Below are 72089 nucleotides of genomic sequence, written 5' to 3'. Positions count from 1 at the left end.
GACCCGAGGCCGGAATCGAACCCGGGTCCCTGGCTCTGTGAAGCAGCAGTGCGAACCACTGTGCCACCTTGGTGAACTTGATATTCAGAAATGGAAATGCGCGAGAGATTCATAACCGTGATGAGGAAGTCTGATCCATTTGGAAAAGGTTACTTCCAGCGAAAAAGTTTGAGGATTATTTTTTCTACTTGTTGAGGGGATGCTGGGTTAGATGAGCAGGAGTGGGGAGAGGGTGACTGACAGGGAAGGAATTGGATTAGATTTGGTGCTGAAGGTTCAAGTCACCCCCTTGCCCCTGGGGTGATCTCGGCTTTGTATTTGCTGCCTCCCTGTGGCAGTGGATTGGAACTGCAAGCAAGCCGCTGGGATCAAATCTGTGTCAAAGAGAATGAGTGCGGAGCAACACTTTCCACTCTGGTTCATCCTTTTTGCTGCTTTCTAGTTTTTTCTGTTCTTCACCCAGAGTCAGGGTCACAGATTCAGCCCCCAGATTCCCTCTAATACACCCCCCACCCCCAACCAGGTGTCATTCTGGGTGAGCTTCCCATAGATTGTCAACATGGCTATTTGACTGAAGAAGGCATCATCTTTGAGCCTATTACCACTATCCACTCACACTCACACGCACACTCACCCTCACATTTTGAATGCTAAATGCCATGCTAAATTGTCCCTTAGTGTCCAAAGATGTGCAGGTTAGGTGGATTAGCCATGTTAAATTGCCCCATAGTGCCCAAAGATGTGTAGGTTAGGTGGATTGGTCATGCTAAATAGCCCTTTAGTGTCCAAAGATGTGCACATTAGGTGGATTGGCCATGCTAAATTGCCCTTAGTGTCCAAAGATGTGTAGGTTGGGTGGATTGGCCATGCCAAATTGCCCCTTAGTGTCTAAAGATTTGTAGGTTAGATGGATTAACAGGGTAAATACCAGGGATTATGGGGATAGAGCCTGGATAAAATACTCTGTTGATTAGTCGGTGGAGGCTCAATGGACCGAATGGCCTTCTTCTGCACTGTAGCAATTCTATGATCCTATGATTCAATTCCAGAAATCCAATGGGGAATTCAGGAGAAGCGTCTTCATGCGGAGAGTAGGGAGAATGTGGGACTCGCTCCCACAGGGAGTGGCTGAGGGATGTCAGGGGAATTTAGAAAAGAGAATGAGGGAGGAGGGGACAGAGGGTTTACAAGGGTCGATTTAGATGAGAAAAGATGGGAGGAGGTTGAAATAGAGCATAGGCTGGATGGGCTGAATGGCCTGTTTCTTTGCTGTCTGCACTCTCAAATCCAACCAGTAGTCCAACAGCCAGTGGGCTCGCGAAGACAGTACACTTTATACTGTTGTGTTAATTTCATCCACATTCCCTGGACTCCTCCCAATCCTGTGTTAGATTTCAAAACACGCTTGGATAAGGATATATATTTCCTTTGCCGCAAGATGAGTTTAAGGGCTGTCCAGTTACGTAATATAAACTGATTTAAGGTCAGAACAGAACAGAGGCTCCTCTTCCAAGAACACATCTGGCTGTTTGAATACAGGAAAAGGTGTGTGGAGAGCTTAATTCCCCCTTGATATTGGGTTAGTGGAAGCCAGATGGAAAAAGACCACAGAGTGGCTGTGTTCCAGGTTGGAACGTTCAGGTGAAAGGGTCATCACACACACACACACCCACGTGCATACTGCAGGATTTAGGGCTATGTACAGTTTCCTCTCTCTAACCCAGGCGCACTGAGACCCAGGCTCACTCAATGCAGCTGGCGCAGTTGGGGAATAATAGCATAGAGGTTCTGTTGTCGGTCCAGTACACCAGAAAACTGAGTCAGTGACCCCGGTTCACTTAACACCATGTCTTCACAGAATCCCTACAGTGCGGAAGGGAGGCCATTCAGCCCATCGAGTCTGCACCGCCCCTCCAGCAAGGGCATCCCGACCAGGCCCTATCCCTGTAACCCCACATATTGACCCTGCTAATTTCCCTAACCTACACATCTTGGGACACTAAGGGGCAATTTAGCATGGCCAATCCATCTAACATGCACATCTTTGGACACTAAGAGGCAATTTAGCATGGCCAATCCATCTAACCTACACAACTTTGGACACTGAGGGACAATTAACCTGGCCAGTCCATCTAACCTACACACCTTTGGACACTAAGAGGAATTTAGCATGGCCAATCCACCTAACCTGCACATCTTTGAAATGTGGGAGGAAACCGGAGCACCCGGAGGAAACCCATATGAGGAGAGTTGGGGAATTTAAATTCAATTAAATAATTGTGGAATATAAAAAGCTAATCTTAGTAACGGTGACCATGAAACTACAGGATTGTTGTCAAAAGCCACCTGGTTCACCAGTGTCCTTTAGCTCCCCCTCTCCTCCTCTATGTAGTTGCCACTGGGGAGGGGTCTTTTACTGCCCACCGAGGGGGGTGGGGGGGGGGGGGGGGACTTTGCATCACAGCCAAAAGAAATACACAGGGGGCGGGATTTTCCGACCACACTTGCCCCCAAGACCGGAAAATCCCACCCGAGGTCAACGGACCTTTGCATGGTCTGCCCTGCTGGTGGGCAAGACATGAAAATCCCACCCAGCATCTCTGGCAGTGCTTCAGGAATGTCAGACTTAGATCAGGAGCAAGGCCTGAACACACTGAGCGGGGGTTGCATGGTCTCACTCGAGCGAGACCAGGAATACCCGCCCGAAGTCAACGGATATTTCCCTTGTCCGATTCCGTCGGTAGAATTCCGGTGGTAGAATTCCGGCTACAGTGAATTACCCACTGAACCACGACTGACACTGAGGATAAAGTAATCTGATCGTAGCCAGGGGTGTACCTCACAGCGTAATGGGAGTGGTGTTACATTGACTCCTATTGGGCCTCCCATTATCATGTATTAGACACATAGAAACGAGAAGCAGGATTATGATCATCACAGAAATCATAGAAACCCTACAGTGCAGAAAGAGGCCATTCGGCCCATCGAGTCTGCACCGACCACAATCCCACCCAGGCCCTACCCCCATATCCACCCACTAATCCCTCTAACCTACGCATCCCAGGACACTAAGGGCAATTTTCTAGCATGGCCAATCAACCTAACCCGCACATCTTTGGAGTGTGGGAGGAAACCGGAGCACCCGGAGGAAACCCACGCAGACACGAGGAGAACGTGCAAACTCCACACAGACAGTGACCCAAGCCGGGAATCGAACCCGGTTCCCTGGCGCTGTGAGGCAGCGGTGCTAACCACTGTCCCACCGTGCCACCCCAAAGAGCTATATCTAATATTACTCCAAAGTTCAAGCGGTTCTCAAACAGACAGTTTTAAAATCAGGTGTCTGAACTGAGGTGAGGAGAAATTTCTTCACCCAGAGGGTGGTGAATGTGTGGAATTCACTCCCACAGAAAGTAGTTGAGGGCAAAACGTTGTGTGATTTCAAGAAGAAATTAGATATAGCTCTTGGGGCTAAAGGGATCAAGCGATATGGGGGGAAGGGGGGATCAGGATATTGAATTCGATGATCAGCCAAATGGCCTATTCCTGCTTCTAGTTTCTATGTTTCTATATCTTGGCACGGCAGCACAGTGGTTAGCACTGCTGCCTCACAGCGCCAGGGACCCGGGTTCGATTCCTGGCCTCGGGTCACTGTCTGTGTGGAGTCTGCACATTCTCCCCATGTCTGCATGGGTTTCCTCCGGGTGCTCCGGTTTCCTCCCACAGTCTGAAAGGCGTGCTGGTTAGGGTGCATTGACCCGAACAGGCGCCGGAGTGTGGCGACTGGGGGAATTTCACAGTAACTTCATTGCAGTGTTAATGTAAGCCTTACTTGTGACACTAATAAATTAACTTGACCTGTGGTAGTTTTTTATTGATCTAACACCATTCATTTCTCTGTTTCCGTAGGGACCTCGATGGATCTGCGTGGGTGGTGGACATGGTGAGGTGCAGGATGTGTCACTATGGCAACATGACGCTTCAGTACCCGGACGTGACTAAGACCATCAGCGGCGAGCATTCCAACAGCAGCTGTCCCCAGGCCAACTGCAGCTTCGTGCAGTGCCCGTGCGTCTCTGCTCCTCTGGCTAAGTCCATCGCCATCCCCAGCTTCTCCATGACCCTGGGCGCCCTGTCGAACATCATCGCTCTGGTCATCCTGGTCAAGTCGTACGCCCGCTTCCGACGGAGGTCCAAGGCCACCTTCCTCCTCTTTGCCAGCAGCCTGGTGCTGACGGATTTTGCTGGGCACATCATCCCGGGCGCGCTGGTCCTCCGACTTTACACCGGGAAGGCTGACATCAAGGGGCCGCTGTGCCAGTTCCTGGGGGGCAGCTTGGTGTTTTTCGGTCTGTGCTCACTCTTCCTGGGCTGCATCATGGCAGTTGAACGCTGCGTTGGCATCACCAAACCTCTCCTGCATTCAGCACTGGTGACTTCCACCAGGACTAAGATGGCGGTTGTCTTTCTCTGGCTGATGGCTGCCTTCGTGGCTTTGCTGCCATTTATGGGTTTCGGCAAGTATGGTGTGCAGTGGCCAAAGACCTGGTGCTTTATCAGCGTTGACCCCAACCCCCTCTGGATGGAGGATGTCTTTGCGTTGCTCTTTTCCTTCCTCGGAGTGATGGCCCTCTTAATATCCCTGATCTGTAACACTATCAGTGGAGTAAGCCTCATCCAGGCCAGAATTAAGAAGCAGAACTGTAACCGGAAGAGCAAGTCCCACGACATTGAGATGGTTGTCCAGTTAATGGGCATCATGGCGGTATCCTGTGTCTGCTGGAGCCCCCTGCTGGTGAGTACTGGCAGCATTCGACAAGACACTGCAGGGGTAACCTCTGACCTCGCGGGCTTTCTTTAATGATTACTACAACAACTTGCATTGCAGGCACTGTATAAATGCAGGGAAACATCCCACAGTCCCAACGCAGGGGGGTTTATCAGACTAAAATTGACACTTAGTCACCAAAGGACTTACTAGCAACAGGTGATCAAAGGGGGGAATCCTGAGGAACATTGTGAAGGTGGAGTGAGAGAAAGAGGGAGAGGGAGAGGGAGGGAGATGGAGAGAGAGAATGGGAGAGAGAGAGGGAGGGAGGGAGAGGGAGGGAGTGAGTGAGGGAGGGAGAGAGAGAGTCAGAGAGAGGGAGGGAGAGAGGGAGGGAGAGAGATAGAAAGAGGAAGAGAGAGGGAGGGAGAGAGAGAGGGAGGAAGAGGAGAGAAAGAGGAAGAGAGTGTGAGAGAGAGGGAGGGAGAGAGATGGAGAGAGAGAGCGAGAGAGAGAGAGAGGGAGGGTGGGAAATGGAGGAAATTGAGAGAGAGAATGGCGGGGAGAGAGAGGGAGAGTGAGAAAGAGAGAGGGAGAGAGAGAGAGGGAGAGGGCAGGAGGGAGATGGAGAGAGAGAGAGAGGGAGGGAGAGGGGCGGAGAGGTTTAGAGAGGGAATTCTAGAGCTAAAGGTAACTCAAGGTAAGGACACAAATGCTGGAGTGATGGAAATGGGGATTCTCAAGAGGCCGGAATTGGAGTGGGGCAGAGATCCTGAAGGGTTGTAGCAGCTGGAGGGGGTTACAGAGATAGGGAGGGTTGTAGGGGCTGGAGGAGGTTACAGAGATAGGGAGGGGGTGTAGGGGCGGGAGGAGGTTACAGAGATAGGGAGGGGGTGGAGGGGCTGGAGGAGGTTACAGAGATAGGGAGGGGTGTAGGGGCTGGAGGAGGTTACAGAGATAGGGAGGGGTGTAGGGGCTGGAGGAGGTTACAGAGATAGGGAGGGGTGTAGGGACTGGAGGAGGTTACAGAGATAGGGAGGGGGTGTAGGGGCTGGAGGAGGTTACAGAGATAGGGAGGGGGTGTAGGGGCTGGAGGAGGTTACAGAGATAGGGAGGGGGTGTAGGGGCTGGAGGAGGTTACAGAGATAGGGAGGGGGTGTAGGGGCTGGAGGAGGTTACAGAGATAGGGAGGGGGTGTAGGGGCTGGAGGAGGTTACAGAGATAGGGAGGGGGTGTAGGGGCGGGAGGAGTTACAGAGATAGGGAGGGGTGGCGGGGCTGGAGAAGGTTACAGAGATAGGGAGGGGTGTAGGGGCTGGAGGAGGTTACAGAGATAAGGAGGGGTGTAGGGACTGGAGGAGGTTACAGAGATAGGGAGGGGTGGAGGGGCTGGAGAAGGTTACAGAGATAGGGAGGGGTGTAGGGGCTGGAGGAGGTTACAGAGATAGGGAGGGGTGTAGGGGCTGGAGGAGGTTACAGAGATAGGGAGGGGGTGTAGGGGCTGGAGGAGGTTATAGAGATAGGGAGGGGGTGTAGAGACTGGAGGAGGTTACAGAGATAGGGAGGGGTGTAGGGGCGGGAGGAGGTTACAGAGATAGGGAGGGGTGTAGGGGCTGGAGGAGGTTACAGAGATAGGGAGGGGGTGTAGAGACTGGAGGAGGTTACAGAGATAGGGAGGGGTGTAGGGGCGGGAGGAGGTTACAGAGATAGGGAGGGGTGTAGGGGCGGGAGGAGGTTACAGAGATAGGGAGGGGTGTAGGGGCTGGAGGAGGTTACAGAGATAGGGAGGGGGTGTAGAGACTGGAGGAGGTTACAGAGATAGGGAGGGGTGTAGGGGCGGGAGGAGGTTACAGAGATAGGGAGGGGTGTAGGGGCTGGAGGAGGTTACAGAGATAGGGAGGGGGTGTAGGGGCGGGAGGAGGTTACAGAGATAGGGAGGGGTGTAGGGGCTGGAGGAGGTTACAGAGATAGGGAGGGGTGTAGGGGCTGGAGGAGGTTACAGGGATAGGGAGGGGGTGTAGGGGCTGGAGGAGATTACAGAGATAGGGAGGGGTGTAGGGGCTGGAGGAGGTTACAGAGATAGGGAGGGGGTGTAGGGGCGGGAGGAGGTTACAGAGATAGGGAGGGGTGTAGGGGCTGGAGGAGGTTACAGAGATAGGGAGGGGGTGTAGGGGCGGGAGGAGGTTACAGAGATAGGGAGGGGTGTAGGGGCTGGAGGAGGTTACAGAGATAGGGAGGGGTGTAGGGGCTGGAGGAGGTTACAGAGATAAGGAGGGGTGTAGGGACTGGAGGAGGTTACAGAGATAGGGAGGGGTGTAGGGGCTGGAGGGGGTTACAGAGATAGGGAGGGGGTATAGGGGCTGGAGGAGGAGACAGAGGGGGTGTCGGACCAGGAGGAGATTGCAGGGATAGGTGGTGGGAAGTGTTACGTAACCCTGAGGGGCTGGAGAGGATTGCCTTGTTCAGTTGGAATGTTAATCGCGGTAGAGAGATGGCCTTGGTGTGCATGGAATGGCCATGGGCGGACATTGGCCCAGGAATCTCTGGGCTCGTTTTATAATTAGCTTACAGTTTGGTGTTGATTCTCTATAAGACAGGGGGAGGTTTGTGACGAGTACGGCTAATGGGCTGAATGGCCTGTCTCTGTGTCCCACTCTGTTCAATAAAGTCTCCACTTTACTTGATCGCAGGTGGTTGTTGGTATGAAGCGAATCCAGAACGTTGCGAGTTACAGCTGGATAAGTTTCCTCGGTGTCCGGATGGCCTCCTGGAACCAGATCCTTGACCCCTGGGTCTACATCCTCCTCCGCCGTGCGGTCATGAGGAAAGTTTACACACTACTGGTGAAGAGGACCGACTTCAACAAGAGCAAGTTTGACCGCTGGGAATTCAGCTCCTTCCAGAGTTCCGAGCGCAGCGTCGTCAACAGGTGCTGAGCGGGCTGAGGAAGTGGAATGGTCACTTGGAGAGATTGGGTGTGAACGTGGACAGGCCCCGTCTCGGTGGGTAGGCCACAGGGCCACCTCCGACAGACCTGGAGGCTGCTTTGTGTGGGCCAGAGGCGGGGTGGGCCTCAGACAAAGAGTATAAGGTCGGAAAAAGGATTCGATCCCTCTGGGATCTTGGGAGCCACTGGATGGCAGTTTCCCAGCAGAGAAACAAACAATCCTTTCGACCTATTGGGATCCAACTCGGATCCATGGATTTAAATGGACTGAGGAATCCTGATTTAATATACCTCAAGATAATGGAGACCGGATCCAACCATCGCGTTCAGCGGCGACTGAGTTCCCTGGCCAGTGGAATAATGCAGGCACTGGGATGAGCCATCTGTTTGGGCTTTAAGTGAAGTGAGTAGCACTTAGAGGATCGGATTCCTCTTGTGTCAATTGGGTTTTGGGAGGATGACTAAGTGTTGTGATTGGTGGGAAGGGTTCAGAGCCCGTGACTGATCCCGACAGCCGTTATCCTGATGGGAAAGTGAGCGCAGATGTACCACAAGTCACGGGTTGAGAGTTCGAAGGTTCTGGTTCCTCGCAAATCAGCTGCGTTATCCAGCTGACTGAACTATTTTTCCTTGTGGGAAGTCACCCCCTTGGGTAAAGAAGATTCTGTAGGTCATTCCCGTTAGAAATATCCTTCTGGCTGTGCCAGTGTGGCGAGGTGAAAGGTTTTCAGACATCACCGGCCCTGGCAGAACTAACATTCTCTCTCCAAACAGGATGCGGAAGTTTCCTGTCCCGTCCGCCACGGGAATCGTAGCGGGCGGGACACAGACCATGCAAAGGTCTGTTGAGGGAGGTGACAGCCTCGTGGTATTATCGCTAGACTATTAATCCAGAAACTCAGCTAATGTCCTGGGGGCCCGGGTTCGAATCCCGCCACGGCAGATGGTGGAATTTGAATTCAATAAAAAATATCTGGAATTAAGAATCTACTGATGACCATGAAACCATTGTTGGAAAAACCCATCTGGTTCACTAATGTCCCTTCAGGGAAGGAAATCTGCTGTCCTTACCCGGTCTGGCCTTCATGTGACTCCAGAGCCACAGCGGTTGGCTCTCTACTATCCTTGGGCAACTAGGGATGGGCAATAAATGCTGGCCCAGCCAGCGACGCCCATGTCCCATGAATGAATAAAACATAAAACTCGGGTGGGGCCTTCTGGCATTGGACCAAACCTGGCTGGAAAATCCCTCCCGGGGTCTCACCTAGAAGGGAAAGAGAAGGAAGGGTGAATGCACAGCGAGTTTATAAACAAAGATATAACAGTCTTGTCCAGCACGTATGGAGGGGAAGCAGAAAGTGAGAGGTCATACACCAGCGGCAAGAACATCGAAACCAGCACCAGGTCACCTGGGGTAAGTAGCTAAATAAAATCACATTGGCATTCCCGCATGCAACGCTGCTGAACTTCACAATAGAGCAGTTCCCATTGCCTTCAGGCGTGTTGTATCAGTGGCTGCTTGAGAATTCTCCCGGATCGACAGATCCCAAGACAGGCCTTTGCTTCCGATGTCAGTGACGCTGCGCTGGGTTTAGGGATTAGCAGAAGCACTGGCCAGACACATCTCACTGTGGAATCATTTGGAAGTTTAGTTGGAATGCGGTCTTTCGCTCTGGCAGTTCTTGACTTTCCTGCTCCCATGTCCACCTTGGGTGTCTGCGCTCTTCCTTGCTTGGCCACTCGTCTTCCTCCTTAAATCTCTTCCTCTGCTTTTCATCTCCGACGGACAGCTCTTTGTAATGTGCTAACTATCCCACGAGCGAATAGATCTGGGCCCAGCTTTGCCCCAGTCTGGTCTCTGTACCCACGGCTGCTGGGAGATATACAAGGTCGAAGGTTACTTTCTCAATCAGGGTTCCCACCCGTGGGACTGATTCTTCACCGTCTGTCTAGGAGTTCCCAGTGATGCAACTCGGAAAGGGGTTTGGGATGCTGGGAATCCCCCGCAGTATACACTGACCCTGAATCCCCCCACACTGTACACTGACCCTGAATCCCCCACACTGTACACTGATCCTGAATCCACCGCACTGTACACTGATCCTGAATCCCCCGCACTGTACACTGACCCTGAATCCCCCACACTGTACACTGACCCTGAATCCCACGCACTTTACACTGACCCTGAATCCCCCGCACTGTACACTGACCCTGAATCCCCCGCACTTTACACTGACCCTGAATCCCCCACACTGTACACTGACCCTGAATCCCCCACACTGTACACTGATCCTGAATCCCCCGCACTGTACACTGACCCTGAATCCCCCACACTGTACACTGACCCTGAATCCCCCGCACTGTACACTGACCCTGAATCCCCCACACTGTACACTGATCCTGAATCCCCCGCACTGTACACTGACCCTGAATCCCCCACACTGTACACTGACCCTGAATCCCCCGCACTTTACACTGACCCTGAATCCCCCACACTGTACACTGACCCTGAATCCCCCGCACTTTACACTGACCCTGAATTCCTGCAGTATACACTGACCCTGAATCCCCCACACTGTACACTGATCCTGAATCCCCCACACTGTACACTGACCCTGAATCCCCCACACTGTACACTGACCCTGAATCCCCCGCACTTTACACTGACCCTGAATTCCTGCAGTATACACTGACCCTGAATCCCCCACACTGTACACTGATCCTGAATCCCCCACACTGTACACTGACCCTGAATCCCCCACACTGTACACTGACCCTGAATCCCCCACACTGTACACTGACCCTGAATCCCCCGCACTTTACACTGACCCTGAATTCCTGCAGTATACACTGACCCTGAATCCCCCACACTGTACACTGATCCTGAATCCCCCGCACTTTACACTGACCCTGAATTCCTGCAGTATACACTGACCCTGAATCCCCCACACTGTACACTGATCCTGAATTCCCCGCAGTATACACTGACCCTGAATCCCCCACACTGTACACTGATCCTGAATTCCCCGCAGTATACACTGACCCTGAATTCCCCACAGTATACACTGACTCTGAATCCCCCACACTGTACACTGACTCTGAATCCCCCACACTGTACACTGACCCTGAATCCCCCACACTGTACACTGACCCTGAATCCCCCACACTGTACACTGACCCTGAATGCCCCGCAGTATACACTGACCCTGAATGCCCCGCAGTATACACTGAGCCTGAATCCCCCACAGTATATACTGAGCCTGAATCCCCCACAGTATACACTGATCCTGAATTACCCACAGTATACACTGACCCTGAATGCCCCGCAGTATACACTGAGCCTGAATCCCCCGCAGTGTACACTGAGCCTGAATCCCCCGCAGTATACACTGAGCCTGAATCCCCCGCAGTACACACTGACCCTGAATCCCCCGCACTGTACACTGACCCTGAATTCCCCGCAGTATACACTGACCCTGAATTCCCCGCACTGTACACTGACCCTGAATTCCCCGCACTGTACACTGACCCTGAATTCCCCGCAGTATACACTGACCCTGAATCCCCCACACTGTACACTGACCCTGAATTCCCCGCACTGTACACTGACCCTGAATTCCCCGCAGTATACACTGACCCTGAATTCCCCGCACTGTACACTGACCCTGAATTCCCCGCACTGTACACTGACCCTGAATCCCCCACACTGTACACTGACCCTGAATTCCCCGCACTGTACACTGACCCTGAATTCCCCGCAGTATACACTGACCCTGAATTCCCCGCACTGTACACTGATCCTGAATCCCCCGCACTGTACACTGACCCTGAATCCCCCACACTGTACACTGACCCTGAATTCCCCGCACTGTACACTGATCCTGAATCCCCCGCACTGTACACTGACCCTGAATCCCCCGCACTGTACACTGACCCTGAATCCCCCACAGTATACACTGACCCTGAATCCCCCACAGTATACACTGCCTCTGAATCCCCCACACTGTACACTGACCCTGAATTCCCCGTAGTATACACTGATTCTGAATTCCCCATTGTATACTATGAGCCTGAATTACCCACAGTATACACTGACCCTGAATCCCCCGCAGTGTACACTGAGCCTGAATTCCCCCGCAGTGTACACTGACCCTGAATCCCCCACAGTATACACTGACCCTGAATCCCCCGCAGTATACACTGACCCTGAATCCCCCGCACTGTACACTGACCCTGAATCCCCCACAGTATACACTGACCCTGAATCCACCACACTGTACACTGACCCTGAATCCCCCACAGTATACACTGACCCTGAATCCCCCACAGCATACACTGACCCTGAATCCCCCGTAGTATACACTGACCCTGAATCCCCCGCAGTGTACACTGACCCTGAATCCCCCACAGTATACACTGACTCTGAATCCCCCACAGTATACACTGACCCTGAATTCCCCGCAGTATACACTGACCCTGAATCCCCCGCAGTATACACTGATCCTGAATTACCCACAGTATACACTGACCCTGAATCCCCCGCACTGTACACTGATCCTGAATTACCTACAGTATACACTGACCCTGAATCCCCCACAGTATACACTGACTCTGAATCCCCCACACTGTACACTGACCCTGAATTCCCCGTAGTATACACTGATTCTGAATTCCCCATTGTATACTATGAGCCTGAATTACCCACAGTATACACTGACCCTGAATCCCCCGCAGTGTACACTGAGCCTGAATTCCCCCGCAGTGTACACTGACCCTGAATCCCCCGCAGTATACACTGACCCTGAATTCCCCGCAGTATACACTGACCCTGAATCCCCCGCAGTGTACACTGACCCTGAATCCCCCACAGCATACACTGACCCTGAATCCCCCGCAGTATACACTGACCCTGAATCCCCCGCAGTGTACACTGACCCTGAATCCCCCACAGTATACACTGACTCTGAATCCCCCACAGTATACACTGACCCTGAATTCCCCGCAGTATACACTGACCCTGAATCCCCCGCAGTATACACTGATCCTGAATTACCCACAGTATACACTGACCCTGAATCCCCCGCACTGTACACTGATCCTGAATTACCCACAGTATACACTGACCCTGAATCCCCCGCAGTGTACACTGACCCTGAATCCCCCACAGTATACACTGACCCTGAATCCCCCGCAGTGTACACTGACCCTGAATTACCCACAGTATACACTGAGCCTGAACTCCCCACAGTATACACTGACCCTGAATCCCCCGCAGTATACACTGAGCCTGAATCCCCCGCAGTGTACACTGACCCTGAATTACCCACAGTATACACTGAGCCTGAACTCCCCACAGTATACACTGAGCCTGAACTCCCCACAGTATACACTGACCCTGAATCCCCGCCATGTTATTGTAAGAGGTGATGTCCACTTGCATCTGTTGAGGATTGGTGCAACCCAATAATAAATCCAAATAGTTCAGTAGAAGGTTGCTGTAGCGAGATTTTAATATCAGCTAAAGCCCTTTCCATTGGTTCTGCTGCCTGGGTGGGACCAATGACATAAATTGTAGAATTAAGAGATGCTTTTGCGCAGGAGAGCACAAGGGATAGCAACCTTCTCACCCTTAATAAAAGGAAGACTTTTACCAATTATCTTTTGGTCCCATGGCTGACTGCACCTTTCTCCATGACTCTTTAAGAGATAGGGAAGGGGCGTGGATAGCTGGAGTTACGGTTCAAGTCACCGTTGACCTAACCAAAGGTTGGAATAGACTCAAGAGGCCTCCTCCTGTTCCTCTGCACCCTCCCTACTGCTCGAATAATAACAATGACCCTTTGAGTCACTTTACATTGGAAGTAACGAAAGTGTGTAGCCAGGAGTCAACCCAAATGGAACAATGTGCTCTACAAGAACGTATCAAACCCATTTCCATTTCTCTCCGTAAATAAGGAGCGATAATTCTGTATTAATTTGAAGGACTTCAATAGGGGAGCGAGAGAGAAGGTGTGTCGCTTTGTGAGGGATTGGTGGGGGAGGGTGTTGGGGAGGTGGGGAGAGTCTGATACCAAGAGATGTTGGTACAAAGATGGTCACAAATAAACTCAATCCAGGGAAAAGTCCTGCCTGTTGGGAATGTGGAACTTTCTCCCACAGAGAGTGGTTGAGGCAAGAATCATAGAATCCTTACAGTGCAGAAGGAGGCCATTCAGCCCATCGAGTACGCACTGACTCTCCAACAGAGCATCTTACCCAAATCCAAACCCTTGTCCAATCCCTGTCACCCCACACATTTACCCGACTAACCCCGCTAACCTACACACCTTTGGACACGAAGGGGCAATTTAGCACGGCCAATCCACCTAACCTACACATGTTTGGACTGTGGGAGGAAACCGGAGCACCCGGAGTAAACCCATGCTGACACAGGGAGAACGTGCAGACTCCACACAGACAGTGACCCAAGCCGGGAATCGAACCCGGGTCCCTGGCACTGTGAGGCAGCAGTGCTAACCACTGTGCCACCGTGCTGCCCATTAGAGGTAAGTAGTGCTGAAAGTTGATAAGCTCATTCGGGAGAGTGGAATAGGGGGACATGGAGTCAGAGTCGATCATGGAATTGAAGGAGGCCATTCAGCCCATTGAGTGTGTGCTAGCTCTACTCAGAACAATCCAATAAGTCACACTCCCGCTCTCGATCTCCATGGCCCTCCAGGATCCTGACTAATTATCTGAATAATTAAAATTGATATAATTATTTTGGTTGCATCAATTCGAAATAAATTCAATAAGCATCTAACGCACAACTTGTGAATATGGCCAGCCTGGCATGCTGATAGGGTGAGGTGAAATAGGGTGGGAGGAGGCACAATTGGAGTAAGACAACCAGCACAGGGTAGCTGGGCCGAATGGCCTATTCCCGTGCCGTCTGAGAGAACCGCTCCGTCCGGGAAACTGTCGTCAAATCTCTAAAGAAACATTACTTCGCTTCTACGTCAGAAAGGTTGTGGGTTCAAGTCCCACTACAGGCTGACACTCGCAGTGCAGCGCTGAGGGAGTGCTGCACTGTCGGGGGTGCCGACTTTGAATGGGAAGGTGAGGGGAGGATTGTCGGGCGTTGTGGGGGGGGGGGGGGCAGGGGTAGGTGTGGAGAGGTGGGGGAAGACATGGGGATGGGAAGGTGCAAGGATAACTGGGTGGTGTGTGTATGTGAGGAGGGGTTGGAATCGGAGGGTGGTTATACTTAACCCTCTGGAGTGGTTGTAAACGATTCCTTGATGCTCTTTCGAAGAAGTGTGGGGGTACTCTCCCCCTCCCCCCCCCCCCCCCTCCCCCCTTCCCCCCTGGGTGTCCTAGCCAACATTCACCCCTCAAGCAACATCACTAAAGACTGTCCATCTGGGGCATTTATCGCATTGCTGTCTGTGGGATCGTGCTGTGCACCAACAGATTGTTGCACGTCCCTACGTCACAGCGCTTCAAAAGGTCCCTCCTTGGCTGCAAAGCACTTTGGGAGATTGCCGAGGATGTGACGGGCGCTATAGAAATGGTGATTCCTTTCCCTATGTGACATGTTGATATTGCCTCAGCTACCAGCGCCAGGGGGCAGGGGGGTTGGTTGGTGGTAGGGGGCAGTTCAACTCCCTCCGCAAGGGGCTAGATTTCAAATACCCTCAAACATAAATGCACTGACTACTACTTTCTAGAATGTTCTGAAAGCAGTAACAGTCAAGACTGTAACACATTATCTGAAGGGGATCATGTCTCAAGCTGAACTCTTCACTGATGGCACTTTACTTTGCACTGGCACTTCAGTCAGATTATATATATTATATATTTGCTAAGTTCGTAGTACTGTTTATTCTTTGCGCAATTGTTCAGGAATGCAAACAGTTCATCTGGTGTGTGTTAAAATAAATTGTATTTAAGGATTGTTGTAAATTTTGAGCAATGTATTTTTGTATTGTGGCATTTTTGTGGTCTGTGCTTTGTTGTAAGTGAATAAAAGACTACATTCATCAAACCATGTTTTGTCATGTTTTAAAATTTATTAGTGTCACAAATAGGCTTACATTTCACACCCTCTCCCCCCCCACATCATCATCTGTCACAGCTTCCCCTCGGATTTCAGCTTCTCTGCCGTTTGGCCATTCACACCCTTTATTCTCTCTACGGGCTGCCATTAGCAGCCTTTCCCCTGGTTTCTGTGGCTTTGACTCATCTTTCATTCCCTCCCCCTGCAGTATAAATATCTCCCACTTTCTGTGCCTTTTAGTTTTGACAAAGGGTCGTCCGGACTTGAAACGTCAGCTCTTTTCTCTCCACACAGATGCTGCCAGACCTGCTGAGATTTTCCAGCGTTTCCTCTTTAGGCTTACGTTAACACTGCAATGAAGTTACTGTGAAAATCCCCTAGTCGCCACACTCCAGCGCCTGTTCGGGTACGCCGAGGGAGAATTTAGCATGACCAATGCACCCTAACCAGCACGTCTTTTGGACTGTGGGAGGAAACCGGAGCACCCGGAGGAAACCCACGCTGACACTGGGGAGAATGTGCAAACTCCGCACAGACAGTGACCCCAAGCCGGGAATCGAACCCAGGTCCCTGGCGCTGTGAGGCAGCAGTGCTAACCAAATGTCCTCCGAAATATGACACTTCTGTCAGTGCAGCACTCCCTCAGCCTGGATTTCGACGTGCATGTCTTTCTGAGAGTGAGACTTGAACCCACAACTTACTGGCTCCAAGATGAGAGTGTTATGCACTCAACCACAGCTGACTCCTCAATGTTCAACTTGTGTGGCAGTGGGGAGGGGGTAGAGAGGGAAAGAATGGGAGAATTAAGTGAGGTGAGGGGTGGGTAAGGGGGCACATTTTGATTTGATTTATTGTCACATGTATTAATACAGTGAAAAGTATTGTTTCTTGTGCGCTATACAAAGCATACCGTTCATAGAGAAGGAAACAAGAGGGTGCAGAATGTAGTGTTACAGTCATAGCCAGGGTGTAGAGAAAGATCAACTTAGTGCGAGGTAGGTCCATTCAAAAGTCTGACAGCAGCAGGGAAGAAGCTGTTCTTGAGTCGGTTGGTACGTTACCTCAGACTTTTGTATCTTTTTTCCGAAGGAAGAAGGTGGAAGAGAGAATATCCGGGGTGGCGTGGGGTCCTTAATTATGCTGGCTGCTTTGCCGAGGCAGCGGGAAGTGTAGACAGAGTCAATGGATGGGAGGCTGGTTTGAGTGATGGATTGGGCTTCATTCACGCCCTTTTGTAGTTCCTTGCGGTCTTGGACAGAGCAGGAGCCCATACCGAGCTGTGATACAACCAGAAAGAATGCTTTCTATGGTGCACTTGTAAAAGTTGGAGAGAGTCGTAGCTGACATGCCAAATTTCCGAGGGGTTCGGTGAGCACTGGTGGCGGGGGGGCGGGGTTAGTAGGGGCTGTGGAACGGAGGGGGTGGGCAGAGGGGAATGGGGGTCGGGCTGAATGGGGCAGTGAGGTCAGGGAGAGGGCGAGGAAGGGAAATGGAAGTGTGAGGGGAGAGTGGCTGGAGGAGGAGGGGATTGGAGGGTTTAATTATAATAATCTGACCTCTGTGGGTCAGTTGGTTTCTCTCTGCCCGTCAGTTTTACACATTTATAACTTCCACTATTGCCTCTGAGCTCCGGTCATGAACCGATCGTGACTCATGCCACACAGCGCCATGAACTTGACAGGATTCAGCAGGAGATCTGAGGACACCAAAGAATGGGTCCTGATGGAGCTCAGCTTGGCCTCCACAGACAAGGTAAAGGTCGTCGCCACAGTCCCAGAAGATCCATAGGCTGCTCTTCCCTTTGAGGGGAGGGGGGAGAGCTGACTGGTGGTGATTTAACCCGAGGGCCACCACACCCCAGGCGAGGGGCAAGGCTGAGAAGGCGGGGCCTTCATGAATAACCTCAGCCGGTGCGGGAATTGAACTCTCGCCGTTGGTGTCGCTCTGCACCACTAAAATTTATTTATTAGTCACAAGTAAGGCTTACATTAACACTGCAATGAAGTTACTATGAAATTTCCCTAGATACCACACTCCGGCGCCTGTTTGGGTAACACTGAGGGAGAATTTAGCACGGCCAATGCACCCTAACCAGCACGTCTTTCGGACTGCAGGAGGAAACTGGAACACCTGGAGGAAACCCACGCAGACACGGGGAGAATGTGTAAACTCCACACAGACAGTGACCCAAGACGGGAATCGAACCCGGGTCCCTGGCGCTGTGAGGCAGCAGTGCTAACCCACTGTGCCACCGTGCCACCCCAGCCAACTGAGCTAAACCCAGCCCTTAACTGTGACTGTGAGGGTGACAATGATTCCCACCAACTCGATATTAACCAACATGAAGAACCCGCCATCCCTCTGCGTCCCCATTGCGAATGCCAAACTATCCAGTCACAAAGCTCGATGATACTGAGTAAAGTTTAGCAGCTTTATTGTCCTTTCCTGTCACAGGGGGTGAGATTTTTTCTCTATTGTGTTTCAGCGAGATGTGTTTTCCAGACATTATATACGCTTCATAAATGCTTACAACTTCATCTCATTATCCAAAATGAAACCAGAGAAATCTCAAACTTTAAATTGCAAATACGTGGAAATCAAAGCCTCAGACATCACGATGCAGAAAGTTAACAGCCCGGAAAACACAACCTACATCAACTGGGTGCTGGCTGGGATGGCGTGGGGAGAGGAGGGGGGGTAGGGGGACAGGGAGAGAGAGAGAACAAAAGAGCGAATGTGTGCCGATGAGAGAGAGTGAAAGAGAGGAGGGGTAAGAGAGAAAGAGAGAGGGTGCGTATGTGTGTGGAGGAGAGAGTGTGAACGAGTGAAAGGGGGAGGAGGAGGGGGAAGAGAGAGAGCAAGAGAGAGAGAGATAGAGTGTGTAGATGTGAGAGAGAGCGAATGAGAGAGAGAGCAAGAGAGAGTGTAGGTGTGAGAGAGATCGAATGAGAGAGAGAGCAAGAGAGAGAGTGTAGATGTGAGAGAGAGAGCAAGAGAGAGAGAGAGCAAGAAAGAGAGAGCAAGAGAGAGAGAGAGAGCAGGAGAGAGAGCGAATGAGAGAGAGAGCAAGAGAGAGAGAGAGAGAGTGTAGGTGTGAGAGGGGAGAGGAGGATTAGAGAGAAAAGGAGTGTGTGTGGAGGAGAGAGAGAGTGTGTGGAGGGGAGAGAGGAGGGATGTGCGAGAGAAAATGTGTGTGTGAGGGTTTGAGAGAGAGAGAGAAAGAGGGTTGCAGAGATAGGGAAGGGTCAAGGGCATAGAGGGATGTGAGAAGCAGAAGAGGAGGATTGTAAATTGGAGGTGTTGGTGGGGGCAGGAGCCAATGAACACAGTCCCATTCCACTCTCTTAAGATTTGGGAGATTGAAAAGCATTTGAATTCTCCAAATCTTCCCAGGATAAGGAGCTAATCATTAAGGACTGGGATGAGGAGAGATTTATTTCACTCAACGGTTAGTGAATCATTGAAATTCTCAATCCCAGAGAGTAGCAGATGCTCTATCACTGAATAGATTTTCCCCATAAAGCATAGAACCCTGGGGCTGGGGCATTGAGTACAGGAGTTGGAGAATCTTGTTGCAGCTTTATAAAACCTTGGTGAGGCTGCATTTGGAGTATTGCATGCAGTTCTGGTCACCACACTACCAGAAGGACATGGAAGCTTTGGAGAGAGTGCAAAGAAGGTTCACCAGGATGTTGCCTGGTCTCGAGGGTGTTGGCTATGAGGAGAGGTTGAATAAACTAGGATTGTTTTCACTGGAAAGACGGAGGTTGAGGGGAGACCTGATAGAGGTCTACAAAATGATGAGAGGCACAGACAGGGTGGACAGTCAGAGGCTTTTTCCCCATGGTGGAAGAGTCAATTACAAAGGGGGCACAGGTTCATGGTGGCGGGGGGAAAGTTTAAGGGAGATGTGCGGGGAAGTTTTTCACGCAGAGAGTGGTGGGTGCCTGGAACACGCTGCCAGAGGAGGTGGTGGAAGCAGGCACATTAGCAACATTTAAGAGGCATCTGGATGGGTCCATGAATAGGGAGGGAATAGAGGGATCCAGATTGAGTAAGGCAGAAGGTTTTCTATTTTAGTTAGGGCATCATGATTGGCACGGGCTTGGAGGGCCGAAGGGCCTTTTCCTGTGCTGTACTTTTCTTTGTCCTTTGTTGTTGGTATAAGGGATAGTCCAATGTCCAACAGTCCAAAGATGTGCAGGTCAGGTGGATTGGCCATGCTAAATTGCCCCTTAGTGTCAGGGGGATTAGCAGGGTAAATATGTGGGGTTAAGGGAATAGGGTCTGGGTGGGATAGTGGTTAGTGTAGACTCGATGGGCCGAATGGCCTCTTTCTGCACTGTAGGGATACAATGATTAGGAGTAAAAGCTGGCCATCTGGCCCATTGAGCATCCTCCGCCATTCTAGGTGATCGTGGGTGACTTTAGGCTTCTCTTAATCCCTCCCCCCCCAATCCAACCTGAGAGAACCAAAAGAAATAGCACCTCATTCCCATCATCCCTCAGGTGCATCTAGTCACACAATGAGTATACTTCAGACCACAAGAGCAAAGGTGGCTATCTAAATGCTAATTCCAAGGTTTACACAATCAGGATGCATGAGGAGATGGGATGAGAGAGAAAAGGATGGAAAACCTTCAGAAAACACCAAGTCCCTAAATCACTCAAGTATCTACAAAGGAACAGAAAGCTTTATTTCTCCTTCCCACGGTGTCTCGGTCTTACTTAGTTCAGTTTCATTGCAAAGAACCCAGCTAATTGGAAGGATGGCAGTCTTAATGTACAAGGGTGAACACACGCACGCACACACACACACACACACACACATACGTGCTAACACAAAGCCCACACATGCATGCACCCCATTATTGCCCACACAGAACCAATGGTTGCATGGAGCGCCCCAGTTTACGCCCCGCGTGCTGTACAAAGCACCGAGCTATCATCCCGTGCCCACCTACAAACCAAAACACCGGGACACGGGGCTCATCGGAGAGTTCGCAAAGCTCAGGTAAAGTCGGAGTCCAAATAACGCACTGCTTTGCCGCAAAGTTCAAGGTTCACAGTTCTTGTCCTCGGCCACCTGCTGGGTTACAGGCCACCCTTCCCCCAAGCGGGTGACCTGTGACCTCTTCACCTTTTGACTCGCTGCTCAGTTGTAAAGGTCATCGTCCCCTTCTTCGCGATACAGGTTCCCGCCACTCCCTCCGTCGCTGCTGCCCTGTGCACCGCTTGGATTTCCTGATGGAAACCTGGAAGAGAAGAGGGAACAGATATCAATGGGACCTCGGGATGGAATACGGATAATGTTGAAGAGAGAGAGAGATGCTGGCGATGCCTCTTATTCATCTTGCACTCATTAGGACAAATGCCAGAATTCCAAATTTCAAACAATCGCAACAATTCATACTACCGGTAAAAAGATCAATTGAATCATAGAATCTCTACAGTGCAGAAGGAGGTCATTTGGCCCATCGAGTCTGCACCGACCACAATCCCACCCAGGACCTATCCCCATAACCCCAGGCATTTACCCTCGCTAGCCCCACTGACATTAAGGGGCAGTTTAGCATGGCCAGTCAACCTAACCTGCACATCTTTGGAGTGTGGGAGAAAACCGGAGCACTCAGAGGAAACCCACGCAGACACAGGGAGAATGTGCAAACTCCACACAGACAGTGACCCAAGCCGGGAATCGAACCCGGGTCCCTGGAGCTGTGCTAACCACTGCAATCTAACTTTTAATTAAAATGACTCCCCACTCAAAGCACACGTAATGTGTTTTGAACCATCAGTTCATTAGTTTAGTTTAGTTTAATTATTTATTAGTCACAAGTCAGGCTTACATTAACACTGCAATGAAGTTACTGTGAAATTCCACTTGTCGCCACACTCCGGCGCCTGTTCGGGTCAATGCACCCTAACCAGCACGTCTTTCAGACTGTGGGAGGAAACTGGAGCGCCCGGAGGAAACCCACGCAGACACGGGGAGAACGTGCAAACTCCACACAGACAGTGACCCAAGCCGGGAATCGAACCCGGGTCCCTGGCGCTGTGAGGCAGCAGCGCTAACCACTGGGCCACCGTGCCGGCCAAGTTGACTTTGATTGGCCGAAGCGTTGCTAAGGAGAAAGCCCTGGCTAACTATAGGCTCCCGACTCCCGGATAATTTTTTAAAAAAGGGACGACAGCGTCTGAATGAGTTCTTTTTAGTTACAGCTGTCATTATGTATGAATGGCTATGACTCTTGATTCTGATTTATGAAATTGTAGATCTAATGTCCATGACGTTAGGGCATTGTAGTGTCTCCGTGACCAGCCACCCCATCTGCATCTCAAAATCAGAAAGCTCCCCCTTGAAAATGGAAAGGTGATGATGGATATTCCAATTAACATAAAAATACGCCATTGGTTGTAAGGCATGCTGGGATGCCCCATAGTTGGGAAAGGCGCTATAAAAATGCAAGGCAGCCTTTCCCTTTCGGCACAGACTGTGTACATTTGATTTGTTATTGTCACATGTATTAGTATACAGTGAAAAATATTGTTTCTTGCACGCTCTACAGACAAAGCATACCGTTCATAGAGAAGGAAAGGAGAGAGTGCAGAATGTAGTGTTACAGTCATAGCTAGGGTGTAGAGAAAGATCAACTTAATGCAAGGTAAGTCCATTCAAAAGTCTGACAGCAGCAGGGAAGAAGCTGTTCTTGAGTCGGTTGGCACGTGACCTCAGACTTTTGTATCTTTTTCCCGATGGAAGAAGGTGGAAGAGAGAATGTCCGGGGTGCGTGGGGTCCTGGATTGTGCTGGCTGCTTTGCCGAGGCAGCGGGAAGTGTAGACAGAGTCAATGGATGGGAGGCTGGTTTGCGTGATGGATTGGGCTACATTCACGACCTTTTGTAGGGTGGCGCGATCGGGCATCACGGGCCCGATGAGGAACACGCTCCGTTGGGTCAGCAGGTCACGGGGTCAAGTCCCGGTTCAGAGCCTTGAGCTCAAAATCCCGGCCGCCACTTCAGGAGTGCTGCAGAGTCAGGGGTGCTGCGTTGTAGACCAGACGGTTACCAGCCTCGCCCGAGTGAAGTAGTAAAATACCGGTCATGGTGTTCTGGACAATATCTATACCTCAAGGTCACTGATGTAGATTATCCAGGTCATTATTACGTTGCTGTTTGTGGGAGCTTGCTGTGCACAAAATGGCCACCACATTACAATAGGCTTCAAAGATACTTAATTGGCTGTAAAGTGATTTGGGACATCCCATGTTCCATTAAGGAGGATGATGTGGAAATGGTCAAGAGTTTCTAGATGTCCAGATCACCAACAACCTGTCCTGGTCCCCCCATGCTGACACTATAGTTAAGAAATCCCACCAACACCTCTACTTCCTCAGAAGACTAAGGAAATTTGGCATGTCAGCTACGACTCTCACCAACTTTTACTGATGCACCATAGAAAGCATTCTTTCTGGTTGTATCACAGCTTGGTATGGCTCCTGCTCCGCCCAAGACCACAAGGAACTACAAAGTGTCGTGAATGTAGCCCAATCCATCACGCAAACCAGCCTCCCATCCATTGACTCTGTCTAAACTTCCCGCTGCCTCGGCAAAGCAGCCAGCATAATCAGGGACACCACGTACCCCGGACATACTTTCGTCCACCTTCTTCCATCGGGAAAAAGATGCAAAAGTCTGAGGTCACGTGCCAACCGACTCAAGAACAGCTTCTTCCCTGCTGCCATCAGACTTTTGAATGGACCTACCTCGCAGTAAGCTGATCTTTCTCTACACCCTAGCTATGACTGTAACACTACATTCTGCACCCTCTCCTTTCCCTCTCCCCTATGTTCTCTATGAACGGTATGCTTTGCCTGTATGGTGTGCAAGAAACAATACTTTTCACTGTATCCCAAAACATGGACTTGAAAAGAGATACAGGGTTTGGTAAACCAGTGGTTATGGAAATGAGCTAACAGAATCGTAGATTTACTAGGATGCTACCGAGACTTGATGGCTTGAGTTATAAGGAGAGGCTGGATAGACTGGGACTTTTTTCTCTGGAGCGTAGGAGGCTGAGGGGTGATCTTATAGAGGTCTATAAAATAATGAGGGGCACAGACAAGGTAGATAGTCAATATCTTTTCCCAAAGGTAGGGGAGTCTAAAACTAGAGGGCAAATGTTTAAGGTGAGAGGGGAGAGATACAAAAGTGTCCAGAGGGGCAATTCTTTTTCACACAGAGAGTGGTGAGTGTCTGGAACAAGCTGCCAGAGGTAATAGTAGAGGTGGGTACAATTTTGTCTTTTAAAAAGCATTTCGATAGTTATATGGGTGAGATGGGTATAGAGGGATGTGGGCCAAATGCGGGCAATTGGGATTAGCTTAGGGGTTAAAATAAGAGGCGGCATGGACAAGTTGGGCCGAAGGGCCTGTTTCCATGCTGTAAACCTCTATGACTCTATGTGACAAGAAGAAACAAATCAAATGCTCACGAAGGCGCTGTGTAACGGGAAAGCTTTCTCTACGCGTGGGGTTAGGAGGTGATATTTAACAAGAGACCTGAAGTTGCCGAAACCTCGACTCTGCTGAAGGGTCTGAGCGAACATCTCGTACTTCCTGATGTCGTTGTCGCTGACCGAGCGGCGCCCGAACCTCATGGCCTCCTCAAAGTGGTCGCGGCGAATCTCGGGGACTGGGTCGTAATCGTCCTCCTGTTTGGAAAGAACAGAAACCTGGAAGCGGGAATGGCAACATAGCAGCGGGAAAGATGGCGGCAGGAGTCACGGTGGAGGTGGGGTGGGAGGGGACGGGCTGGACTGACGGGGCACTCTTATAACGAACCTTTTCACTGAATATTAGCCAATGGGCGGCACGGTGGCGCAGTGGTTAGCTCTGCTGCCTCACAGCGCCAGGGACCCGGGTTCGATTCCCGGCTCGGGTCACTGTCTGTGCGGAGTCTGCACGTTCTCCCCGTGTCTGCGTGGGTTTCCTCCGGGTGCTCCGGTTTCCTCCCACACTCCAAAGATGTGCGGGTTAGGTGGACTGGCCGTGCTAAATTGCCCCTTAGTGTCAGGGGGACTAGCTAGGGTAAGTGCGTGGGGTTAAGGGGATAAGGCCTGGGTGGGATTGTGGTCGGGTGCAGACTCGATGGGCCAAAATGGCCTCCTTCTGCATTGTGGGGGTTCTAGGATTCTAACAGATTTTGAACCACAACCCTTGTTACTCTGCTGCCAAGAATTTGGTTACCCCTGAATCTCTCTGTCTGATTTGTCAGGATTCCTCTCTACCCTTCCCCCTCGCCCTATAGCTCGAAAACACCAGGGGCAGCGTGGTATCTGAGGCTGTGGTGGAACGCGCTTTCAGCTGTCTAGACCACAAGCTCTGGAATTCCCTCCCATAATACCTCTCTGCCACCCCTTCCCCTGCCCCCATTGGGTGGGAGAAGTGTCAATCCCCTTAAACAGAGCTTTGGGTCACCGTGCAGTCATATCTCCTGCGGGCTGGTGTCAGATTCTGTTGGATAGCGCTCCTATGAAGCAACAATTGGGACGTCCCACTAAGTGTGAGGTGTTATATCAATGCAGGACATTGCCTTTGAGGCTTTTTATTCACCTCAACCTGTTCCGATTCACAAATATTACTCGATGAAAATGTAAATCATAGAATCATCGAATCCCCATAGTGCAGAAGGAGGCCATTCGGGCCATCGAGTCTGCACCTGACCACAATCGCACCCAGGCCCTATCCCCATAGCCCTAGCTAGTCCCCCTGACACTCGGGGACAATTTAGCATGGCCAACCCAACTAATCTGCACATTTTTGGAGTGTGGGAGGAAACCGGAGCACCCGGAGGAAACCCACTCAGACACGGGGAGAATGTGCAGACTCCACACAGACAGTGACCCAGGCCGGGAATCGAACCGGGTCCCTGGAGCTGTGAGGCAGCAGCGCTAACCACTGAGCTACCATAAATACTAAATGCCAGCCGAGTTTAGGATTCCAGATATTAAACGATAAATGCTCATCCCCCAGTTTTCATGGAGATAGGAACAGAAGGAGGCCATTCAGCCCTTCGAGCCTGCTCCGCCATTCAATCAGATCATGGCTGATCTCTCCCTGGTCTCAAATGCACCTCCCCACCTGTTCCCCGTAACCCCTTCTCCTGTTTTTATTAGAAATATATCTGTCCCCTTCTTGAACCCATTCAATGATTCAGACTCCCCCGCGCTATGGGGCAGCGAGTTCCACAGATTCACCACCCTCTGCGAGAAGTAGTTCCTCCTCATCTCAGTTTTAAATCTACTGCCTCTCAACCTATACCTGTGACCTCTTGTTCTAGATTGCCCCACAAGAGGAAACATTTGGTCTACATTTACTTTATCAATTCCTTTTAGAATTTTATATCCCTCGATCAGATCCCCTCTCATCCTTCTAAACTCTAGTGAGTACAAACCCAAACTGTTTAATCTCTCCTCATACGTCAACCCTTTCATCCCCGGAATCAATCTGGTGACCCTCCTCTGAACTGCCTCCAATGCCGCAACATCCTTCCTCAAATAAGGAGATCAAAACTGGACACAATACTCCAGATGTGGTCTCACCAACACCCTGTACAATTGCAACAACACTTAGAACAAAGAACAAAGAAAATTACAGCACAGGAACAGGCCCTTCGGCCCTCCAAGCCTGCACCGACCATGCTGCCCGACTTAACTAAAACCCCCTACCCTTCCGGGAACCGTATCCCTCCATTCCCATCCTATTCATGTATTTGTAAAGATGTCCCTTAAAAGTCACTATCGTATCTGCTCCCACTACCTCCCCCGGCAGCGAGTTCCAGGCACCTACCACCCCCTGTGTAAAAGACTTGCCTCGTACATCTCTTTTAAACCTTGCCCCTCGCACCTTAAACCTATGCCCCCTAGTAATTGACTCTTCCACCCTGGGAAAAAGCTTCTGACTATCCACTCTGTCCATGCTCCTCATAATCTTGTAGACTTCTATCAGGTCGCCCCTCAACCTCCGTCGTTCCAGTGAGAACAAACCAAGTTTCTCCAACCTCTCCTCATAGCTAATGCCCTCCATACCAGACATCATCCTGGTAAATCTTTTCTGTACCCTCTCCAAAGCCTCCACATCCTTCCGGTAGTGTGGCGACCAGAATTGAACACTATATTCCAAGTGCGGCCTAACTAAGGTTCTATAAAGCTGCAACATGACTTGCCAATTTTTAAACTCAATACCCTGACCAATGAAGGCAAGCATGCCGTATGCCTTCTTGACTACCTTCTCCACCTGCGTTGCCACTTTCAGTGACCTGTGTCCCTGTACACCCAGATCCCTCTGCCTATCAATACTCTTAAGGGTTCTGCCATTTACTGTATACTTCCTATCTGTATTAGACCTTCCAAAATGCATTACCTCACATTTGTCCGGAGATAACAATCTACTCTTCTCCACTTTTACACTCCAGACCTTTTGCAATAAATGCCAACAACCCATTTGCCTTTTTTATTACCTGCTGTACCTGCATACTGAGGGTTTGTGATGTGTGGATGCCACTTTGTTGAGGATTAACCAGACAACGCACAGTGAGTATTCAATCTCCTAAACTTCTATTACTAGCCAGCAAGGAGAACAGTGAGTTCACTACGGTGTCCTCCCGATTCATCCAGATAATTAGCAGTTAGAATTAATTACAGCAAATGAGCAACTTCTAATCCTTTATTTGCATACATAATCCACCAATCAAAGCATAGCTTTTTTGCCCTTTCTTATCCAATAGAAATCCTTCATTAGTGTCACCATATCTTGTTTTTTTTGGTATTTGTCATGGTAACTTGTCTTTGCTTCATCCTGTGGCCAACGACGGGAATGCAGTGCTTATGAAACTGACTCAAGGATTAGATTAGTCTCTTCCCTGAATACGCAGCCGCTGACCTCAATAAGGCCTGCTCTGATCATAATTTTCTCCATTTCCTTTTTGCTGACCCAGCCGCCCGCCACTATTGCAACTTAATTTCCACAACTCACCATGGCGGCGTCCGGGTTGACCTGGTGCTCCTGATCCCGTTTAATCTCCGCCTCGATGGCCTCTCGGATGGCCAGCTTGCACGCCCGCTGGCAAATCTCGGTGAGGTCGGCACCCGAGAAGCCATGTGTTATTTTCGCCAGGTACGCCAAGTCCACGTTCTGAGGATCAACAGAGAGAGAGAGAGAGCGGGGAGTGAGCACGGCGGCTGATCACATCTCTCGCGGCAGTAACTACCCCGCTGCCACGTACATCTCCCAATCACTCCAACCGCAGGTGGGGGGGGGGGGAGGGAGGGCGGAGTCTTCCTGTTCAACCTTTGCCCTTCTCAGATCTTATTATCCTACCATCACTCCCCCCAGGTTCGAGAGCCACCTCAGTCACTGCGAGATACTAGCCACAAATATAAGATAGTCACCGATAAATTCTCTTGGGAATTCAGGATAAATGTCTTTCCCCAGGGAGTGTGGAGGAGGGGGTTGGGGGTGGGCGGAATGTGGAACTCACTCCCACGGTGAGTGGTTGAATTCTATCATGGGATGTGGGCGTCGCTGTCCGGGCCAGCATTTATTGCCCATCCCTAATTGCCCCTAGCTTGCTAGATCTAGCTCTTGGGGCTAAAGGGATCGAGGGATATGGGGGGGGAAGGGGGGATATTGAATTCTATGATCAGCCATGATCATAACGAATGGCGGAGCAGGCTCGATGGGCTGAATGGCCTCCTCCTGTCTGGATCAGCATTATTATTATTAGGACGGCCTAAACCCACAGTTTGCCTCCTGGACTTGCAGAATCTCACTGGCTGTCCTGTCTGGAGACAATACACGTCTCTTTAACCTGTGCTTAATGCTCCCTCCACTCACATTGTCTGTATCTTTAAGACCTGGTTGGTTGTCGGGATTCGCATTCTAATCAGTATTCTGTAACTTGATTTTGTGTGTCTGTGCACTGTTTGAGAGCAGATATCCACTCCATCTGACGAAGGACAGCGCTCCGAAAGCTAATGGTGTTTGCTACCAAATAAACCTGTTGGACTTTAACCTGGTGTTGTTAAAACTCTTACTCAGCATTATTTAACATAGTTGGGTTCTTACCCATAGATAGAGAGTTTTACAGCACAGAAAGAGGCCCTCGGCCCATCAAGTCTGCACTGGCCATCAAGCATCTATCTATTCGAACCCCATTTCCCCGCACTTGGTCCGTAGCCCTGTATGCTGTGGCCTTTGAAGTGCTGAATAAATGCTTCTTCAATGTTGTGAAGGTCCCCATCTCTCCCATCCTTTCAGGCAGCAAGTTCCAGATTCCCACCATCCTCTGGGGGGAAAGTTTCTCCTCAAATTCCCTCTAAATCTGCTACCTCTCACCTTAAATCTCTGCCCCCCCTGGTTATTGACCCCTCTACTAAGGGGAAAAGTTCCTTCCTATCTATGTCACTCATATTTTATACACCTTAATCAGGTCCCCCTCCCCACAGCCATCTCTGTTCTAAGAAACACAACCCCAGCCTAACCAGCCTCTCTTCATAGCTAAAACACTCCAGCCCCCAGGCAGCATCCTGGTGAATCTCCTCACTGTGCGGAGTCTGCACGTTCTCCCCGTGTCTGCGTGGGTTTCCTGCGGGTGCTCCGGTTTCCCCTCTCACAGTCTGAAAGACGTGCTGGTTAGGGTGCATTGGCCATGCTAAATTCTCCCTCAGTGTTACCCGAACAGGCGCCGGAGTGTGGCGACCAGGGGATTTTCACAGTAACTTCTTCAGCGTAAGCCTACTTGTGACACCAATAAATTAACTTTAAAACTGAAGTCAGGATGGGTGGAGGTTCGTGTGGAGAATAAGCAGTAGAATGGAGCTGTCGGGCCGAATGGCCTGTTCCTGTGCTGCAGATACAGCGGCAACCTGGATTCTCACAATAGGGAGGGATGTGGGGAAGGTGACAAAGGGAGTTGGGGGGGGGGGGGTGGGTTAGATGGTGAAGAGAGGTTGATGCTGTCTTCAAAAAGATTAGAGACCTTGGGGTCGACAGAAGAATAACTTTTAAAAATTGCGTGGAACTTCGAAAAGGCTAAAATGTGAGAGAAAATTGAAAAGAATTAGGGAAGGAATTAAATAGCCTTTGGTATAACCTATCAACTCAAATGCAGGGCAACAGCACCCCCTGCAGCTCAGAGGGGGCAGTGCTGCCATTATCATCAGAATGTCTAAATTCTGACACCGACATCCCATAAAAGATTAAATCTACAAAGGGAAGAACTACAAAGGGTTGTGAACGTAGCCCAGTCCATCACGCAAACCAGCCTCCCATCCATTGCCTCTGTCTACACTTCCCGCTGCCTCGGAAAAGCAGCCAGCATAATTAAGGACCCACACGCACCCCGGACATTCTCTCTTCCACCTTCTTCTGTCGGGAAAAAGACATAAAAGTCTGAGGTCGCGTACCAACCGACTCAAGAACAGCTTCTTCCCTGCTGCTGTCAGACTTTTGAAACTTGCATTAAGTTGATCTTTCTCGACACCCCAGCTATGACTGTAACACTACATTCTGCACTCTCTCCTTTCCTTCTCTATGAACGGTATGTTTTGTCTGTAAAGCGTGCAAGAAACAATACTTTTCACTGTATGTTAATACATGTGACAATAATAAATCAAATCAAATCAAAAAAAGACAGACCGTGCCATCATGCTTTTAATATCTGCTTGCTATAATCCCTCTTTTTCCTATACATAAGCTTAGAAGTTTATTTATTAGTGTCACAAGCCGGCTTACATTAACACTGCAGTTACTGAAGTTACTGTGAAAATCCCCCTAGTCGCCACACTCCGGCGCCTGTTCGGGGACGCTGAGGGAGAATTTAGCACGGCCAATGCACCCTAACCAGCACGTCTTTCAGAGTGTGGGAGGAAACCGGAGCACCCGGAGGAAACCCACGCAGACACGGGGAGAACATGCAGACTCTGCACAGACAGTGACCCAAACCGGGAATCGAACCCAGGTCCCTGGCGCAGTGGGGCAGCAGTGCTAACCACTGTGCCACCGTGCCGTCCACAAATACATATATATATATATATATATATATATATATATAAAAACCCATTGGTTTCAATGTCTTTATCTATTTATCTGGAGGTTTGGGCCGGAATGCCACATCTCCTCACCTTAGCTATTGGAGACTTCCTCAAGTTGGCCTTCAGGATGGATGTCCTTGATTTCTCATCAGGCAATGGGATATAAATCAGCTGGTCCAAGCGTCCGGGTCGCAAGATGGCGGGATCAATGATGTCCGGTCTGGAAATGAAACAGAGTTCAGTCCAGCAATCAGAGAAAGCATTTCAGTCTCGATATAGGGTGGATCACTCGTATTATCAAACCCTCCGGTTTTTAGCTGGAGCGGCAGACGGAGCATACTGCGGGAAAATGTGAAGTTCTTCTCTTTGTCAGGAAGGGTAAAAAGGGAGCGTATTACTTAAATGGAGAACGGCTGCAGAATTCCGAGGTGCAGAGGGGTTGAGTGCGTGGCTTATAAAACGTCAATATGGGGAGGCAATGACATAATGGTATTGTCACTGGACTAATAATCCAGAGATCCAGTCTAATGCTCTGAGGACCCCGGTTCGAATCCCACCACGGCAGATGGTGAAATTTGAAATCAATAAAAATCTGGAATTAAGAATCTACTGATGACCATGAAACCGTTGTCGGAGAAACCCATCTGGTTCACTAATGTCCTTTAGGGGAAGGAAATCTGCCGTCCTTACCCGGTCTGGCCTACATGTGACTCCAGAGCCACAGCAATGTGGTTGACTCTCAACTGCCCTCTGAAACAGAGGGCAGTTACACACTCTGTCTACACTTCCCACTGCCTCGGCAGAGCAGCCAGCATAATCAAGGACCCCACGCACCCCGGGCATTCTCCCTTCCACCTTCTTCCGTCGGGAAACAGATACAAAAGGCTGAGGTCATGTACCGACCGACTTAAGGATATTATTAAACTAGAAAGAGTGCAGAAAAGATTTACTAGGATGCTACCAGGACTTGATGGATTGAGTTATTAGGAGAGGCTGAATAGACTGGGACTTTTTTCTCTGGAGTGTAGGAGGCTGAGGGGTGACCTTATAGAGGTCTATAAAATAATAAGGGGCACAGATCAGCTAGATAGTCAATATCTTTTCCCAAAGGTAGAGGAGTCTAAAACTAGAGGGCATAGGTTTAAAGTGAGAGGGGAGAGATACAAAAGGGTCCAGAGGTGCAGTTTTTTCACACAGAGGGTCTGGAACAAGCTGCCAGAGGTAGTGGTAGAGGTGGGTACAATTTTATCTTTCAAAAAGCATTTAGATAATTACATGGGTACGATGGGTATAGAGAGATATGGGCCAAATGCGGGCAATTGGGATTAGCTTAGGGTTTTTAAAAAAAAGAATAAGGGTGGCATGGACAAGTTGGGCCGAAGGGCCTGTTTCCATGCTGTAAACCTCTGTGACTCAAGAACAGCTTCTTCTCTGCTGCTGTCAGACTTTTGAATGGACCGACCTCGCATTAAGTTGATCTTTCTCTACACCCTAGCTATGACTGTAACACTGCCTTCTGCACTCTCTCCTTTCCTTCTCTATGAACGGTATGCTCTGTCTGTATAGCGCGCAAGAAACAATACTTTTCACTGTGTGTTAATACATGTGACAATAATAAATCAAATCAAAAAGTTAGGGATTGGCAATAAATAGTGCCCCAGCCAGCGATGCCCACATCCTGTAACTGAATGGGAAAAAAATGTAGATACAGGACGTAATCGGGAAGGCTGATGGAATGCTATCCTCTGTTACAAGAGGAATTGAACATAAACGCAAGGATGCAATGCTTCAGTTATACAGGACATTGGTGAGACTACATCGCAAGTAGTGTGTGCAGTTTTGGTCTCCTTATTTAAGTCAAGGCATTGGAGGTGGTCCAGAGGAGGTTTACTAGATTGATAGCTGGAACGAGCGGGTTATCTCTTGAGGAAAGGTTTGACAGACTGGGCTTCTTTCCACCAGAGTTTTGGAGAGTGAGAGGGTGACTGGATTGAAGCATACAAGATCCTAAACGGTATCGACAAGGTGGACGTGGAAAGGATGTTTCCTCCTGTGGGTGAGTCCAGAACTAGGGGCCACTGTTTTAAAATTAGGGGACGCCCTTTTAGGACAGAGATGAGGAGAATTTTTTTTCTCTCAGGCAAGTTCTTGGGCAACTTTGGAACTCTCTGCCTCAGGAGGTGGTGGAGGCGGGGACACTGAATATTTTTAAGACAGAGGTAGATAGATTCTTGTGGCTACGACTCATCTTTCATTCCCTTCCCCTGCAGTATAAATATCTCCCACTTTCTATGCCTTTTAGCTTTGTCAAAGCGTCATCTGGGCTCGAAACATCAGCTCTTTTCTCTCATAGAATCATAGAAACCCTACAGTGCAGAAGGAGGCCATTCGGCCCATCGAGTCTGCACCGACCACAATCCCACCCAGGCCCTACCCCCACATATTTTACCCGCTAATCCCTCTAACCTACACATCCCAGGACTCTAAGGGGCAATTTTTTTAACCTGGCCAATCAACCTAACCCGCACATCTTTGGACTGTGGGAGGAAACCGGAGCACCCGGAGGAAACCCACGCAGACACGAGGAGAATGTGCAAACTCCACACAGACAGTGACCCGAGCCGGGAATCGAACCCGGGACCCTGGAGCTGTGAAGCAGCAGTGCTAACCACTGTGCTACCGTGCCTCTCCTTACAGATGCTGCCAGACCTGCTGAGATTTTCCAGCGTTTTCTCTTTTGGTTTCAGATTCCAGCACCCGCAGTATATTGATTTTATTTAGATAGATTCTTAGACCACAAGACAGAGGAGTAGAATTGGGCCACTCGGCCCATCGGGTCTGCTCCGCCATTCTTGTTAGGCAAGGGAATCAGGGGTTATCAAGAGTAGATGGGGATGTGGGATTAGACACAGAAACAGAGCAGCCAGTGGTTAGCACTGCTGCCTCACAGCGCCTGGGACCTGGGTTCGATTCCCAGCCTCGGGTCACTGTCTGTGAAGAGTCTGCACGTTCTCCCCGTGTCTGCGTGGGTTTCCTCCGGGTGCTCCGGTTTCCTCCCACAGTCCAACGATGTGCGGGTTAGGTGGATTGGCCGCGCTAAATTGCCCCTTATAGTGTCAGGGGGACTAGCTAGGGTGAATGCATGGGGTTATGAGGATGGGGCCTGGGTGGGATTGTGGTCGGTGCAGACCCGATGGGCCAAATGGCCTCCTTCTGCACTGTAGGGATTCTATGATTCTATGATCTCATTGACCGGCAGAGCAGATTTAAGGGGCCGAATGGCCTACTCCTACTCCTGCACATTCGTATGTCTCCCCAAGTGGGCCCAGTCGATCCCCGCAGATCCGCATCGATCTACCTGTTTGTGGCACCGACGATAAACACGTTCTTCTTGTCCGACATGCCGTCCATTTCGGTGAGTATCTGGTTGATGACCCTATCCGAGGCTCCTCCGCCATCTCCGGCATTCCCCCCGCGGGACTTGGCAATGGAGTCCAGTTCGTCAAAAAACAAGATACACGGGGCAGCCTGCCGTGCCTAAAACAAAAACGCCAACAGCCCGATCAGAACACGAGCCTTCGTTCCCCCCCCCCAACAAAAACTAAATCAGGAACAACATGGTCTCGGGAGAACGGATGGTACAGTGGAACACATGACCCTGAAGAGACTTCATTGCTGCTCTAATGCAGCTTAACTTCTACAAGTGTTCAGACAAATGAGGGGGAATCTCATAGAGACTTATAAAATTCTAACAGGACTAGACAGGGTGGGCACAGTAAGTAGCCTCACAACACCAGGTTAAAGTCCAACAGGTGTATTTGGTATCACGAGCTTTCGGAGCGCTGCTCCTTCATCAGGTGCTCCGAAAGCTCGTGCTACCAAATAAACCTGTTGGACTTCAACCTGGTGTTGTGAGACTTCTTACTGTGCCCACCCCAGTCCAACGCCGACAACTCCACATCATAGACAGGGTAGATGCAGGGAGGATGTTCCCGATGGTGGGGGTGGAGTCCAGAACCAGGGGGTCACAGTCTGAGGATTCGGGGTAGACCATTTAGGACGGAGGTGAGGAGACATTTCTTCACCCAAAGAGTGGTGAGCCTGTGGAATTCATTAACACAGGAAGTAGTCGACGCCAAAACATTGAATGTATTCAAGAGGCGGCTGGATATAGCACTTGGGGCGAATGGGATCAAAGGTTACGGGGGGAAAGCAGGATTAGGCTATTGAGTTGGACGATCAGCCATGATAGCAATGAATGGCGGAGCAGGCTCGAAGGGCCGAATGGCCTCCTCCTGCTCCTATCTTCTATGTTAAACCATCTAGAGTCACCCAGTAAGAGATTTGGCTGTATCCATGGCAACTAAGGATGGACAAGGAATTGCCAAAGGCACATGACGGAGAATGAAGTAAAATTTTAAGGGCATTGTGAAAATGTTTCTCGATTTTACTTAGAATTACTGCTTGGAATATAAATAGTAAGAAGTCTCACAATACCAGGTTAAAGTCCAACAGGTTTATTTGGAATCAGGAGCTTTCGGAGCGCTGCTCCTTCATCAGGTGAGTGGAGGCAATCAAACAAAGAACAGTACAGGAACAGGCCTTTGGCCCTCCAAGCTTGCACCAATCACACTGTCCTATCTAGACCAACCACCTGTATCCCTCTATTCCCCTATCATCCTTGTAAATCAAAGCAAAGTTTATTCATGGGTGTCACAAGTAGGCTTACATTAACACCACAATGAAGTTACTGTGAAAATCCCCTCGTCGCCACACTCCGGCGCCTGTTCGGGTTACACTGAGGGAGAATTTAGCACGGGCAATGCACCCTAACCAGCACGTCTTTCAGACTGTGGGAGGAAACCGGAGCACCCGGAGGAAACCCACGCAGACACGGGGAGAACGGCAGACTCCACACAGACAGTGACCCGAGCCGGGAATTGAACCCGGGTCCCTGGTGCTGTGAGGCAGCAGTGCTAACCACTGTGCCTTTAACATCTCTGCACCCTGGTTATAATATAGTGAGCGGACCTGCGCACAGTGCCCTAAGCATGTTCTGACCTGCGCACAGTGCCCTAAGCATGTTCTGACCTGCGCACAGTGCCCTAAGCATGTTCTGACCTGCGCACAGTGCCCTAAGCATGTTCTGACCTGCGCACAGTGCCCTAAGCATGTTCTGACCTGCGCACAGTGCCCTAAGCATGTTCTGACCTGCGCACAGTGCCCTAAGCATGTTCTGACCTGCGCACAGTGCCCTAAGCATGTTCTGACCTGCGCACAGTGCCCTAAGCATGTTCTGACCTGCGCACAGTGCCCTAAGCATGTTCTGACCTGCGCACAGTGCCCTAAGCATGTTCTGACCTGCGCACAGTGCCCTAAGCATGTTCTGACCTGCGCACAGTGCCCTAAGCATGTTCTGACCTGCGCACAGTGCCCTAAGCATGTTCTGACCTGCGCACAGTGCCCTAAGCATGTTCTGACCTGCGCACAGTGCCCTAAGCATGTTCTGACCTGCGCACAGTGCCCTAAGCATGTTCTGACCTGCGCAGTGCCCTAAGCATGTTCTGACCTGCGCACAGTGCCCTAAGCATGTTCTGACCTGCGCACAGTGCTCTAAGCATGTTCTGGCCTGCGCACAGTGCCCTAAGCATGTTCTGACCAAAGTTTGATACAGGTTAGGTACGGCTTTTCAATTCTGTCCCTCTAGAAATAAAGTCCAGTGTGTCTGATTGTCAAATAATGTCATACCTTGTCAAACACATCTCGGACGTTGGCCTCTGACTCCCCGAACCACATGGTCAGCAGCTCCGGCCCCTTGATGGAAACAAAGTTTGCCTGGCACTCACAGGCTATGGCCTTGGCCAAGAGGGTCTTACCGCAACCTGGGGGGCCATAGAACAGAACGCCACGAGAGGGGGTCATTCCGAACTTCAGGAACTTGTCTGGATATTCCACTGGGTACTGAGGAGACAAAATGTCAGGGAATCAATCCCGCTCTCACCTCCCCTGGTTCCCCCCTCCCTGCCTCCCACCCCCCCCCCCCCCAACCGCCTCCCCCCCTCCTCCCCCCCCCCCCCCACTGCCTCCCCCTCCCCCCCCCACTGCCTCCCCCTCCCCCCCTGCCTCCACCCCCCACCCACCCCCGCCTCCACCCCCCACCCACCCCCGCCTCCACCCCCCACCCACCCCCGCCTCCACCCCCCTCATGCCCATCACCCTCCCTCATCTCAGGAAATCTAGAACTTTCCACTCAGTTGTTTAGTTCATAGAATAGGATGGTGTAGGAGGGAGGGTTTCAGATACGTGGATAATTGGAACACATTCTGGGGAAGGTGGGACCTGTACAACAGGACGGGGTGCACCTGAACCAGAGGGGCACCAATATCCTGGGAGGGAAATTTGATATGGCTCTTCAGGGGGATTTAAACTAATTTGTCAGGGGAGTGGGAAAAGGAGTTGTAGTCCAGAAGTCAGCGTTGAGGGTGATGAGGTATTGGGGAAGGTATCAAGGTCAAGGGTGGGTACCGGTAGACAGGAAGGTGGGTTGAAGTGTGTCTACTTCAATGCAAGGAGTATCCGGAACAAAGTAGATGAACTTGGGGCGTGGATTGGTACTTGGGACTACGATGTTGTGGCCATTACGGAGACGTGGGTAGAACAAGGACAGGAATGGTTGTTGGACGTCCCGGGGTATAGATGTTTCAGTAAGTGTAGGGAAGCTGGTAAAAGAGGTGGAGGAGTGGCATTGTTAATCAAGGATAGTTTAACGGCTGCGGAAAGGCACTTCGAGGGGGATCTGCACACTGAGGTAACATGGGCTGAAGTTAGAAATAGGAAAGGAGCGGTCACGTTGTTAGGAGTTTACTATAGGCCCCCAAATAGTAATAGAGATGTGGAGGAAGAAATTGCTAAGCAGATTATGGATATGTGTGGGGGTCACAGGGTAGTTGTCATGGGGGACTTTAACTTTCCAAATATTGATTGGAACCTTTGTAGGTCAAATAGTTCGGATGGGGCAGTTTTTGTGCAGTGTGTGCAGGAGGGTTTCCTGACACAATATGTGGATAGGCCGACAAGAGGTGAGGCCACATTGGATTTGGTACTGGGAAATGAACCGGGCCAAGTGTTAGATTTGGTTGTGGGAGAGCACTTTGGAGATAGTGACCACAATTCGGGGTCTTTTGTTATTGCAATGGAGAGGAATAGGGCCGTACGGCAGGGCAATGTTTACAATTGGGGGAGAGGTAATTATGATGCAATTAGGCAAGAATTAGGGGGCATAAGATGGGAACAGAAACTGTCAGGGAAAGGCACTCATGAAAAGTGGAACTTTTTCAAGGAACAAATACAGGGTGTCCTTGATAGGTATGCCCCTGTCAGGCAGGGAGGAAATGGCCGAGTGAGGGAACCATGGTTCATGAAAGAGGTGGAATGTCTTGTGAAAAGGAAGTGGGAAGCTTATGTAGGGATGAGGAAACAAGGTTCAGATGGCTCGATTGAGGGTTACAAGTTAGCAAGGAACGAGCTGAAAAAGGGGCTGAGGAGAGCTAGGAGGGGACATGAGAAGTCCTTGGTGGGTCGGATCAAGGAAAACCCCAAGGCTTTTAACTCTTATGTGAGGAATAAAAGAATGACCAGGGTGAGGTTAGGGCCGGTCAAGGACAGTAGTGGGAACTTGTGTATGGAGTCAGTAGAGATAGGCGAGGTGATGAATGAATACTTTTCTTCAGTGTTCACCAAGGAGAGGGGCCATGTTTTTGAGGAAGAGAAGGTGTTACAGGCTAATAGGCTGGAGGAAATAGTTGTTCTGAGGGGGGATGTACTGGCAGTTTTGAATAAACTGAAGGTCGATAAGTCCCCTGGGCCTGATGAAATATATCCCAGGATTCTTTGGGAGGGAAGGGATGAGATTGCAGAGCCTTTGGCTTTGATCTTTGGGTCCTCACTGTCCACGGGGATGGTGCCAGAGGACTGGAGAGTGGCGAATGTTGATCCTCTGTTTAAGAAAGGGAATAGAAATGACCCTGGTAATTATAGACCGGTTAGTCTTACTTCGGTGGTTGGTAAATTGATGGAAAAGGTCCTTAGGGATGGGATTTACGACCATTTAGAAAGATGCGGATTAATCCAGGATAGTCAGCACGGATTCATGAAGGGCAAGTTGTGCCTCACAAATTTGATTGAATTTTTTGAGGAGGTAATTAAGTGTGTTGATGAAGGTAGGGCAGTTGATGTCATATACATGGATTTTAGTAAGGCGTTTGATAAGGTCCCCCATTGTCGGCTTATGATGAAAGTAAGGAGGTGTGGGATAGAGGGAAAGTTGGCAGATAGGATAGGTAATTGGCTATCTGATCGAAGACAGAGGGTGGTGGTCGATGGAAAATTTTCGGACTGGAGGCAGGTTGCTAGCGGAGTGCCGCAGGGATCAGTGCTTGGTCCTCTGCTCTTTGTGATTTTTATTAATGACTTAGAGGAGGGGGCTGAAGGGTGGATCAGTAAATTTGCTGATGACACCAAGATTGGTGGAGTAGTGGATGAGGTGGAGGGCTGTTGTAGGCTGCAAAGAGACATAGATAGGATGCAAAGCTGGGCTGAAAAATGGCAAATGGAGTTTAACCCGGATAAATGTGAGGTGATTCATTTTGGTAGGACAAATTTAAATGTGGATTACAGGGTCAAAGGTAGGGTTCTGAAGACTGTGGAGGAACAGAGAGATCTTGGGGTTCATATCCACAGATCTCTAAAGGTTGCCACTCAAGTGGATAGAGCTGTGAAGAAGGCCGATAGTGTGTTAGCTTTTATTAACAGGGGGTTGGAATTTAAGAGCCGTGGGGTTATGCTGCAACTGTACAGGACCTTGGTGAGACCACATTTGGAATATTGTGTGCAGTTCTGGTCACCTCACTATAAGAAGGATGTGGAAGCGCTGGAAAGAGTGCAGAGGAGATTTACCAGGATGCTGCCTGGTTTGGAGGGTAGGTCTTATGGGGAAAGGTTGAGGGAGCTAGGGCTGTTCTCTCTGGAGCGGAGGAGGCTGAGGGGAGACTTAATAGAGGTTTATAAAATGATGAAGGGGATAGATAGAGTGAACGTTCAAAGACTATTTCCTCGGGTGGATGGAGCTATTACAAGGGGGCATAACTATAGGGTTCGTGGTGGGAGATACAGGAAGGATATCAGAGGTAGGTTCTTTACGCAGAGAGTGGTTGGGGTGTGGAATGGACTGCCTGCAGTGATAGTGGAGTCAGACACTTTAGGAACATTTAAGCGGTTATTGGATAGGCACATGGAGCACACCAGGATGATAGGGAGTGGGATAGCTTGATCTTGGTTTCAGATAAAGCTCGGCACAACATCGTGGGCCGAAGGGCCTGTTCTGTGCTGTACTGTTCTATGTTCTATGTCTAATGACTAAGCTCAGAAGGAGGCCATTCAGCCCATCAGGTCTCTGTTGGCTCTTTGGAAGACCTATCCAACTAGTCCCACTCCACACACCACTGCCCACCCTCCCGCCGCCCCCCCCCCTCCCACCACCACCACCCTCCCTCCCCCCCCACCACCAAATTCTTGCCCCACAGCCCAGCAAGTATTTCATGAGAATCACGGAATCCCTCCACAGCAGAAGAGATTATTTGGCCCATCGAATCTGCTCTCTGGTAGAGTATCTCTTCCGGGCCCACTCCCATGTCTTATCCCTGTAAGTCCACACATTTCCCATGGCCAATCCACCTATCCTGCACATCTTTGGACACCAAGAGGCAATTTAGCATGGCCAATCCACCTATCCTGCACATCTTTGGACACCAAGAGGCAATTTAGCATGGCCAATCCCACTAACCTGCATATCTTTGGCGTATGGGAGGAAACCAGAGCACCCGGAGGAAACCCACGCAGACACGGGGAGAGCGTGTAAGCTCCACACCCAAGGCCAGAATTGAACCTGGGTCCCTGGCGATGTGAGGCAGAAATGCTGTGCTGCCCATTTCCTGACCAATGCTTAACCAATTCCCTTTTGAAAGTAATCATTGAATCTGTCCCCTCTGCCCTTTCAGGCAGCGCCTTGCGGATCGCAACAACTCCCACCACTTTATAACAAAATACTCATCGGATCCTCTGGCTCCTTTGTTAGTTCCTGTAAATCTGTGTCCTTGGTTCACCTGCTCACTCCATCAAAGCTTCTCCTTTTGTGAATACAGTCCTGTGAATCTCTACCTTTGGAATGGATGTTGTGGGTTATTTGTTTAAGCACACACCTGTACCAGCTCCTGGAGTTCACGTTTGACCTCGCCCAGGCCTCCAATGTCTTCCCAGGTCACCGTCGGCACCTCTACCACGGTCTCCCGGAGAGCCGACGGGTTACTCTGGCCCAGTGCCCACTGGAACACAAGTCGGAGCAGATCACAGTGAAAGGGTCAATAACCACGCCAGTTTAAAAATCACAAAAGCTGCACGCTGAACCTCAGTCACACAGGGAAAGCTATGTGAAAACCACAGGACTTGATTAAAGCGGACCCAGATCAGAGTCAAAGACCACTCAACTGAACAATGCGGAACTGCAGGTCATGTTTGTCCATTAGAACAAGGAACAATGGCAAGGGAGGTTGAGAGGCCATTGGTCAGAGATAAACCTATCACTGCTTGAAGATATAACATCCAAACGTATGCATGTATGTATGCATGATATAACCTTAATCAATAACTGTGAGTGGATAGAGATAACTCCTATACTTTGATTGGTATATGCCTGTGATCGAATTTGGAACTATAATTGCTTGTACATTTCTGAATTCGCCACCCCGGCGATTTAGTCAGAATCTTGTAGCTACGGTAATAAATCACTTTGTCTGGCGACTTGAGGGGAATGGTAGTTTTAACTACAACAAGGAAAACATTGTGACAGGCCCGTAACAAGGGCGAAACAACATCGCAAAGAGGCACCAGGTAACAGCAGTCCTTACAACCTCCCTCTTTACCCAAAGCTTCTGGCAGTCCAGGTGTCCCCAGTATCTCCTTGTTGTGGCTAATATTTTCATTATTCTGTTATGGGATGTGGGCATCACCGCTCTGGGCCAACATTTATTGCCCATCCCTAGTCGCCCTTGAACTGAGTGTCTCGCTCGGCCATTTCAGAGGGCATTTGAGAGGCAGCCACGTTGCTGTGGCTCTGGAGTCACGTGTAGGCCCAGACCGGGTAAGGGCGGCAGATTTCCTTTCCTAAAAGGGACATTAGTGACCCAGTTGGGTTTCTGCACCAATCGATGATAGTTTCATGGTCACCGTTAACGAAACCAGCCTTTCAATTCCAGATTTTATTAATTGAATTTAAATTCCACCAGCTGCCATGATGGGATTTGAACCCATGTTGCCAGAGCATTGGCCTGGGCCTCTATCGTCTAATCTAACATGGCATTACCACCTAATCACTGTCGGCCCATTTGGTGTCAACTTTTATACAACAGCGCTCCTGCAGTGCCTTCTGATGTTTCCATAGAATCATAGAATCCCTACAGTGCAGAAGGAGGCCATTCGGCCCATCGAGTCTGCACTGACAACAATCCCTCCCAGGCCCTATCCCCGTAACCCCACATATTTACCCCGCTAATCCCCTTAAGGGGCAATTTAGCATGGCCAATCTACCGAACCTGTACATCTTTGGACACTAAGGGGCAATTTAGCATGGCCAATCCACCTAACCTACACATCTTTCAGACTGTGGGAGGAAGCCAGAGCACCCGGGGGAAACCCACGCAGACACGGGGAGAACATGCAGACTCCACACAGACAGTGACCCGAGCCAGGAATCGAACCTGGGTCCCTGGCGCTTAATGACTTTATATATAAACTATATATATGACTTGCTTTATAAACGCAAATTGTATTGTAACCGTGGTGTGAAGGTTCAGCATTCCGTCGAGCCTCACTCTCTCTCTCTCTCCTGCACGCACGCACGCACGCACATGCCTGATCGAGACGGACCCACCCACACGGGCCTCACCTGGAAGTCGTCCATCGTCACGGACATTGAGTTCAGGACGTCCGCGTCGATTGTCTCGTCCTCCAGGTCGATGATGCTCATCTTCTTGCGGATGGCCTGCAGCGCCGCCTCGGAGCAGAGAGCTGCCAGGTCAGCGCCCACATGCCCGTGGGTATCGTGGGCAATCTGCAGGAGGGCAGGCAGAGAGAAGGTTCAAAGGACTGACTCCTGGAATGCGCAGCCCCACTACGAGGAGAGACTCGAGGAGAACGGGCCCCGTATCCTCGAGAAAAACGGGAGGTCTCAGGATTATGAGTTGGCCACTTCAGACGGAGATAAGGAGAAATGTCGTCACTCAAGAGAGTTGAGTGTCTTTGAGTGAGGAGAAACTCCTTCTCCCAACGGGTGGGGATAAAGTAGACGCGGAGCGGATGCTTCCTCTTGTGGGCCATTCTAGGACGAGAGGTCATAGTCTTAGGATAAGGGGCAGCAAATTTAAAACAGAGTTGAGGCGAAACTACTTCTCCCAAAGGGTTGTGAATCTGTGGAATTCGCTACCCCAAAGTGCAGTGGATGCTGGGACAGTGAGTAAATTTGAGGAGTTAGACAGATTTTTAATTGGTAATGGGTTGAAGGGTTATGGGGAGAAGGCAGGAAAATGGGGTTGAGGAGCATATCAGCCATGATCGAATGGCGGAGCGGACTCGATGGGCTGAATGGCCTGATTCTGCTCCTATATCTTATGGACTTTGGAATTCTCTACCCCAGAAGACGCTCAGTACATTCAAGATTGAGACTGATAGATTCATAGAATCCTACAGTGCAGAAGGAGGCCATTTGGACCATCAAGTCTGTACCGAGCACAATCCCACCCAGGCCCTGCTAGTCTCCCTGACATGAAGGAGCAATTTAGCATGGCCAATCACCCTAACCTGCACATCTTTGGACACTAATGGGCAATTTAGCATGGCCAATCACCCTAACCTGCACATCTTGGGACACTAAGGGGCAATCTAGCATGGCCAATCCACCTAACCCGCACATCTTTGAACTGTGGGAGGAAACCAGAGCACCCGGAGGAAACCCACGCAGACACGGGGAGGACGTGCAGACTCCACGCAGACAGTGACCGGAGGTTGGAATCGAACTCGGGACCCTGGTGCTGTGAGGCAGCAGTGCTAACCACTGTGCCACCTTGGGGCGATGGGGATAGGGTCTGGGTGGGCTTGTTGTTGGTGCTCAGCTGATGGGCCGAATGGCCTCCTTCTGCACTGTAGGGATTCTTGGACTCAATGAAAATGAAGGGGTCTGGGAATGCAATGGGGAAATGTAAAAGGGGGGGGAAATATTTGCAAGGGCTGTGGAGAAAAAGCAGGTGGGACTCGTTTGGCTTGGTCTATCAGAGAACAAGTACAGGCAGGATGGGCTGAATGGACTCCTGTACAATTCTAGGTAGGGGAGAGTTGGCTGTACAGACTCAGTGGCCAGGAAAAACAAAAGAACTGCATCATTTTTTAAAAAACAGATTGGGTACACTTGGAATATAGTGTTCAATTCTGGTCGCCACACTACCAGAAGGATGTGGAGGCTTTGGAGAGGGTACAGAAAAGATTTACCAGGATGTTGCCTGGTATGGAGGGCATTAGCTATGAGGAGAGGCTGGAGAAACTTGGTTTGTTCTCACTGGAACGACGGAGGTTGAGGGGCGACCTGATAGAAGTTTACAAGATTATGAGGGGCATGGACAGAGTGGATCGTCAGAAGCTTTTTCCCAGGGTGGAAAAGTCAATTACTAGGGGGGCATAGGTTTAAGGTGCGAGGGGCAAGGTTTAAAGGAGATGTACAAGGCAGGTTTTTTTACACAGACGGTGGTGGGTGCCTGGAACTCACTGCCGGGGGAGGTAGTGGAAGCAGATACGATAGTGAGTTTTAAGGGGCGTCTTGACAAATACATGAATAGGATGGGAATAGAGGGATATGGTCCCCGGAAGGGTAGGGGGTTTTAGTTCAGACGGGCAGCATGGTCGGTGCAGGCTTGGAGGGCCAAAGGGCCTGTTCCTGTGCTGTAATTTTCTTTGTTCTAAGAATCATTGCTGCTCAAGTCAAAATTTAATAAGAGTTAAAATCGCACCCTCCTTTGACTGTTGTCTACCGCTCACTCTCCCCTCCCCCCACCCCACCCCCAAATAAAGAGCATCTCTTACCCGCTCGAGATCCACGTCATCGGATAGCTTCATGTTCTTCGTGTGAATCTGCAGAATCTCAAGTCTCCCGATGGAATCAGGAATTCCAATATCAATTTCCCGGTCAAACCGGCCTGCGTCAACACACAGAGAGTATTGGTGTCACAAGTAAGGCTTACATTAACACTGCAATGAAGTTACTGTGAAAATCTCCGAGTTGTCACACTCTGGTGCCTGGTCGGGTAACACTGAGGGAGAATTTAGCATGGTCAATGCTGCCAAATAAACCTGTTGGACTTTAACCTGGTGTTGTTAAACTTCTTACAATGCACTCTAACCAGCACGTCTTTCGGACTGTGGGAGGAAACCGGAGCACCCGGAGGAAACCCACGCAAATCTAGCCCTGGGCAGCCTGTGATCACAGTAAGAGTTTTAACAACACCAGGTTAAAGTCCAACAGGTTTATTTGGTAGCAAAATGCCATTAGCTTTCGGAGCGTGGCTCCTTCGTCAGATGGAGTGGAAATCTAATGGTATTTGCTACCAAATAAACCTGTTGGACTTTAACCTGGTGTTGTTAAAACTCTTACTGTGTTTACCCCAGTCCAACGCCGGCATCTCCACAGCCTGCGATATGGCAGAGTGGATTTGCCCAGTAACATACCAAACCTCCGCAGCGCCGGGTCGATACTGTTCGGCCTGTTGGTCGCAGCTATCACTATGACGTGAGAACGTTGCTTCAATCCATCCATTAGCGTCAGGAGCTGAGAGACAATGCGACGTTCCACCTCACCATGGGTCTGTGGGTTAAAAACGGCGGGGGGGGGGAAGGGGAGGGGGTGTGGGGGGGTTGTGAGGAGAGATAGAGAGAGAGATGTAAATAGAAAAGAAACAAACATGGAAAAAATAGACAGAAAGTGAAACAGCCAGAGAGAGAGAGAGAGACAGAGAGAGAGACAGAAAGAGACAGGATGGGGCAGAGAGAGAGTGAGACAAAGGGAGAAAGAGACACAAAGGGAGAAAGAGACACAAAGGGAGAAAGAGACACAAAGGGAGAAAGAGACACAAAGGGAGAAAGAGACACAAAGGGAGAAAGAGACACAAAGGGAGAAAGAGACACAAAGGGAGAAAGAGACACAAAGGGAGAAAGAGACACAAAGGGAGAAAGAGACACAAAGGGAGAAAGAGACACAAAGGGAGAAAGAGACACAAAGGGAGAAAGAGACACAAAGGGAGAAAGAGACACAAAGGGAGAAAGAGACACAAAGGGAGAAAGAGACACAAAGAGAGAAAGAGACACAATGTGGAAGCAGATATGGTAGTGAGTTTTAAGGGGCGTCTTGACAAATACATGAATAGGATGGGAATAGAGGGATATGGTCCCCGGAAGGGTAGGGGGTTTTAGTTCAGACGGGCAGCTGAGAGAGAAAGAGACACAAAGAGAGTAAGAGACACAAAGAGAGAAACACAGGGAAAATGAGAGAGAAAGAGAGACATACACACACAGACACAGAGGGAAAGGGACAGAGAGAGACACACACAGAAAGACACACACATTTGAAGCAACCTCTGCTTCTGCTAATAATTTATTTTGTACAGTCGTGTTGTTAACACCACAGACGAGCCTGTCTCTCAATATGTCATTGTGGGCAGCCCCAAACTCGCACTGTTCAGCCGTTTGCCTTGGGCACACCATGAATGCCGCTATCGATTCCCCCAGGGGTCTTGTCATTGAGTGAAATCTGTATCACTGTGTTATCACTGAGGGCTTTGGATGATAATGTCCCTTGACTAATCCCACAAGCTTCTCAAGTTTTGGAGTCGGGGGCATCTGGAAAAGTCAGATTCCTTATTGGGCTGTTAATAGGATTACCAGCTGCTTCTCTCTGCCACCCCCACCACTCCTGATTTAATTAACCTGCAAAAATAATTGACATATTGCACCCACTGCTCTGCGTTAGGGTCTAGCTTCCCGAAAAGGGGCATTTTGACGCTCAGGGTAGAATTTTCCTGTCCCGCCCGCCATGGGAATCATAGCGGGCGGGGGGGGGGGGGGGGGGGGGGGGGGGGTCGGACCATGCAAAGGTCTATTGACCTTGGGCTGGAATTCCCGGCCTTGGGGTGAGCACGGCGGGAAAATCCCACCCTCATGCTGCTGAACAGATTTGCTCCAAAAAAAAAAGGGGTTTGCGCACGAGGTCTGCTCTCCAGATTCCTACAGCAGTCGGAAGGCACATCGCCAATCGATCCAAGTGGAATATCTTGCAAAGGGACTATCCAAGCAGACTAATGAAGTTTACTAAGGTCAGTAACTGGGTACAGAGGGTGATATAAAAGCTATCCGACTCCCGCCACTCCAGATTGCCAGGAAAACCCACACTCAGGATTCGCATGCGCGGGCCCGATTGGCCCAACGGATCACATGGCCCTTAGACCAGCTGGCCTCCTTAAAGGGACCCCGCTACCGCAGAAACAGAGTTAGCTCTGATTGGACTCAAAAGGTTAACCCTGTTTCTCTCTCCGCAGATGCTGCCAGGCCCGCTGCGTTTATTCTTTATCTTTCATTTAAATAACCCGTTATCTTCTAAACTTGAGGAAATACAAGTCTGGTCTTGTCACCTGAGCTTTAAGTAAACCCTTATAGCTCCAGGTTGAGGTGAACCGGTGCTGCACACTCCCACCCCGCCCCCTCCCCTCCACCCCACCTTCGCGTGCAGTGCCCAGGACTGAACACTGTGCGGTGAAGATTCCATTTTAAGTCATTCTGCTTTAACGCTGGTCAGTTAATAATACCTTTTTAAAATAATTTGGGGACAAGCACTGTGTAACAATGGGGAGCGGGGAGGGTTCTCGTGGTGCAGTGGGGTTAGCATCTACTGAGCCAGAAGCTCTGGGTTCGAGTCCCACCCCGGGGACTTGACGGCCAAGGAAGGTGCGTTCGTAACGGGGGTCAAACACATTGAGTGTCAACCTGCAAATCCTTCTAAACACGCCAATGGCTGGCGGTGAGAGCGGGAGAGATTCTGGGTCAGCTACACTCGATGTGGAGTGGCGCCCCCCTCAAGCTATAAGCCCCTCACGACAGACTAGTGACCTGTTCCAGGGATTACTAGCTACGGAAACAGATGAAAGTCTGCCTTAGTGCGCCACTAGGTACGGAAAGAGAAGCCACAACTCCCATTGTGGTCTTTTTAATATTTTAAAAATTCACTCGTGGGACATGGGCGTCGCTGGCTGGGCCAGTATTTATTGCCCATCCCTAGTTGCCCCTTGAGAAGGTGGTGGAGAGCTGCCTTCTTGAATCGCTGCAGTCCACATGCTGTGGGTTGACCCACAATGCTGTTAGGGAGGGAATTCCAGGATTTTGATCCAGCGACTGTGAAGGAACGGCGATATATTTCCAAGTCAGGATGGTGAGTGGCTTGGAGGGGAACTTGCAGGTGGTGGTGTTCCCCATGTATCTGCTGCCCTTGTCCTTCTAGATGGAAGTGGTGGTGGGTTTGGAAGACGCTGCCGAAGGATCTTTGGTGAGTTGCTGCAGTGCATCTTGTAGATGGTACACACTGCTGCTACTGAGCGTCGGTGGTGGAGGGAGTGGATGTTTGTGGATGGGGTGCCAATCAAGCGGGGCTGCTCTGTCCTGGATGGTGTCGAGCTTCTTGAGTGTTGTTGGAGCCGCACCCATCCAGGCAAGTGGGGAATATTCCATCACACTCCTGACTTGTGCCTTGTGGACAAGCTTTGGGGGATCAGGAGGTGAGTTACTCGCTGCAGTATTCCTTGTATAACACCACCTCTCTGTTTGTTTTTCAATTCTATCCTTCTCTAGATATGAACCCCCGGTTTGGATTTGCAACTTGTAAATGTTACCTTCTCCCTCTTGGGGGCAATGGCATCCAGTTCATCGATGAAGATAATGGCTGGTGCGTTCTTCTCAGCTTCTTCGAATGCCTTCCTCAGGTTACTCTCAGACTCCCCGGCTAACTTGCTCATGATCTCGGGACCTGTGCAGCAGGTAAACAACAGCATCATTCAGAGAGAAACACGCCGGTCGCAAAGCATTGGAGGCAACCGCTTCACTGCTCTTCATTTTTGAATGTGTTCTTACGATTTGGCACCAGTTATTACTCCGATGGCCTAGTGGTATTATCGCTAGACTATTCATCCAGAAACTCAGTTCATGTCCCGGGGACCCGGATTCGAATCCCGCCACGGCAGATAATGGAATTGGAATTCAATAAATAAATATCTGGAATTAAGAATCTACTGATGACCATGAAACCATTGTCGATTGTCAGAAAAACCCAACTAGTTCACTAATGTCCTTGCGGGAAGGAAATCTGCCGCCCTTACCCGGTCTGGCCTACATGTGACTCTAGAGCCACAGCAATGTGGTTGACTCTTAACTGCCCTCTGAAATAGAATCACAGAATCCAACAGTGCAGAAAGAATCTATTTAGCCCATCGAGCCTATACCAGCCAAGCCCCATCCCCATAACCCCACGTATTTACCATGCTAATCAACCTGACATTAAGGAGCAATTTAGTAAGGATAATTCACTTAATCCCACACCTTTGGACTGTGGGAGGAAACCCATGCAGACACAGGGAGAACATGCAGACTCCACACAGACAGCGACCCAAGCTGGGAATCGAACCCAGGTCCCTGGCACTGTGAGGCAGCAGTGCTGACCATTGTGCCACCGTGCCACCAAGAGAGACACTCAGTTCAAGGGCAACTGGGGATGGGCAATAAACACTGGCTGGCCAGCGATGCCCATGTCCCACAAATGAATAAAAAAAAATTAACTATCCCTCCTACTGAGGAAGAGGTGATTGGTCTACGAGTAAACTGCTTAGGTCCTTCAAGGAGGCATTAAACCTAGAATTTCCAATTGTAATGGCAAAGGTAACTCGTTCAGGTCATACAGTCCTTACAGCATAGGAGGTCGTGATTCGACCCATCAAACCCAGGCCACCTCTCTGTAGAGCAATCCAATGAGTGCCACGCCCTCACTCCATCTCTCTAACCTTGCAGGTTTACCTCCCTCAAGTCTCCACCCAATTTCCTTTTGAAATCATTCATCTCCTTCCCTTCCACCATCCCTCATCGGCAGTGAGCTCCAGGACCTTACCACTCGCTGTGTAAGAGAGTTCTACCTCACATTGGATGGCACGGTGACACGATGGTTAGCACTGCTGCCTCTCAGCGCCAGGGACCCGGGTTCGATTCCCGGCTTGGGTCGCTGTCTGTGTGGAGTCTGCACATTCTCCCCGTGTCTGCGTGGGTTTCCTCCGGGTGCTCCGGTTTCCTCCCACACTCCAAAGATGTGCGGGTTAGGTGGATTGGCCATGCTACATTGACCCTAATTTCGGGGGGGATTAGCAAAGTAAATATGTCGGGTTACGGGAACAGGTGGGATTGTTGGTAGTGCAGGCTTGATGGGCCGAATGGCCTCCTCTGTACTGTCGGGATTCAATGACATTTCCCTTCCTTCTCTCAAAAACCTTCTGCATCACCTTGCCCTTGTACAATCAGCCAATGGGAAGCGTTTTTCCTTCTCCACTTTATCCAAACCTGGCAGCATCTTCTACACCTCTCCCAATCTCCAAGGCCAACAACCCAGGCTGCTCCAACATGGCTGAAGCCCCTCACCCCAGGGTCCAATCTGGGGTGAATCACCATCTCAAGGGCACTCGCAATCTCCCTAAAGTATGGTGGCCGGACTCGGATACAATAATCCAGCTGTGGCCCAGACTGGATTACCAGTGGAAGAGCCAGTTTAGTAAGAGCTGATCGTAGAGCACATTGAGTAGATTGACAAGTTACCAGTTGGGTTTCTCAGAAGCGTTGGTTAGAATCAGTCGCCGGAATTCTACGCCCGTCTCAGGAATCGGAGTGGGCGAGGGGCGGACAGTGGGAAGGTCCGTTGACCTCGGTTGGGATTTTACGAGGCCGTAAAGTCCCACCCATTGAGTTGTAAAGCGCAGAAAAGTCCCTTTGGCCTATCAAGTCTACACTGACAATAACTACCACTAAATTCGCACTAATCCCATTTTCCAGCACTTGTCCCATATCCTTGAACGTTACGATATTTCAAGTGTTCATCCAAATACTTTTTTAAACGTTGCAAGGTTTTTGGCCTCCACTCCCTTTCCAGGCAGCGCATTCCAGATTCTCACTGCCCTCGGAGTGAATTTTCTTTTCTCAAATCCCCTCTGAATCTCCTGCCCCTCACCCTGAAACTCTGTCCCCTCGTGACTGACCCCTCAACCAAGAGGAACAGCTGCCCCCTGCTCGCCCTGTCCATACCCCTCATAATCTTATACACCCCAATCATGCTCCCCCCCCTCCGCCTTCTCTGCTCTAGAGAAAACAATCCAAGCCTATCCAGTCTCTCCTCATCGCTCAAATGCTCCATTCCGGGCAGCATCCTGGTGAATCTCCTCTGTATCTCCTCCAGTGCAATCACATCCTTCCAACAGTGAGCTGGCCAAAACTGCGCACAGTACTCCAGCTGTGGCCTCACCAACACTCTACAACTCCAACATTACTTCCTTGCTCTTAGAGCTTTTTAGCTATATATTAGCTAGAAAATTGATTGAATTAATTTTATGGATTACCCTGGTGGGATTTGAACTCATGTTCTCCAGGGTTATTCATCTATATCGCACTTAACTGCTTGAGTACACGGCCATCGATATAATTCAGAGGCCCCTGAACTAGAGGAAGAGAATGATCTAGAATGCACTTCCTTAAAACGTGCTGGAAGCAGGCTGAGTCTTAACTTTCAGAGTGGATAAATAGAACATAGAACGGTACAGCACAGAACAGGCCCTTCGGCCCACGATGTTGTGCCGAGCTTTATCTGAAACCAAGATCACGCTATCCCACTCCCTATCATCCTGGTGTGCTCCACGTGCCTATCCAATAACCGCTTAAATGTTCCTAAAGTGTCTGACTCCACTATCACTGCAAATGGTGGGAGACAGATCTGCATTGGAAAACGAGTTGAGGTGTGGGGGGGGGGGTATGGGTCTAGAACATAGAACAGTACAGCACAGAACAGGCCCTTCGGCCCACGATGTTGTGCCGAGCTTTATCTGAAACCAAGATCAAGCTATCCCACTCCCTATCATCCTGGTGTGCTCCATGTGCCTATCCAATAACCGCTTAAATGTTTCTAAAGTGTCTGACTCCACTATCACTGCAGGCAGTCCATTCCACACCCCAACCACTCTCTGCGTAAAGAACCTACCTCTGATATCCGTCCTGTATCTCCCACCACGAACCCTATAGTTATGCCCCCTTGTAATAGCTCCATCCACCCGAGGAAATAGTCTTTGAACGTTCACTCTATCTATCCCCTTCATCATTTTATACACCTCTATTAAGTCTCCCCTCAGCCTCCTCCGCTCCAGAGAGAACAGCCCTAGCTCCCTCAACCTTTCCTCATATGACCTACCCTCCAAACCAGGCAGCATCCTGGTAAATCTCCTCTGCACTCTTTCCAGCGCTTCCACATCCTTCTTATAGTGAGGTGACCAGAACTGCACACAATATTCCAAATGTGGTCTCACCAAGGTCCTGTACAGTTGCAGCATAACCCCACGGCTCTTAAACTCCAACCCCCTGTTAATAAAAGCTAACACACTATAGGCCTTCTTCACAGCTCTATCCACTTGACTGGCAACCTTTAGAGATCTGTGGATATGGACCCCAAGATCTCTCTGTTCCTCCACAGTCTTCAGAACCCTACCTTTGACCCTGTAATCCACATTTAAATTAGTCCTACCAAAATGAATCACCTCACATTTATCAGGGTTAAACTCCATTTGCCATTTTTCAGCCCAGCTTTGCATCCTATCTATGTCTCTTTGCAGCCTACAACAGCCCTCCACCTCATCCACTACTCCACCAATCTTGGTGTCATCAGCAAATTTACTGATCCACCCTTCAGCCCCCTCCTCTAAGTCATTAATAAAAATCACAAAGAGCAGAGGACCAAGCACTGATCCCTGCGGCACACCGCTAGCAACCTGCCTCCAATCCGAAAATTTTCCATCGACCACCACCCTCTGTCTTCGGTCAGACAGCCAGTTACCTATCCAATCGGCCAACTTTCCCTCTATCCCACACCTCCTCACTTTCATCATAAGCCGACCATGGGGGACCTTATCAAACGCCTTACTAAAATCCATGTATATGACATCAACTGCCCTACCTTCATCAACACACTTAGTTACCTCCTCAAAAAATTCTATCAAATTTGTGAGGCACGACTTGCCCTTCACGAATCCGTGCTGACTATCTCGGATTAATCCGCATCTTTCTAAATGGTCATAAATCCCATCCCTAAGGACCCTTTCCATCAATTTACCAACCACCGAAGTAAGACTAACCGGTCTATAATTACCAGGGTCATTTCTATTCCCTTTCTTAAACAGAGGAACAACATTCGCCATTCTCCAGTCCTCTGGCACCATCCCCGTGGACAGCGAGGACCCAAAGATCAACGCCAAAGGCTCTGCAATCTCATCCCTTGCCTCCCACAGAATCCTAGGATACATTTCATCAGGCCCAGGGGACTTATCGACCTTCAGTTTATTCAAAACTGCCAAGACATCCTCCCTCCGAACATCTATTTCCTCCAGCCTATTAGCCTGTAACACCTTCTCTTCCTCAAAAACATGGCCCCTCTCCTTGGTGAACACTGAAGAAAAGTATTCATTCATCACCTCGCCTATCTCTACTGACTCCATACACAAGTTCCCACTACTGTCCTTGACCGGCCCTAACCTCACCCTGGTCATTCTTTTATTCCTCACATAAGAGTAAAAAGCCTTGGGGTTTTCCTTGATCCGACCCGCCAAGGACTTCTCATGTCCCCTCCTAGCTCTCCTAAGCCCCTTTTTCAGCTCATTCCTTGCTAACTTGTAACCCTCAATCGAGCCATCTGAACCTTGTTTCCTCATCCCTACATAAGCTTCCCTCTTCCTTTTCACAAGACATTCCACCTCTTTTGTGAACCATGGTTCCCTCACTCGGCCATTTCCTCCCTGCCTGACAGGAACATACCTATCAAGGACATCCAGTATTTGTTCCTTGAAAAAGTTCCACTTTTCATTAGTTCCTTTCTCTGACAGTTTCTGTTCCCAACTTATGCCCCCTAATTCTTGCCTAATCGCATCATAATTACCCCTCCCCCAATTGTAAACCTTGCCCTGCCGTACGGCCCTATCCCTCTCCATTGCAATAACAAAAGACACCGAATTGTGGTCACTATCTCCAAATTGCTCTCCCACAACCAAATCTAACACTTGGCCCGGTTCATTTCCCAGTACCAAATCCAATGTGGCCTCACCTCTAGTCGGCCCATCCACATATTGTGTCAGGAAACCCTCCCGCACACACTGCACAAAAACTGCCCCATCCAAACTATTTGACCTACAAAGGTTCCAATCAATATTTGGAAAGTTAAAGTCCCCCATGACAACTACCCTGTGACCCCCACACATATCCATAATCTGCTTAGCAATTTCTTCCTCCACATCTCTATTACTATTTGGGGGCCTATAGTAAACTCCTAGCAACGTGACCGCTCCTTTCCTATTTCTAACTTCAGCCCATATTACCTCAGTGTGCAGATCCCCCACGAAGTGCCTTTCCGCAGCCGTTAAACAAAGAGCTGTGATAGGAGTGATGGGCTGAATGGCTTTCTTCTGTGCTGTCTGATACTATAATCCACGTCAATTTGTTCTGATGCCAAGCTACTGTGTACATAATATTGAATCATAGAATCCCTACAGTGCAGAAGGAGGCCATTCGGCCCATCGAGCCTGCACCGACAACAATCCCACCCAGGCCCATCCCCATAACCTCATATATTTACCCTGCTAATTCCCCTGATACTAAGAGGCAATTTAGCATGACCAATCTTACCTAACCCGCACATCTTTGGACACCAAGGGGCAAGTTAGCATGGTCAATCCACCTAATCTGTACATCGTTGGAGTGTGGGAGGAAACCGGAGCACCCGGAGGAAACCCACGCAGACACGGGGAGAATGTGCAAACTCCACACAGACAGTCACCCGAGGCCGGAATTGAACCCGGGTCCCTCACGCGGTGAGGCAGCAGTGCTAACCCACTGTGCCACCGTGTCATATCCAAATGGGGCTTCGAACGAGCTACTCGATACAACTGTGTCACGAGTGCTTTGAGCTTTTCCGTTTGGAGTGCATATCTGCGGCAGTCTCTGAGCGAGAGAGCTCACACTTGTTTTGGTGCCATCTCTTCCAGGACAAAAGAAGGAAGTTAAGGGCTGGTCTTCTGGAGATAACTAAACCCAAGGACTGACTACGAGGGAGCAAGATAAGGAAGATGGGGCAGGTAAATGTAGGATTACTAGCAGGAAACTCAACATCACAACATGGGGCAGATATTCGGGGAGAGGAGTCAGGCAGATAGACAACACTGGAACTCTTCAGGAGGCCATTAGATACCGGGGGTGGAGGTAGTTGTCAGATGCTTCGAGATAGGTGATTCAAGATGGGCCGAATAGCCCCTCTAATCCAAAACGCTTTTGTGATCTCCTGCCGAGCATTGGAGACACAACATTACCATCTCACCGTTGATGAGAAAGAAGAACGCCCCCGTTTCATTGGCCACAGCCCGGGCGACTAATGTCTTCCCAGTCCCTGGAGGTCCGTACAGCAAGATCCCACGAGGAGGCTGCGTCAAATTTGAAAAAGAAAATGTGTTTGTTAACGTGACCTTGCGTTGTAAAGTTTCGCGGAGACTTTCCCCCACTCCCCTCAAACCCTGTTACCATAGCAACAGAATCCCTCCCCGGTAGCTATGGCACAGAAAGAAGTTTCCATCCAACACAATTATCGTGCCAGAGCAACAGATCAAGGCCACAATTGACCCTTCACCCCCTTGTGTACCTCTAGGGGTCAGTGCTAAAGGGGCACCACGTATATGTAATGACTTCCATTGAGGTTGGCCTATTGGAATATGAGCTCCCTGATTAAGGATCTAATTGATGGGCCAATCAGGGAGTCTTTTCCTTGTATTTAACCGGGAGTGTCAGTTCCTCTGGCGCTCCCGAAGGTAGACTGCTGACTGCGAGCACGCTGTGTACTGCTGTCGGAATTGTAAATAAAGGGGCTTTGGTGAAGGGACTTCTGCCTCCGTAGACTTATTACAGTACATTGCTGAAAAATAGAGACCGTCAAAGTTTTTCATCTTGCACTCATCAGGAGAAATGCGAGAGTACCAAATTTCAACCCATTGCAACAATTTATACTACAGGAGAAAACAACGAGATTTAGGTTCACAAGAATGTTGCCAAGGCCTAGAAAAGTGTAGCTACGAGGAGAGATTGGGGGTATTTTCCTTGGAATCAAGAAGGCTGAGGGGTGAGTTGATTGAGGAGTCCAAAATGATGAGGGGAAGAGATAGAGTGGACAGGATTAAATTGTCTCCCTTGGCGGAGAATTCTAGAACCAGGGGACATCGATTCAAGATAAGTGGCAGTAGGAGTACAGAGGACATGGAGAAGAACATTTTTAACACAGAGGAATTCAATGTCGGAGTTGGTAGTGGAGGCAGAGATCCTAAACTCTTAAAAAGTATCTGGATCTGCACCTTAAGCGCTGTAAACTATGGGGCGGGTGCAGGAAGGCGGGATTAGAAAGGGCACCTGGATGTCCACGGACTGGCATTGGACAAGATGGGCCGAAATGCCCATCCACCGAACCTGCACATCGTTGGACAGTGGGAGGGAACCGGAGCACCCGGAGGAAACCCACGCAGACACAGGGAGAACGTGCAGACTCCACACAGACAGTGACTCAAGCTGGGAGTCGAACCCCTGGCGCTGTGAGGCAGCAGTGCTAACCACTATGCCACCCACAAAGGTCAGGCTGGTAACCTTCACACTGTGATCGTATGCTCGCCATAGTAAGAGTGGCACATGCTTTCTGTACATTCCACATCTCATCCCTGTCTGAGCTAGACGCAATTCCGCAAATGTCAATGTGGTCACCGTGTGAAATCACTAAGGAAATTTGGCATGTCCACTACGACTCACCAATTTTTACAGATGCACCATAGAAAGCATTCTTTCTGGTTGTATCACAGCTTGGTATGGCTCCTGCTCTGCCCAAGACCGCAAGAAACTACAAAAGGCCGTGAATGAAACCCAATCCATCACGCAAACCAGCCTCCCATCCATTGACTCTGTCTACACTTCCCGCTGCCTTGACAAAGCAGCCAGCATAATTAAGGACCCCACGCACCCCGAACATTCTCTCTTCCACCTTCTTCCGTCAGGAAAAAGATACAAAAGTCTGAGGTCACGTACCAACCGACTCAAGAACAGCTTCTTCCCTGCTGCTGTCAGACTTTTCAATGGACCTACCTCGCAATAAGTTGATCTTTCTCTACACCCTAGCTATGACTGTAACACTACATTCTGCACCCTCTCCTTTCCTTCTCTATGAACGGTATGCTTTGTCTGTATAGTGCACAAGAAACAACACTTTTCACTGTATGTTAATACAGTGACAATAATAAATCGAATCAAAAGGGGGCAGTCTGGGAGAACGGGCGCCACGCTCGGGGTTGGTGAAACTGACCTTCACTCCGATGGCTTTGAAGAGGGCTGGGTGTCGGAGGGGCAGCTCCACCATCTCCTTGATTTGCGCCAGCTGCTTGCGGCAGCCCCCAATGTCATCGTACCCGACCTCGTTCAGGTTCTCCTCCTCGTCCTGGCAAAAAGCAACAAAATAAAGGACCAACTCGCATTCGCATAGCGCCCGTCACAACCACCGGGTGACCCAGAGCTACTGCAGTCCAATCACTGTTGTAGTGAGGGAAACGCGGCAACCAAATAGTGCACAGCAAGCTCCCACAAAGTTTATTTATTAGTGTCACAAGTAGGCTTACATTAACACGGCAATGAAGTTACTGTGAAAATCCCCTAGTTGCCACACTCCGGTGCCTGTTCGGGTACACGGAGGGAGAATTTAGCACAGCCACTGCACCCTAACCAGCACGTCTTTCAGACTGTGGGAGGAAACCGGAGCACCCGGAGGAAACCCACGCAGACACGGGGAGAACATGCAGACTCCGCACAGTGACCCAAGCCGCGAATTGAACCCGGGTCCCTGGTGCTGTGAGACAGCAGTGCTGACAATCAGCAACGACTCAGTAATCGGGTCATCTGCTTTACCGATGTTGGTTGACGCTTTGGAAATCCCTCCCCCCAACTTCGTTATCCTTGAGGGGGTTTAGATGCGTAATGAGTAGAGGGTGTCCTTACCTCGCGTTTGATTGGCTCTCCCTCGCAATGGAGGATAGTATCGGGAGCCACAATGCAATGGGGCGTTGGGTCCGTCTCCACCACCTTGAACTCGACTGCCCGCATCCCGCCTCGGATTAGGAAGATGTCTCCTGTAAAACATACAACGGCGTCACACTGCACTGCCTCCTATTCTCCCCACACTTACACAACACAGGCACCGGCAGGTATTCCGAGCAGGAATAACCAAGTCTCAATCCCTGGGTTAAGGCAGGGAAACCATAAGCATTAGGAGGAGGACCATAAGATATAGGAGCAGAATTAGGCCACGCGGCCCATCGAGTCTGCTCCGCCATTCAATCATAGTTGATATGATTCTCATCCCCATTCTCCTGCCTTCTCCCCTTAATCCCTGAATTAATCAAGAACCTATCTATCTCTGTCTTAAAGACACTCAATGACCCGGCCTCCGCAGCCCTCTGTGGCAAAGAGTTCCACAGATTCACCACTCTCTGGCTGAAGAGATTCCTCCTCATCTCAGTTTTAAAGGAGTATCCCTTCACTCTGAGGTTGTGCCCTCGGGTTCTGGTCTCTCCCACTCGTGGAAACCTCCTCTCCATGTCCACTCTATCTCGGCCTCTCTGTATTCTGTAACTTTCACCCTCTGGGTGAAGAAATGTCTCCTCACTTCAGTTCAGCCACCCGATCAAAAAAACCATCTGTTTGGGAACCCCGCGAATCGTTCCTAACTATTGGAGTGTTTGCTTTTATCTGGGCTAACACATTATTGTTATTCTTAATGCTGCACCCTGGGGTTTCAGAGTAGGGCTTGAAGAGATTGATTGACAGGAAAATCATGTGAGCGGGTGGAGCTAGGTTTACAGAGAGTAAAAAGGCAGGCAGCTGCTGTTTGATTTTGAAAGGAAGCAGTAGCTCTTTTCCTCTCTCTCCCTCTCTGGACGTTGAAGTTTGGGAACCTACTCAAAAATAGGCAGCTCTCTCCAGAGGTTTGCAAAAGGCAAGAGGTGCTTCCTCCCTCTCACTGGAGTTCTGTTGTGTGAAGACAGGTCTTTCTCTGGAAGCTGCTTCTGAGAGTCAGAAGACAGGTGTCTCCCTATATCTCTGTCCAGAGCATTTAAAAGGCTTGAAGACTAGCAACCAACATAAACTTGTATGTTTTCGCTAACTGATTCTGAAGAGGAGTTTACATCTATGGGGATATTGCTTAAATTGGAACTAATAGAAATAGCTAACAGTTAAGACATATGCCTTGTCATGTTTAAGTATTTCAATTGGTAAAAGTTATTCTAATTCTTTTTGTTATATTTTAACTGTGCTGTTAAATAAAGTTTGTTTTAATAAAAGCTTTCTAGTGGGTTAATAGAATCACACCTGGCGTGAAACACATTATGCTTACCCTAAGGCCAAAATCAAAAGAAATTGCGATCGAGGCTAACTTCATAATAAACCTTGGAGTTTCTGATCTGGTTCCCATCAGGTGTAACTGGGACGTCCCAATGCAGTGAATGTGGACCTCCCACATTCCCACTGGGATCTTGCGGAATGTGGGTTCCCTCTTACCTTTGTGCACAGGTCGATAGGCCTCCAGGAAGTAGGGCTTCAGGTAAACTTCAAACAGGTTCCCTGTTAGTCCCTCGATGGTGTCATCGATGGGCAACACGTGAATTCGCTTTCCGTATTTCACATCTGGGCAGGCCTGAATACTGTCGGACAATAACGCGGCAATTAACAGACGGTAACACGGAGAGCGGCCACTCCACCACTATTGAAGTCATGGAATCATGGAAAAATCCCTACAGTGCAGAAGAGGCCATTCGGCCCATCGAGTCAGTACCGAATCTCTAACAGAGTATCTTACCCAGGCCCTCTCCCGCATCCTGTCCTTGTAACCCCACCCTATCCCTGTAACCCCACACATTAAGAAACATAGAAAAACTACAGCACAAAACAGGCCCTTCGGCCCCACAAGTTGTGCCGAACATATCCCTACCTTCTAGGCCTACCTATAACCCTCCATCCTATTAAGTCCCATGTACTCATCCAGGAGTCTCTTAAAAGACCCTGTTGAGTTTGCCTCCACCACCACTGACGGCAGCCGATTCCACTTGCCCACTACCCTCTGTGTGAAAAACTTCCCCCTAACATTTCCCCTGTACCTACCCCCCCAGCACCTTAAACCTGTGTCCTCTCGTAGCAGCCATTTCCACCCTGGGAAAAAGCATCTGAGAGTCCACTCGATCTATGCCTCTCAACATCTTATATATCTCTATTAGGTCTCCTCTCATCCTACGTCTCTCCAAGGAGAAAAGACCAAGCTCCCTCAGCCTATCCTCATAAGGCATGCCACTCAATCCAGGCAACATCCTTGTAAATCTCCTCTGCACCCCTTCAATCTTTTCCACATCCTTCCTGTAATGAGGCAACCAGAACTGAGCACAGTATTCCAAGTGGGGTCTGACGAGGGTCTTATATAGCTGCATCATTATCCCCAGACTCCTAAACTCAATCCCTCGACTGATAAAGGCCAGCACACCATACGCCTTCTTAACCACCTCTTCCACCTGCGGGGCCGATTTTAGAGTCCTATGGACCCAGACCCCAAGGTCCTTCTGATCCTCTACAGTACTAAGAGTCTTTCCCTTTATATTGTACTCCTTCATCCCATTTGACCTGCCAAAATGGACCACTACGCATTTATCTGGGTTGAAGTCCATCTGCCACTTCTCCGCCCAGTCTTGCATCCTATCTATGTCCCTCTGTAACTTCTGACATCCCTCCAGACTATCCACAACCCCACTAATTAACCCACTAATCCTCCTAACCCACATGTCTTTGGTCACCAAGAGGCAATTTAGCATGGCCAATCCCCCTAACCTACACATCTTTGTACCTGCAGAAGTAAGCCAGTTCTCCGGGGAGCTGGAGGAGTCATTGCCTCAGGTGAGTCCCCATTGCTCCACCGTGCCGGCCTTCAGCAGCCTGGGGCTTATGTTCTGGAATTTCCTCCCTAAACCACTCTCAGAATCACACAGTACTACAGTGCAGAAGGTGCCCTTCGGCCCATCGAGTCTGCACCGACGCATGAAATGCCCTGTCCCGCCCACCTAATCCCATCTGCCAGCACTTGGCCCATAGCCCTGAATGTTATGATGTGCCAAGTGCTCATCCAGGTACTTTTTAAAGGATGTGAGGCATCCCTCCTCCACCACCCTCCCAGGCAGCGCATTCCAGACCCTCACCACCCTCTGGGTCAAAAAGGTTTTCCTCAAATCCCTCCTAAACCTCCCACCCCTCACTTTTAACTTGTGTCCCCTCATGACTGACCCTTCAACTAAGGGGAACAGCTGCTCCTTATCCACTCTGTCCACGCCCCTCATAATCTTGTACACCTCGATCAGGTCACCCCTCAGTCTTCTCTGCTCTGCTGGCATCGTTTAAGACTTACCTGGATACTCACATGAGCAGCCTGGGAATGGAGGGATACAAACGATTGGTCTAGTTGGACCAAGGAGCAGCACAGGCTTGGAGGGCCGAAGGGCCTGTTTCCTGTGCTGTACTGTTCTTTGTTCTTTGTTCTAAAACAACCCAAGCCTATCCAACCTCTCTTCATAACTTAAATGCTCCGTCCCAGGCAGCATCCTGGTGAACCTCCTCTGCACCCCCTCCAGTGCAATCACATCTTTCCTATAATGTGGCGACCAGGACTGCACACAGTGCTCCAGCTGTGGCCTCACCAAAGTTCTAAACAACTCCAACATGGCTTCCCTGCTTTTGTAATCTATGCCCCGATTGACAAAGGCGACTGTGCCTTTTTCACTACCCTATTAACCTGCCTTTCCGCCTTCAGAGATCTATGGACAAACACGCCCAAGTCTCTTTGTTCTTCTCCTCCTTTTAGGATACATCTTAAGACTTTTATTTTCTGGGGCACTTCTTGTGACCAGGTAGCCTTCCACAGGTCAAAGGTCATGAACGCAAGTGCTGGCCGTTACCTCACCACGTCACCCAGTCGAACGCGCAGGTTGTTCCGGGTCACCCTGCTGATGCGAATCTTCTCCTCAGCGCAGGTCTCGTCTGACAGAACGATGCAGACCGTCTCCCGCCGCTTCTTCCCCTTCAGCATCACGGTGTCACCGCGGAAAAGCTGCAGCTCATCCATTTTAACCTGCAGCCCGGGAGGTCAAGGAGGTTAGAAAGGCCGTGGAGGAACAGGCAACGCCCGGCTCGACTCAGTGTCAGATTGGTCAGATTACCCTCCTGTGTCATTCTCCCCCATTGGGGTGGCTATATAAATGCAATTTTGTTGATTACTTTTGATCGATGGGGAGAGAATCATAGAATCCCTACTGTGCAGATTGGGCCCATCGAGTCTGCACCAACTCTGAGAGAGCATCTTATCCAGGCTCTCTCCCCTGCCCTATCCCTGTAAGCACAGTAAGAAGTCTCACAACACCAGGTTAAAGTCCAACAGGACTTTAGGAGCTTTAGGACAAAGGAGCTGTGCTCCGAAAGCTTATGGTGTTTGCTACCAAATAAACCTGTTGGACTTTAACCTGGTGTTGTGAGACTTCTTACTGTGCTTACCCCAGTCCAACGCCGGCATCTCCACATCATGACTATCCCTGTAACCCACACATTTACCATGGATAATCTATCTGACACTAAGGGGCAATTTAGCACGGCCAATCCACCTAACCTGCACATCTTTGGATTCTAAGGGGCAAATTAGCATGGCCAATCCACCTAACCTGCACATCTTTGGATTGTGGGAGGAAACCGGAGCACCCGGAGGAAACCCACGCAGACACGGAGAGAACGTGCAGACTCCACACAGACAGTGACCTAAGCCCGGGAATCGAACCCGGGTCCTTGACGCTGTGAGGCAGCAGTGCTGACCCACTGTGCCACCCAGCACTTTCCAGATATCCAATATTGCTCTATGCTGCCTTGAACAAACCTGTTTAGGTAACTCTGCGACACGAATATTCAAACCACTTGGTGCACTGAGATCGGCCGGTGACGGTGGGAGGGGGGGAGAGAGAGAGAGAGAGAGAGAGAGAGAGAGAAAGAGAGCAACTTACCTGGGAGAGTGACACGATGCTGCTGTCATCATTAATGGCCTCGTCCACAATGAGTCGGTTTGGCCGATGTTTCTGTTGAAGAATGGCAGTGGACACATCCTCCGGCTTTGTGCTGTGGAGATCAGAAGGACCCTCAATCAAAATCAGGTTATTTACACAGAGGGAGACAATCTCCTCCGACTCAAGTCTACTGATACCACAATGTGCTAAACACATCCTAAACCCCAGCCTCTCCTCATTGTGTTTTCCCCAATGTCAATCTGGTCTTTTAAAGTGTTGAAGTTTTTTTGTTACAAGGATGCTACTAGGATTGGGGGGTTGTAATGATCTGGGAAGATGGCACAGACTGGGATTCTATTCCAGAAAAATAACAGGCTGAGGGATGGCCTGATGGAACATTCAAAGATTTAAATGGTGGAGTTTGATAGAGTAAATATAGAGGTGTGGGCAATTCCAAAATTGGACATCATCGATCACGGTGGCACAGTGGTTAGCACTGCTGCCTCACAGCGCCAGGGACCCGGGTTCGATTCCCGGCTCGGGTCACTGTCTGTGTGGAGTCTGCACATTCTCCCCGTGTCTGCGTGGGTTTCCTCCGGGTGCTCTGGTTTCCTCCCACAGTCCAAAAGACGTGCTGGTTAGGTTCACTGGCTGTGCTAAATTCTCCCTCAGTGTACCTGAACAGGCGCCAGAGTGTGGAGACTAGGGGATTTTCACAGTAACTTCATTGCAGTGTTAATGTAAGCCTACTTGTGACACTAATAAGTAAACTTTAAAGCTTAAAAAAAATTAATTTGCTTATTTAGAGATATTGGTTGGAGTGAATATTAGTCCAGAAGGCAGCTAATTATCTTATTCCTGTCTGAGGGCCTACGACTGTATATAATAGCTGTCTACAGTGAATGCCATTAAAAACACCTTGCACAAAGCACTGTGTGCTGATACTGTGTTATCTTGCTATGTTTTATGTATAAGGTGGGGCTGCTTTAAGAGGCAGCATTTTGTTACAAGAGTTGATTTGTCTGCAAAACATGCAGCAGATGCTAAGAATGCAGGATAATAACCGACTGTAGCTAGGGATATGTTACTTTGTCGAGTTAATGGACCTTTTGTTTATTTAGTTTCTCCCTGGATTTCAGACTTGGTATGCAGAGTCCTGCGAGTTTTGGTTAGGTTGATTGACAGGGACAGAGTCAAGTGATAAATGGGAGGAGCTAAGCTTGCAGTAAAGAACCAGTTTCATTCTCATTTTTAAAATACAAGCAGTTGCTGCCTAAACCTGCCAGAAGAAATAAGTGCCTCACTCTGTCTCTATTTCCAGAGGCTTTCTGAAAGCTCCAAGACTGTTAACCTAAGTCACAAGCAAGAATGCCTGTGTTTTGCTAACTAATTTTAAAGAGGCGTTTAAGTCTATAAGAGGAATTTAGCTTGCTTGGAACTCATTGTGATGGGTTAGCAGTTAAAACTTCTGTCTTGTCATATAAGTATTGTTCAATTGTCAAATGTTAAGCTAATGAATTTGTTATAGTTAAACCGTGTTGTTAAATAAAGTTCTTTCTGATGAAAGCTTCCCGGTTTGACAGTAGGATCACTCCTGGAATGAAACATTCTATCCTCACATTGATGCCAAAATAGAAAAATTATTGGGGTCTGGTCTGACTAATATATCTTGGGGTTTCTAAACTGGTACCCTAACATCTGACAGAGTTCAGAGATTGATAACGTATTCAGTACAGTTGGAAGTCTTTCTAATTATACAATTGGTATTTGATGTTGAAGCTAGAATTACTAATGTTTTGTCTGCCAACAAATTTGTGAATAAAGTACTTTCCCTTCCAGTTTCCTCCTCTCAAGGTGCTGAGTCATGCCAATGTGCATTTATACAGAAACCTTCTAGTAACCTTGGCATCCTCACTGCAGGTTAGGCAGTGAGTGACGCCAGGCTATTGAATATAGTTCCAGGAAAGCACCCAAACAGGCTGGGGCTCTTTTGTCTAGAATTAAAAGGCTAGGGTATGTCCTCAGAGGTCTTTAAGATTATCATTGACTGATAGAATCCCTACAGTGCAGAAAGAGGTCATTCGGACCATTGCGTCTGCATCGACTCTCCGAAAGAGCATCCCATCTACACCCTATCCCCATAACCCCAATTGTTTACCCCGCTAAGCACCCTAACCGACACACCTTTGGACACTAAGGGACAATTTACCATGGCCAATCTACCTAACCTACACATCCTTGGACACTAAGGGACAATTTTGAATGGCCAATCCTCCTAACCTACACATCTTTGGACACTAAGGGGCTAATATTACATTCTGCACTCTCCCCTTTCCTTCTCTATGAACGGTATGCTTTGTCTGTATAGTGGGCAAGAAACAATACTTTTCACTGTATACATCTGACAATAATTGGCCATGCTAAATTTCTCCTTAGTGTCAGGGGGATTAGTAGGATAAATATGTAGGGTTACGGGAATAGGGCCTGGGTGGGATTGTGGTTGGCGCAGACTCGATGGGCTGAATGGCCTCCTCCTGCACTGTAGGGATTCTATAATTCAAATCAAATCAAATTTAGCATAGCCAATCCACCTAACCTACACATCTTTGGACACTAAGAGGCAATTTTGCATGGCCAATCCACCTAAACTGCATATCTTTGGACTGTGGAAGGAAACCGGAGCACCTGGAGAAAACCCACGCAGACATGGGGAGAACGTGCACACTCCACACAGACAGTGACCCAAGGCTGGAATTGAACCTGGGTCCCTGGCACGGTGAGGCAGCAGTGCTAACCACTGTGCCGCCGTGACGCCCATTAGGGAAGGGGTTTAATGTGATAGGGAATGATGAATCCAAAACTGAAGGCCAGTAATCTACGGTTAAGGATATGGACAAAGATAAGGGACATGGGGCTGTTTGGAAAGCTCTTTCAAACAACCAGCCCAGACACAATGGGCTTTCCCGCCTTCTATTCAGCTGTTTCTACAACAGATTACAAAGAGAATGAGCCAGAGAGTGATAGGGACGCGGAACTCTCTGCATTGAGTAGCCAGTCGATGCTTCAAAGGGGAAGATAAGAGGGAGAAAGGAATAGGCGGATGTGGGATATGAGAACAGAAAGTGCTGGAAAAGCTCAGCGGGTCTGGCAGCGTCTGTGGAGAGAGAAACAGAGTTAGCGTTTCGAGTCCAATATGACGTATCAGCCAAGGCACAAAATATAAAAAGAGTAGGGAGGTTATGATGGAGCTGTATAAAACGCTGGTTAGGCCACAGCTAGAGCACTGGGTGCAGATCTGGTCACCACACTGTAGGAAGGATGTGATTGCACTGGAAGGGGTGCAGAGGAGATTCACCAGGATGCTGCCTGGGCTGGAGTGTTTCAGCTGTGGAGAGAGGCTGGTGAGGCTGGGGTTGTTTTCCTGAGAGCAGAGAAGGCTGAGGGAGGACCTGATTGAGGTGTACACAATTAAGAGGGTCATAGATAGGTCCCCTTAGCTCTGAGGTCAGTAATCAAGGGGCAGAGATTTAAGGTGGGGGGATAGGAGAGGATTTCACAGAGTCACAGAAACCCTTCAGTGCAGAAGGAGGACATTCAGCCCATCGAGTCTGTACCGACAACAATCCCACCCCAGGCTCTATCCCCACAACCCCACACATTTACCCCGCTAATCCCTCTAACCTACACATCCCGGGACACTAAGGGGCAATATATCATGGCCAATCCACCTAGCCTGCACATCTTTGGACTGTGGGAGGAAACTGGAGCACCCGGAGGAAACCCACGCAAACACGGGGGAGAATGTGCAAACTCCACACAGACAGTGACCCAAGTCGGGAATCGAACCCGGGTCCCAGGCGCTGTGAGGCAGCAGAGCTAACCACCGTGCCACCCAAATGTTTTTTGAGGAGAAACTTCCCCCCCCCCCCCCGAGTAGATTCGGGTAGATAGGTGCTTGACGGCCAGCACAGCTTTGATGGGCTGAAGGGCCTCTTTCTGTGCTGCACAAGGGCTCTTCAGGGGTGAGGCGGGAGGTTTGAGGGCAGCATAAACACCAATTTTACAACACAAATACAGGGCGGCGCAGTGGTTAGCACTGCTGCCTCACAGCACCAGGGATCCGGGTTCGATTCCCTTCTTGGGTCACTGCCACTGATTTAGAGTGCGGAGTCTGCACACATTCTCCCCGTGTCCGCGTGGGTTTCCTCCGGGTGCTCCGATTTCCTCCCACAGTGCAAAAGACGTGCTGATTAGGGTGCATTGGCCGTGCTAAATTCTCCCTCCGCGTAACCCGAACAGGCGCCGGAGTGTGTGGCGACTGGGGGATTTTCACAGTAACTTGATTGCAAGCCTACTTGTGACACTGATAAAATAAAACTTTAAAAATACAAAAAGGAGGCCTACTGGTGTTGAAAATCCCTGGGTCATCCCTAAGTTGCGCAACCAGCGGGTAAACATCCAGTTGGCCTGCTCCTGAAGTGACAGAGCTGGTCTAACAGAACTGGAAACAGGTCAACTGTAATCTCACAGAGCTCAGACAGGCAAACAGTGCCAGTCAGGGGGGAGGGAGAGGGACTGGTGAAAAGACATTTCATTAAAAACACACACAAAAGCCTGTTTCACCCAGCTTGTCGATTCACTGCAGCACGTCAAAGAAACATATATATACACACACACACACACACATACAACTCCTATAACTCACCTCGGGGAGAGTAGGGGATGGAAATAAACAACTCCGATTACAACATGTGACTCGAGCTACAGATCAGAGTCGATACAAGAACAAACTTTACACATCAAAACCGCTGATTTAGAACAACTGAAAATAAATATAATTTAACTCAACGCGACAACTTCAGCCTCCATCCCGGCTGGTTCATCGCGACCAATCTAAGTTCCAGTTGACACCTTCCAAAAGTCACTGACCCATTATTATCATTAATTTTTTTTTAAAGAAAAAAATTATTAAGAGTCCCGGGTTAAAACATCGCAAGCAATATCCATAAAAGGTCATCTCTCTTTACTCTTAGCTGGTTACAAGCTAAAGCCATAAATAACCTTAAAGTGGAATACATACTCTCCCGATTTTGGCATGACGATTTTTTTTGAACCAACTCACAGACACACACACACAAGCGCACAGTCGATTTCCAAGCTTCTTAAGAAATTGTCCTTCCCCCTTCTTTTTCCTCTCGCTTGTATATGTGTGTGAGACAAGAGAGAGACAGAGAGAGTGCTGCCCGCACTGTTCTCTCCCCTCGTTGGACTGCCTTGACTGAAATGTCAGATTACTGAATGCTTAATCACAATCTGCTGTGGGATCATCTATTCTCATACTGCAGTGAGTTTGTGTCACCACCAGCCCTCCCCCTCTCCAGCAATGATAGACACACACACATACATACAAAACACAGGATTACAAATAGAACCAGCAATGACCCAATTCTAATTGTCAGCTTTTATCTTTTTTTTAAAAAAAACCAGAATACTAACACATTGGTTTGGCTCTGCACTCACTCTCTCTCCCCCCCCCCCCCCCGCCCCGCCCCGTCTCTGTGTCACGTTACACTTTAAAAGGGATTATATAGGCCAGCGCAGTGACTGACAGAAAGAACTGCAACTTTCATTGGATGGTATTTTGCAAATGCAAAAGAATTTAGGGACGAATGGGAACGGGCAGGTACCAAATGTTGCCGGAGAGGGGGGGGGGGGGGAGGGAATTATTAATTGATCTTGGAGTGTTGAAAATGGGGGTCACTTTTCGTACGTGTTCCTTATCATCTCAATGTGTAAAAATTCACCCGATGAAGGGGCCGACACTCCGAAAGCTCGTGCTACCAAATAAACCTGTTGGACTTTTTAACCTGGGTGTTGTGAGACTTCTCACTGTGCCCGCCCCAGTCCAACGCCGGCGACTCCACAACATGTAAAAATTCTGTTCACGGACTCTGTAAGCGGGTACGGTTTTAGTTTAGGTAGGCATCTTGATCGGCGCAGGCTTGGAGGGCCGAAGGGCCTGTTCCTGTGCTGTGCTGTTCTTTGTTAGGAGACCCTCGAGTTCAGTTAAGAGGCCGGATCGCTCATATTATTCCTGGGTCTTTATCCATTCTGCCCGATATCAATTCTCATATCGTTAAGATAATTCTCACGGTTGGCCCCCCCCAGTACGTGCATCGTTCGGGAGCAGCGCGACGTTTCAGAAATGTGCCCAGATCAGGAATTTGAATCGCTTGTTGCTCATCCAGAACAAATCCATGATCAACTTTTTAAATGCCATAGCATTTCTTGCAGCCACCTGGTCCCCCCCCCCCCCCCGCCAACCACATGGAAGAAGCGTTCACATGCAACTTACTATCAGAGATCAACACCGAAACCTTCCTGGAGCTGCCAAGAACATTAGAATTTCCCTTTTAAACTCAGCGGCCAATTTGATTTGATTTATTATTGTCACATGTATTAACATACAGTGAAAAGTATTGTTTCTTGCGCGCTATACAAAGCATACCGTTCATAGAGAAGGAAAGGAGAGAGTGCAGAATGTGGTATTACAGTCATAGCTAGGGTGTAGAGAAAGATCAACTTAATGCAAGGCAAGTCCATTCAAAAGTCTGACAGCAGCAGGGAAGAAGCTGTTCTTGAGTCGGTTGGTACGTGACCTCAGACTTTTGTATCTTTTTCCCAACGGAAGAAGGTGGAAGAGAGAATGTCCGGGGGTGCGTGGGGTCCTTGATTATGCTGGCTGCTTTGTCAAGGCAGCGGGATGTGTAGACAGAGTCAATGGATGGGACGTTGATTTGCGTGATGGATTGGGCTACATTCATGACCTTTTGTAGTTCCTTGTGGTCTTGGGCAGAGCAGGAGGCATACCAAGCTGTGATACAACCAGAAAGAATGCTTTCTATGGTGCATCTGTAAAAGTTGGTGAGAGTCGTAATGGACATGCCAAATTTCCTTAGTCTTCTGAGAAAGTAGAGGTGTTGGTGGGCTTTCTTAACTATAGTGTCGGCATGGGGGGGACCAGGACAGGTTGTTGGTGATCTGGACACCCAAGAACCTGAAGCTGTCGACCCTTTCTACTTCGTCCCCATTGATGTAGACAGGGGCATGTCCTCCTTCATGCTTCCTGAAGTTGATGACAATCTCCTTCATTTTGTTGACATTGAGGGAGAGATTATTGTTGCCACACCAGTTCACCAGATTCTCTATCTCATTCCTGTACTCTGTCTCGTCATTGTTTGAGATCCGACCCACTACAGTGGTGTCGTCAGCAAACTTGAAAATCGAATTGGAGGGGAATTTGGCCACACAGTCATACATATATAAGTATAGTAGGGGGCTGAGAACACAGCCTTGTGGAACACCGATGTTGAGGATAATCGTGGAGGAGGTATTATTGCCAATCCTTACTGATTATGGCCTGTGAGTTCGGAAGTTCAGGATCCAGTCGCAGAGGGAGGTGCCGAGGCCCAGGCCACGGAGTTTGGAGATGAGTTTTGTGGGAATAATGGTGTTGAAGGTTGAGCTGTAGTCAATAAATAGGAGTCTGACATAGGTGTCAGAGTTGAGTGCAGGGCCAGGAGATGGCATCTGCTGTGGACCTGTTGCGGCGGTAGGCAAACTGTAGTGGATCCGGGTAGTCCGGGAGGCAGGAATTGATTCGTGCCATGACTAACCTTTTGAAGCACTTCATACTGATGGATGTCAGAGCCACCTGACAATAGTCATTTAGGCACGCTGCTTGGTTTTTCTTAGATACCGGGATGATGGTCGTCTTCTTGAAGCAGATTGGGACCTCAGATTCCTGTAGAGGTTGACGATGTCTGTGAATACCTCCGCCAACTGATCAGAGCAGGATACCCCATCCGGGCCAGTCACTTTCTGTGGGTTGACCTTTGAGAAAGCTGCACTGACATCAGCAGTGGTGACCCCAGATACAGGTTCATCCAGGGTGGAGGGCATGCTCTCGCTGACCTCTTGCTCAAAACGGGTGTGAATGCATTGAGCTCATCAGGGAGGGGTGTGTTGGAGCCGGCGATTTTATATGCCTTCATCTTGTAGCCTGTTATTTCTTGCGTAGTCAGTGGGGGGTCAGTGTGGCTAGCCTGGGACTCTAGCTTTAGTCCACACATGGACTGCAAACACCACTTGGGCTGAATGACATTTTTGTGCATTAATCATAGGCAATCGAGTGCAAGCTTGATGATCATTCCAGCATTTAAAACCTCGCTGCATCTGTCCCCTACTGCATATTATTCAGTATGCAAATAAATTCCTTTTAATTTTAGCCTACAACTGGACTTGTGACTGACTTTTCTAAAGCCTGGAGGGCAGTCCATCTATTGCCAGCATTACGGATTAAATGTTAAGACTGGGGCAGGATAACCTGTACACAATCTCTCCCTCAATGTCAACAAAACCAAGTAGATTGTCATCGACTTCAGGAAGCATAGTGGAGAACATGCCCCTGTCTACATCAATGGGGATGAAGTAGAAATGATCGAGAGCTTCAAGTTTTTAAGGTGTCCAGGTCACCAACAACCTGTCCTGGTCCCTCCATGCGGACACTATAGTTAAAAAAGCCCACCAACGCCTCTACTCTCTCAGGAGACTAAGAAAATTTGGCACGTCAGCTACAACTCTCACCAACTTCTACAGATGAACCAAAGAAAG

The 72089-nt window shown here is 49.5% G+C and overlaps 2 protein-coding genes across 2 annotated transcripts in view; one reads left to right on the top strand and one right to left on the bottom strand.

The window, feature by feature from the left end:
- Nucleotides 1-9903, top strand: part of LOC144507751 (prostaglandin E2 receptor EP1 subtype-like) — a 22055-nt gene extending 12152 nt beyond the window's left edge. The window contains exons 2-3 of the mRNA XM_078235021.1: nucleotides 3910-4795; nucleotides 7458-9903. Of these exons, the coding sequence (XP_078091147.1) occupies nucleotides 3941-4795; nucleotides 7458-7703 (1101 nt within the window). The 5' untranslated portion in view covers nucleotides 3910-3940 and the 3' untranslated portion in view covers nucleotides 7704-9903. The remainder of the gene's footprint in view (nucleotides 1-3909; nucleotides 4796-7457) is intronic.
- An 8266-nt stretch (nucleotides 9904-18169) lies between these two features.
- On the bottom strand, nucleotides 18170-68757 carry LOC144507746 (transitional endoplasmic reticulum ATPase-like). The gene is made up of 18 exons (XM_078235013.1): nucleotides 68497-68757; nucleotides 63417-63528; nucleotides 62328-62500; nucleotides 59896-60038; nucleotides 58336-58466; nucleotides 57650-57781; nucleotides 55637-55739; nucleotides 48876-49009; nucleotides 45670-45805; nucleotides 45028-45140; nucleotides 42845-43009; nucleotides 41103-41225; nucleotides 36595-36807; nucleotides 34205-34383; nucleotides 30937-31066; nucleotides 27788-27946; nucleotides 24314-24465; nucleotides 18170-21007 (listed from the first exon to the last, which is right to left on the bottom strand). Exons 1-18 carry the CDS (start codon nucleotides 68511-68513, stop codon nucleotides 20908-20910), a joined length of 2415 nt encoding a protein of 804 aa, XP_078091139.1. The 5' UTR covers nucleotides 68514-68757; the 3' UTR covers nucleotides 18170-20907.
- Nucleotides 68758-72089: the final 3332 nt, after the last annotated feature.

Source organism: Mustelus asterias, chromosome 19 (genome assembly GCF_964213995.1).
Source record: "Mustelus asterias chromosome 19, sMusAst1.hap1.1, whole genome shotgun sequence".
Lineage (NCBI taxonomy): Eukaryota > Metazoa > Chordata > Chondrichthyes > Carcharhiniformes > Triakidae > Mustelus > Mustelus asterias.
The sequence above is the reverse complement of the archived record's forward strand: the minus strand, read 5'-3'. Positions and strand labels throughout refer to the sequence as shown.

Excerpts from the sequence above, each read along its gene's own strand:
- LOC144507746 (XM_078235013.1), bottom strand. Across the intron at positions 57,782-58,335 it reads GAGAGCCAATCAAACGCGAG|GACGAGGAGGAGAACCTGAA; the intron begins GTAAGGACACCC and ends GCTTTTTGCCAG. Across the intron at positions 45,141-45,669 it reads CCCGGCGCTGCGGAGGTTTG|GCCGGTTTGACCGGGAAATT; the intron begins GTATGTTACTGG and ends GTGTTGACGCAG.